The sequence below is a fragment of the Oryctolagus cuniculus genome, chromosome 10 (genome assembly GCF_051225735.1).
Source record: "Oryctolagus cuniculus isolate XC-2025 breed Fujian yellow rabbit chromosome 10, ASM5122573v1, whole genome shotgun sequence".
NCBI classification, from domain to species: domain Eukaryota; kingdom Metazoa; phylum Chordata; class Mammalia; order Lagomorpha; family Leporidae; genus Oryctolagus; species Oryctolagus cuniculus.
Genome location: NC_142876.1, coordinates 122,272,627 through 122,343,646, shown reverse-complemented (window position 1 = coordinate 122,343,646; position 71,020 = coordinate 122,272,627). Strand labels below are relative to the sequence as shown.

At 47.9% G+C, this 71,020-nt stretch overlaps 2 long non-coding RNA genes across 3 annotated transcripts in view; both read left to right on the top strand.

Moving 5' to 3' along the window:
- Positions 1 to 38,843: 38,843 nt before the first annotated feature.
- On the top strand, positions 38,844 to 64,681 carry LOC149124463 (uncharacterized). Its single transcript, XR_016215172.1, has 3 exons — positions 38,844 to 39,570; positions 41,107 to 41,171; positions 62,857 to 64,681. It is a non-coding gene; the product is annotated as an uncharacterized LOC149124463 (long non-coding RNA).
- A 5,014-nt stretch (positions 64,682 to 69,695) lies between these two features.
- LOC149124462 (uncharacterized) overlaps positions 69,696 to 71,020 on the top strand; it is a 242,384-nt gene continuing 241,059 nt past the window's right edge. The window contains exon 1 of one of the 2 annotated variants that reach the window (XR_016214471.1): positions 69,696 to 71,020. This exon is cut by the window's right edge and continues 1,619 nt beyond it. This is a non-coding gene — a long non-coding RNA (uncharacterized LOC149124462). The other variant, XR_016214469.1, reaches the window with a different exon arrangement.

The following is a 71,020-nucleotide window of genomic DNA, read 5'->3' as shown; positions in this document are numbered from 1 at the left end:
CTAAGAATAATTGTGTGTTAATTACAGAGTTCAACCAATGGTACTAGAGCAAAAAAAATACTAAAATGGATAAAGTATTACATTTTACATCAACAGTCAGGACAAGAGCTGATCAAGTCATTGTTTCTCATAGTGTCCATTTCACTTCAACAGGTTTCCCCTTTGGTGTTCAGTTAGTTGTCGCCGATCAGGGAGAACATATGATGTTTGTCCCTTTGGGACTGGCTTAATTCACTAGCATAATGTTTTCCAGATTCCTCCATCTTGCTGCAAATGACCGGGTTTTGTTGTTTTTGACTGCTTTATAGTATTCTATAGTGTACATGTCCCATAATTTCTTTACCCAGTCTACTGTTGATGGGCATTTGGGTTGGTTTCAGGTCTTGGCTATTGTGAATTGTGCTGCAATAAACATTAGGGTGCAGACAGCTTTTTTGTTTGCCAATTTAAATTCCTTTGGGTAAATCCCAAGGAGTGGGATGGCTGGGTCGAACAGTAGGGTTATATTCAGGTTTCTGAGGAATCTCCAGACTGACTTCCATAGTGGCTTCACCAGTTTGCATTCCCACCAACAGTGGGTTAGTGTCCCTTTTTCCCCACATCCTCTCCAGCATCTATTGTTGGTAGATTTCTGAATGTGAGCCATTCTAACTGGGGTGAGGTGAAACCTCATTGTGGTTTTGATTTGCATTTCCCTAATTGCTAGTGACCTTGAACATTTTTTCATGTGCCTGTTGGCCATTTGGATTTCCTCTTTTGAAAAATGTCTATTGAGGTCCTTGGCCCATCTCTTAAGTGGGTTGTTTGTTTTGATGTTGTGGAGTTTCTTGATTTCTTTGTAGATTCTGGTTATCAACCCTTTATCTGTTGCATAGTTTCCAAATATTTTTCCCCATTCTGTCGGCTGCCTCTTCACTTTCCTGACTGTTTCTTTTGCAGTACAGAAACTTCTCAATTTGATGCAATCCCAAATGTTAATTTTGGTTTTGACTGCCTGTGCTTCTGGGGTATTTTCCAAGAATTCTTTGCCAGTACCTATATCTTGCAGGGTTTTTCCAATTATCTCTAGTAATTTAAGGGTGTCGGGTTGTAGATTTAAGTCTTTAATCCATGTTGAGTGAATTTTTGTGTAAGGTGAAAGGTAGGGGTCTTGCTTCATGATTCTGCATGTGGAAATCCAGTTTTCCCAAACACCATTTATTGAATAGACTGTCCTTACTCCAGGGATTGGTTTTGTATCCTTGATCAAATATGAGTTGGCTGTAGATGTTTGGATTGATTTCTGGTGTTTCTATTCTGTTCCATTGGTCTATCCATCTGTTTCTATACCAGCGCCATGCTGTTTTGATAACAACTGCCCTGTAGTATGTCCTGAAATCTGGTATTGTGATGCCTCCGGCTTTGTTTTTGTTGTACAAGATTGCTTTAGCTATTCGAGGTCTCCTGTGTCTCCATATGAATTTCAGCATCATTTTTTCCAGATCTGAGAAGAATGTCTTTGGTATCTTGATTGGTATTGCATTGAATCTGTAAATTGCTGTTGGGAGAATGGACATTTTGATGATATTGATTCTTCCAATCCATGAGCATGGAAGATTTTTCCATTTTTTGGTATCCTCTTCTATTTCTTTCTTGAAAGCTTTGTAATTTTCATCGTAGAGATCTTTAATGTCCTTGGTTAAGTTTATTCCAAGGTATTTGATTGTTTTTGTAGCTATTGTGAATGGGATTGATCTAAGAAATTCTTTCTCAATCGTGGTATTGCCTGTGTATACAAAGCCTGTTGATTTTTGTGCATTGATTTTATATCCTGCTACTTTGCCAAACTCTTCTATGAGTTCCAATAGTCTCTTAGTAGAGTTCTTTGGGTCCCCTAAGTAAAGAATCATATCATCTGCAAAGAGGGATAGGTTGACTTCTTCCTTCCCAATTTGTATCCCTTTAATTTCTTTTTCTTGCCTAATAGCTCTGGCTAGAACTTCCAGAACCATATTGAATAGCAGTGGTGAGAGTGGGCATCCCTGTCTGGTACCAGATCTCAGTGGAAATGCCTCCAACTTTCCCCATTCAATAGGATGTTGGCTGTGAGTTTTTCATAAATTGCTTTGATTCTATTGAGGAATGTTCCTTCCATACCCAGTTTCCTTAGAGTTTTCATCATGAAAGGTGTTGTATTTTATCAAATGCTTTCTCTGCATCAATTGAGATAATCATATGGTTTTTCTTCTGCAGTCTGTTAATGTGGTGTATCATATTGATTGATTTGCGAATGTTGAACCATCCCTGCATACCAGGGATAAATCCCACTTGGTCTGGATGGATGATCTTTCTGATGTGTTGTTGCATTCTATTAGCCAGAATTTTATTGAGGATTTTTGCATCTATGTTCATCAGGGTTATTGGTCTGTAATTCTCTTTAAATGCTGCATCTTTTTCCAGCTTAGGGATTAAGGTGATGCTGGCTTCATAGAAAGAATTTGGAAGGATTCCCTCTTTTTGATTGTTCTGAATAGTTTGAGAAGAATTGGTGTCAGTTCTTCTTTAAATGTCTGGTAGAATTCAGCAGTGAATCCATCTGGTCCTGGGCTTTTCTTTGTTGGGAGGGCCTTTATTACTGTATCAATTTCTGTCTCAGTTATGGGTCTGTTTAGGTTTTCGATGTCTTCCTGGTTCAATTTAGGTAGGTTACATGTGTCCAGGAATCTATCCATTTCTTTTCTTTTTTTTTTTTTTTTGACAGGCAGAGTGGACAGTGTGAGAGAGAGACAGAGAGAAAGGTCTTCCTTTGCTGTTGGCTCACCCTCCAATGGCCGCCACGGCCGGCGCGCTGCGGCCGGCACACCGCGCTGATCCGATGGCAGAAGCCAGGTACTTCTCCTGGTCTCCCATGGGGTGCAGGGCCCAAGCACTTGGGCCATCCTCCACTGCACTCCCTGGCCACAGCAGAGAGCTGGCCTGGAAGAGGGGCAACCGGGACAGAATCCGGCGCCCTGACTGGGACTAGAACCCGGTGTGCCGGCGCCACAAGGCAGAGGATTAGCCTACTGAGCTGTGGCGCCGGCTATCCATTTCTGTTAGGAAACTAACATCTTGTGGTTGATTATCATTTGTAGGCCTTGTCAAAGTTCCTGTGGAACACTGGTCTTTGCAGTTTTTACTTGTTGAACATGATCCTTAGTGGTGCATTAGGCCCGTGATCTTAAAGTACATTGAAAGTATGTCATTGTGCAAAGTAAACAGAAAAAGAGGAAGGAAAGAGGGAGGGGTGGAGGGTAGTATGGCTACTTTAGATTTGTATCAATGAAATACGTTAAATCTGTTATATTTCTAGTAATATAAAAAAGTGCATGGATTTCATTTTTTTTTGTACAAAGTAAAACTAAGATTTTAGTTCTGTTTCGTGTGAACTTTTTGAAGTCACTCTGTACAGTTGGGGAGGACAGTAAGGAACAGATTCTGACCTCTTTGAACTTGATGGGGATATTAAGTGGTTAATCTCAGTTACTTTTTACTATATTAGAAACTGGTAGTCCAAACCAACAGACACCTAGTGCATCGTTTGGTTTCTGAAGATCAGGGACTGTGTATCTGAGACAAAGATAGAGCCAGTGGGAGAGAGAGCAAGAGCGAGAGAGCAGGAGTGAGAGGCCTCACGGGAAGTGTTGTCCTTAAAAGCAAGGGTGACAGTGACATGTCCCTGGCTGGCTGTGGCCCTTGCGCACATCAGGCCTGGAGCTATGTAGGTGGGAACAGCAGGAGCTGTCACCTCAAGAAGGGAGGATCCTTGTATGTCCTCTTGGGAGGTCACAGCCTAAACCTTAGACATAAAAATCTCAGTGCTGTCAGGGAGGCTGCCACTTTCTTTCTCAAGCTCGGAGAACAGGAGGATTGACCTGTCAGTGGGATTAGGAAATTTTCCCTAAAGAGCTGAGGGGGAACCTGATTTTAGAAAGGAGGGTGGAGTTAGCTGGGAGAACGTGGCTGGGAAGGGGGTGTAGGCGGAGGCCACAGCGTGTGCAGGGACCTGGGTGGGCAGGAGCACAGTGCTTCCAGGGTCCAGAGAGGAGGCCTGAGTGTGGAGAGTGGAGCCAGGGGTGGCGGCTGCCTTGGTGAGAAGCAGGTGGGGCAGCAAGACTGGGCATGACACTCAGGCCGGGTTTCAGTGTGCCCTTCCGTCTTGCTGCTTCTGTGACCTCTGAAGTCTCACCTCTGGTGGTGGGGGAGGTTATTTAATTGATAATTCTTAAAAAATGCAAGAAAATGTAATGACAAAAATGTTGCTGCTCTAAGTATTTTGCGTGTACGCTACTGAAACACACAGAGGTGCTAATTCTGTTCCTGGAGTTGTGCTATCATCACCACTAACCATTTGCAGAACAAGCAACGGGGTACCCACTAAGAAGTTACCCATTCCCCCATCCCTGTCCTCGGCGACTTGGGTTCCACTTTCTGTCTCTGTGAACTTGATTTGCCTATTCCAGATGCTGTGTGTGGTAGAAGCAGTCAGTATTTTCGCTTTTATGCCTGAAGTTGATCCACGTTAATGGTGCCATGACTCGGATAGGAAACCTAGGCAGGGTTTAGTGTTGTTCCTCCATGAAGAGGGGGAGCGACATAATGGTGCCGTGACTTGGATAGGAAACCTAGGAGGGAAGAAGTGGGAAGAAGTGGGAAAATACCGGAGAGACTAGCAAAGAGCCTAGGGAAAAGCCGGATGGAAAAGGTGCCGGAAGAAGCTATCGAAAGCCTAGGCATAGACTCGGATACGGACTACAGGGGGAAGCTGGGAGAAATCTCTAAGATTGAAAGCAAAAGTGAAACCTAGAAGAAACTTAGACTCGGATACGGACTGTGGGGAGAAGCCAGGAGAAATGAGAGGGGAATATTGTTGGAAGAAAAGTTAGGAAACATACCGGGTAGAGAAAAATATGTTAGGGAGGATGAAGCTGCGGGGGCAGGCTGAGGCGGAGACGTAAGCCAGGTTGGAATTCTTCAAGTCAGCCCGGGGAGGAAAAGGCGAAAAGCTAAACCAGAGGCGGAGACACGTAAGCCAGGTTGGAATCCGTCAGATTAGCCCGGGGAGCAAAAGACGGGAAGCCAAACCGAAGCAGAGACGTGAGCCAGGTTGAATTCGCCAGGTTAGCCCGGGGAACTTAGAGTGAATACCGGTGGTGGAAACGTGAGCTAGGCTGTGTGACTCGCGGAAGCCGCCACGCGCAGAGAGAGCGCGCGGGGCACAAGTGGGGAGAGCGCATGGGGCGTGAATAGATAGGGAACGTGGGGCTAGCGCGGGGCCGTGGTGCGGGCGCGAAGGGCGCAGAGACCGCGGAGCGCGCGTGAAGCCGGGAAGCCGCCCCGGGGCAAGGCGCCGAGAAGCAGCCTCGGGGCGGGCGCCGGGAAGCCGCGGGGATAAGAGAAACAGAAGTTTAGAAGTAAAATGAGAGAAATAGGAATGCTGGCAGATAGAAGTAAAATAGAAATAGGAATGCCCGGAGATAGAGAAATAGAGAAAAATAAGGCCTCCCCACAACACGGCAATGAGAGAGCTAGGATTCGGTCTGCCTGATTAGTAAGAAGATAAGCACCTGTGGGCGGCTGCAGGTCACCGAAGACAGGCACGTTATCAACACCAATAAGTCTCCCCACAATACGGCAATGAGAAGGCTTGGATTCGGTTTGCCTGATTGATAGGGCTTGTAAGCACCTGCAGGCAGTTCTAGCAGAGCAGAGCATGCGCTGCAGGGCACTGAACACAGGCACGCATCAGCGCCTAAAAACCTCCTCACAACATGGCGAAGAGAGGACCCGGACTCGGTTTGCCTGATTGGTAGGGCTTGTAAGCACCTGTGGGCAACTCTAGCAAGCAGAGCAGACTGTGTGCCATGGGGCACCGAAGACAGGCACATATCAACGCCAAAAATAAAAAGAAAGGGGTATCTGTAGGGAGCAACTGGGAGCAACTCGGACTAGACTGTTACTGGAATTAAGACTTATTCTATGCATCTGCTCTCCCACAATATGGCGCTGGGAGAGGAGGAAACAGCTTCTACACAGCTGCCTCCAGTTCAACCAATAAACAGCGGGACCTGCTCCTGATTGGAGGAGAGCAGCGTACTCGGCGTGTGGGTAGCAGAGTTGGGATTGGTGGAAGAGGACTATAAAGGAGGAGAGAGACGACATGCACCAGGAACATCTATCTGAAGGAACACCTGTGCAGCCCCCGAGAGAGCTGGCCGGCGGTGTGCCGCTCCCCTGCGGAGGTGGGGAAAGTGGCCAGGGGGAACCGCCCTTCCACAGAGGTGGAAGGGACAGTAGCCAACCTGGAACGGACCAGCAGCAAACCCGGGGAGGGCCGAGCAGACAAAAGAACAGTGCAGGGTCCTGTGTCGTTCCTCCATGAAGAGGGGGAGCGACATAATGGTGCCGTGACTCGGATAGGAAACCTAGGCAGGGTTTAGTGTCGTTCCTCCACGAAGAGGGGGAGCGACAACGTAATAGCTTTTATCAGAAAATCAGACAGAATAGCGTTGGTTCATTGCGTAGGTGTAATGCATCGTCCGTCCATCCATCTCTTCTGGGCGGACTCTCAAGTGTGCCCCACTGCTGGGCACCGTGAGGGTGCAGCAGTGAACACGAGGGTGCAGGCTGCCACCTGACCTGCCGCTGTCCGTGCTCTCGGATCTTTGCAGAGAAGCCGAGTGGCTGGGTCGCGTAGCGGCTCTGTGGTGGGCTTCTCACCTGATCTCCATGGCAGCAAGATGGGCTGTGTCTGAAGAGCTCCCTCTGGCTGCAAGGTGGAGACCCCACGGCTGAAGCAGGCAGTAGGTGGGTGGCTGTTGGCCGCTTTGGTGAGGTGAACTGACCTCCCTCGGTCTGGAATATTCATCGTGAAACTGTGACTGTGCATGGCCAAGAACCTGCATCGTGGTCAGAACAGCACTGAGTGTGGGACGTGCAGATGCGTGTTCAGGAAGTGGCAGAGTCAGGAGCTGTGATGTTCTCACAGCCTCAGGGACCCTCTGGGCCTCGGCCTTCTTGCAAGGAAGCTCCCTGGCTTGTGTTAATTCTCCTTCACCGTTAGGAGACTGTGACCGGACATGCGAATGTCTTGGGGAGAAATCTGATCATACCAGGAAAAAAAAAAAAAAAAACAGAAAAAATCCAACGTCTTGCACTGTCCTGAGTGATTAAGTTTAATGGTTTCACATGACAAAGTGCAGGGCACAAGTTTGCCTTGTTAGTGTACATTAAAGCGCCGGTTGGTTATTATAAGGCAAATTTGCAAAGTTACAACAAATTCATTGTTTTCGCTACAAAGCAGTGAGCAGTGCCAGAGTACTTTGAAAGTGCAAAGTTCCCATACATTCACTGCATCATAGTTTTTGTTACTGTGTATCAAATTCAGTCCTTTGAATTTTAAAGAGAGATCAGAAATACATCTTTTGGGGAAAAATACACACACATGCTCTTGAGGGAAGGCCTTCTCTGCCAGCATCTTTGTATCTGTCTTATTAATACGACAGGTGTGGGACCAGCACTGTGGTGTAGAGGGTGAAGCCCCAACCTGCAGCACCAGCATCCCATATGGGTGCCGGTTTCAGCCCCAGCTGCTCCACTTCCGATCCAGGTCCATGCTAATGGGCCTGGAAAAGCAGTGGAAGATGGTCCAAGTGCTTGGGACCCTGCACCCACTTCGGAGACCCAGAAGAAGCTCCTGGCTCCTGGCTTCTGATTGGCCCAGCTTGTGCCCTTGTAGCCATTTGGAGAGTGAACCAGCTGAGTGAAGATCTCTCTCTCTCTCTCTCTCTCTCTCTCTCTCTGTAACTCTGACTTTCAAGTAAATAAAAGCAAATCTTGAAGAAAATATGGCAGGTAGTTGTGGTCATCTTGTGACGTCTTCTTTAGAGGGGAGGTAGTTTTCTCCGATGTCTGATTCAGCGTCTGGTGTTCAACAGCCCTTTTGGTAGATACTTGTTGACCGTGTGAATGAGTGTGACAAAGGAGAGAGGGGCCAGCATCCTACAGCGGATTGGAGAAGCGCTGACCTTCTTTTGCCAGTTGTCTGGGGGAATAAAGATATTATAGGAAGAATCCCAGTTTATTGGAGACTGGGACAGAAATAAAAAGGAGCCCCAGGGAAGTGCTGGGGCTCTGTCCTGTGTCCCACACAGAGGATGTCAGCAGGGATTTGCTGACCAGTGCCCGGTGCCTGTCTCACCATAATGGAGCTGAGTGCTTCCTTAGGATGGTGGAACTTACACGGCGTGCCTGTCTACTTGTCCCCTCAGAACAGACACTGATTGATTTACGAGTTGGTGTGTCTTTTCTTACCAGAGGACTTGTGCTTCTTCAGAATTAAGCATTTGTTCACGTGTGGGCTCTCTTATAGCCGAGTATAGATTTTGGAATTTTTTCATTCTGAGCCGTGTTGTGGCGCCAACTGAGATACTCAGTTCTCGTCTTGCCTTCATTTGCACCGGTTTCTGTCAGTTCCTGGGCCTGGGGTTGTGGGAAGCAGAGAGAGAGAGGGGTGGAAGAGAGGTACCAGGTGGGCCTTAGGACCCACCTGTGGTGCAGAGAGGGAGGACTGGCTGTGGGAACGCTCTTCTTTCTCAGGCCTGGCTATAGGCAATGGGATAAAGGGCTAAAGTTTCACTGTTTGGAACTCTGCCTCTCAAATAAATAAATAAAATCTTAATAAAATAAGTAAAAGAAAGAAATTCTGCATCCTGCTGCCCAAAGAACTCTCTCTTTTGATTTCTTCTGTTATCCAGGGGAAGGGAGGGGCTTTAGTCTTAGGAAAGAGGTCAAAATTGTGAAGCAAAGCCACTTCATCAGAAGACATAAGCATTTCTGAAGAGTTGGGGCCCCTCACCCAGGGGGCTTTGGTGTGGGCCTTGTTGGCAGAGGCTGATGGGAGTGCTCACCCCGTTCTTGTCACTCGGGTTTAGCAGGTGCCAGGCCTGCTCAGGCTGCACCTGCGTGGTTGCTTCTGGTTCAGAGTGGTTGGCAGCATTGCTGGCATGTTTGCAGAGCTGATGAAAACGTAATCAAGGTTTATTAAACTGTGTGATATGCTTGTGTACAGAAAATTCATGTAGGTACTGTATACACATATTTTCAGTGAAGCAATTTATAACTTAATGCTTATATGCTTTGCTTATGAATTACTAAAAGTCTGTCATTTTTATAATTAAAATGTCATGTTACATTTATTTATTATATGTGTATGAGGGTACTTGAAAAATTTGATGGAAAATGGAATTTATTTTCTTTAAAGATTTATTTATTTGATTGAAAGTCAGAGTTACACAGAGAGAGAAGGAAAGGCAGAGAGAGAGAGAGAGAGAGAGAGAGAGAGAGAGAGAGGTCTTCCATCCACAGGTTCACTCCCCAGTTGGCCCCAACAGAGCTGAGCTGATCTGAAGCCAGGAGCCAGAGACTCCTCCAGGTCTCCCACACGGGTGCAGGGGCCCAAGCACTTGGGCCATCCTCCACTGCTTTCCCAGGCAATAGCAGAGAGCTGGATCGGAAGCGGAGCAGCCAGGGCTCACACTGGCGCCCATATTGGGTGCCAGCACTGCAGGTAGTGGCTTTACCCACTGTGCCACAGTGCCAGCCCCACTGAAAATCGAATTTAAACGTAAGTTTATTTCTCTGAAGAACGTGCCTACCAGGTTCTCCAAAGGCTTTATGGAGGCGTTGGTGTTGTGGCACAGCTGGTCAGGCTGGCGCACGGGACCCCGGCGTCCCGATTCCCTGGGTCAAGTCCCCACTGCTCTCCTTCAGCCCTGCTTCCTTGGACTTGGCCTGGCCAGCTTGGGCTTTTGCAAGCATTTGGGGAGTGAAGCAGTAGATGGAAAGTCTGTCTGTCTGTCTCTGTGTTTCTACCTCCCTCTCCTCTGTCACTCTGCTTTTCAAATGCATAAATAAATCTTTTTTTTTTTTTTTTTTTTTTTTTTTTTTTTTACAAAACCTAAAAGAAGAGTCCATGGGACATATATATTAGGGAAAAGCAATACTTAGATTTCAGAATTTTTTGCACGAAAAGAGACTTATTTTTTAAATTCCATTTCCATAAATTTCATGAGACTCTTTTGTGTCTCTGTTTTCTGAAATGAAAGTTGGCTTGCATGAGGTAAGGATACAATGGATATGAGATTCATGAGAGCAAAGACGTGAAATAATTGGGGAAAATGCAGGAATGTTGCGTTTTGACAGTTATGTTTGTGAATGCTGTTTGTGGTCTCTGTTTGAATGTCAGGGACGGAGCAGACTCATTTTTCCTTGTCCAGTGGTTAAATCACAGCTCGAGTAGAACCCATTGCAGGTTCCACCTGGTCCTGGAGTTAAAGCCCTTCAAACTCTCATACAGGTCCACGAAGCCTGCCAACCCCAGAGGAGCTTGGGAGCTGAGTCGCCCACAGAGCAGCCCCTGCCTGTCCTGCTTGCTGCGTTTCTAGGTCTGCGATTGTCCAGTGGCAGTGTCAGGGTGCTGACTAGCTACCTCCAGGAGTCGTCTGTGATGGCAAATGCTGGGGGCCTCCCGCCTGTGCAGCATAGGAGAAAGGGAGCCAACCGGGCTGCCTGGAACCAAGTGGTTTTTTTTGTTTGTTTGTTTGGTTTTTAACAGATAGAGTTAGACAGTGAGAGAGAGAGAGACAGAGAGAAAGGTCTTCCTTCTTTTGGTTCACCCCCAAAATGGCCGCTATGGCTGGAGCTGCGCCGATCTGAAGCCAGGTTCTTCCTCCTGGTCTCCCATGTAGGTGCAGGGCCCAAGCACCTGGGTCATCCTCCACTGCACTCCCGGGCCACAGCAGAGAGCTGGACTGGAATAGGAGCAACCGGGACTAGAACCCAGCGCCCAAATGATATGCCAGCGCCGTAGGTGGAGGGTCAACCAAGTGAGCCATGGCGCCGGCCCCGGGGAACCAACTTTTTTAACTGCAGCACTCTGTTTCCTGCCATGCAGAGCAGAGCTCAGAGCACCAAGGCTTCTGTGGACGACACGTGAGTTCCCAGTGCCCGGGGCCAAGCTGGCAAGTCCACAGGGCCTGGCAGGGAGCAGCAGGGTGTGAGCCCAGGGATCTCCCTGTGTCCCTCCAGTCCTGGGCGTTTTACTGCAGTGCATCTTATTCTGTTACCTGCAGTCCAGGACGGCTGTGATGACGTTGACGACTTTTCTCTTCTTTGTTACCAAAAAGTTCAAGGTTCTGGTCTTAGAAATCCATCCAGACAGTGGAAGGTTTTTACTTAACTGGGGTGCCTGCATAGGTTCCTGGTGGTCTCAGCAGGTTGAGTTGAACGTGTTGGAACCCATGTTAAGGGCAGGCCATGTGCAAAGATGAACTGAGGCACAGTAAGACGGGAGAGTTTATTTGCAGGTTCATGAATTCAGTGACGCGTGGATTGTTCTGTGTTCTGGGCCTCCACTGAGGAGGTCTTGGGCAGGATTTTCTGAGGGCAACTTGGAAGCCAAGCAAAAAAAATACCGATTTGGCTCAAGTGGAGCAGTGCTGGGTTCCACTCTCTGCAGTGTGAGCTTCCTGCTTGGAAGGCAGTGGGTGGTCACTGTGTATCAACCAGCTTTGTGTTAGCAGTTGTTAACTGGTTACGAGAGAAGGTTTATTTGCTTGCACTCCTGGGGGTTATGGGCTTGGTGCCTGTGTCCCCTTGGTTCTGGACAGGGCCACGTGGTCGATGACAGTGTCAGCTGTCTGTGTCAGTATGTGTGGGAGCACGTATCCGAGGGCATGGTCACTTCTCAGGAAGCAGCAGAGGGGCTGGGTCATGCCAAACTCGGGCTTTCATCACAGCCCTCCCGTGGGAACTGCCCAGGACTCAGGCAAGGACGTCCTTCTGAGGACCCCCCACTGGACCCACCTCCTACGGGTTTCCCCCACCTCCCAGGCCTTGAACATATGGGCCTTTGGGAGATGCTTAACCCAGCATCCCAACCACACGATGGGTTAAACCTCAGCAGGAAGGCCCTAGTTGGAGGTTGGTTTTCATTTCACGAGTGACCTAGAATGATTGTGTACCCAAGAGCTGGGACGCTGAAGCCACCCCAGCCTCGTGGCCTCCCAGGTAATGTTTTTGCAAACATGAAACTGTTAAAATCCTTTAAAATACTCTTTCAGTTGTACAACAAGCATTTGTTTCTACACAAAAGAAAGCACCAGTTTTAAAGAATTTGAGAGAGAAGCCGGCGCTGTGGCTCACTAGGCTAATCCTCCGCTTGCAGCGCCGGCACACCGGGTTCTAGTCCCGGTCGGGGCGCCGGATTCTGTCCCGGTTGCCCCTCTTCCAGGCCAGCTCTCTGCTGTGGCCTGGGAGTGCAGTGGAGGATGGCCCAAGTGCTTGGGCCCTGCACCCCATGGGAGACCAGGAGAAGCACCTGGCTCCTGGCTTTGGATCGGCGCAGCGCGCCAGCCGTAGCAGCCATTTGGGGGGTGAACCAACAGAAAAGGAAGACTTTTCTCTATCTCTCTCTCTCACTGTCTATAACTCTCAGTCTCTCTGTCTGTCTAACTCTGCCTGTCAAAAAAAAAAAAAAAAAAAGAAAGAATTTGAGAGAGAATGAGGAGTAGACAGACAGAGGGAGGGAAGAAGAGTGAGAGCAGGGAACAAACGGGCAAGGAGGTCTCCTGTTTGCTGGTTCACTGCCCAGAGCTGCAGTGGTCGGGGCTGGGCCAGGATGAAGCTGGGAGCCAAGAAGGCCATCCAGGTCTCCCTCACAGGTGGTAGGAACCTGACTACTTGAGCCATCAGCTCTGCCACTCACAGTGTTCCTCACTCTCCTGTGCAGTGCAGATACCTTAAACAGAGTCCTCAACTGCTGTGTCAAATGCTCATCTAGAAATTTTTTTTGTTTGTTTTTAAGAAAATCTTGATTATCAAATGGAAATCAGCCAATATGTTCCTGGGAGCATAGATCCCTAGAGAAGTGAGGAAAACAGGTTTTGAGACACTAGGTTTTTCTCTTTTGCCATTTTTATATCCTGGGTGTCTGGCATCAGCCAAGGTGCTGATCCACTGTTCATCTGTGCTCAGCCTGGTGTGAGTCCTGGTATGTGAGAGTGGGGGTGGGGAGAACAGGTTGAGAGGAGGAGGACTGAGGGTGTCCCTGGGGAGTGGGAGGCTTGTGTCTTACAGTGGCTGTCCTGCTCATGCACTGTCCAATCTGAGAAATCATTTCAGAAGTCCGTGGAACAGCTGCTGGTCAGCTCGCCGGCAGATCTGCGGTTCGGCTGGCACTCAGCGGGAGACCTCGTCCCTGCTCGTGTGGGTGGCTTCAGTGGCTGGAGGTGACTCCAAGACGTTGGAGTCTCAGGCCTTCTCCTGGGCCTCTCTCTGCCTCATGCCTGATCAAGGGGGCCTCAAAGGAATTGGACACAGTGACCAACAGCCCATGGGTAAGTGTTCTGGAGACCACGGTGGCATCTGGTTGGCCATGACTTTCACGTGCAAGCCACTGTGGGTGTTGCTCTTTTAAGATTTAATTTTTTTGGTGGCTGGCATTGTGGCGTAGTGGGTAAACTCGCTGCCTGTGACGCCAGCATCCAGTATCGGTGCTCATTCCAGTCCTGGCTGCTTTACTCCCTATCCATCTCCCTGCTAGTGTGCCTGGGACAAGCAGCGGAGGATGGCCCAAGTGCTTGGGCCCCTGCGCCCACGTGGGAGATTCGGATGAAGTTCCTGGCTGCTGTTTTCTGACTGGCCCAACTCTGGCTGTTGCATCCATTTGGGGAGTAAATCAGCCAATGGAAGAGTTTTCTCTCTCTCTCCCTAACTCTGCCTTTCAAGTAAATAAACAAATCTTTAAAAAATTTTTTTTGAGGGGCTGGCGCTGTGGCTCACTTGGTTAATCCTCCACTTGCGGTGCCGCCATCCCATATGGATGCCAGGTTCTAGTCCTGGTTGCTCCTCTTCCAGTCCAGCTCTCTGCTGTGGCCCGGGAAGGCAGTGGAGGATGGCCCAGGTCCTTGGGCCCTGCATCCACATGGGAGACCAGAATGAGGCGCCTGGCTCCTGGCTTCAGATCAGCGCAGCACCGGCCCTGACAGCCATTTTGGGGGTGAACCAACAGAAGGAAGACCTTTCTCTCTGTCTCTCTCTCTCTCTGTCTAACTCTGTCAAAATAAAAAAAAAAATTTGAAAAACAGAGTGACACAGAGTGAGAAAGAGCAAGAGAGAGCTGGAGTCTCACTGCACCACAATGCTGGCCCCCTACATGGCTTCTGTATCCAGCAGGTGTCGGCCAGTTTTGGCCCCTGGGGAAGGCACCACAGCAAGTGTGAGCACTGGAGGTGCAGATCTCTGGGGACAGCACCACAGGGGTGAGGACTTGCCCTCTGAAGCTGGGCTTTCTCATTCAAAGCTGGCTCAGAAGCTGTTCCAGGCACGCGGTCTGTTGTGGTTTGAACAGGATTGACTCCCCACACTATGCAGATGTTTAACCCCCAGAGTCGTCTGTGAATGGCTATTGGATTAGTGATTGATGGTTTAGAATGGAGGCCTTTGGGAAGAGCTTGGGCTGGATTAGGCTGCCTGGGGTGAGCCCCAAATCAGAGCATGATGGCTTTATCAGGTGAGGCCCCAGAGAGGGGGAGGAAGCATGTGCTTCTCAGGGTCTCCCTGCTTCCTGGCTCGGCCTGGGCTGTTCCCGTGCACGTGCTGCGGCAAGGCCCACTCCCACCAATGCTGGGCTGTAGGGGCCACTCAGTCTTTGACTGTGAACCTCCAGACTGCAAGCCCCGAGACATGGTTCTCTCCTAAATTGCCATTCCTATGTGTTTTACTTAAAGTGGTGAAGAGCTGACTAAGCAGCGACCTCAGAGAAATTACTTTTCTTGCTGAAGCTCCGTTTCCTTGTTGGCAAGTGAGGATAACTGTGCAGTGTTCGGAGAGGTAGACAGGTGGACGACAGTGCTCACGTGTAGCCTGCCCACCGAAAAACAACTCTCGTTATTGTCATGGTTATGATGATGTCATCGATAGGATACGTGGTAATGCAGATATTTAAAGACTAGAGGGTGTCTTTGTCACAAGACACCAGTGCCTAAGTGTAAGCATTTTTGTCTTCTTCCTTGAGCAGAACTCAGGTTCCTGTCCACCTGTCTTTCCTATCTTTTTTTAATTACCATGGGATGAGAATAAAAAGAGATGTGTATGTGTTAAGATAAACCAGGCTGAGGTACCTACTGTCACAGGATGGACCCCAGTGTGCCCTCTTGGTCCTGCGTGGAACAGGAGGGATGACTTCCGGTGAACGTGAGACTCATCTCTGTGAACTTGGTGCCATCTGCCCAGCCTGGATACGGGGGTGTGGCTTTCTGTTCTCTCAGAGGCCAGCTTGTGTTTGGGGTGCTTCGTCTGTAGAATCCACTACTGAGAACACCACTGACAGTTATCACATATCAGACATTGCCACTATCGCTCCACGGCAAGAGGGCTCACTGTGACATCTCCTGGTCAACACAGCTCACACCCATGTGGCACTGAGAGCAGTCTGATCACAAGCAAGTCCACTCATCGGAACCCAGCACTGCACCTGCTGCACACGGGGTTCTTCACTGTACCGTCACCCTGCATGGTCAGGGATCTTTGTGTTCAAGACAGGAGGTCCTCACACTCCTCTCCCTCCTGCCCCCAGAACCCAGGAGCATGGCCCCAACCTGAGCATAGGGGATGCTGTGGGATGTGGTTTCCTGGGCGTCCAGGAGGAGGTGAACGTGGCAGCCAGGGGCCGGGGCAGGGAAGCGGCCGCATTGCTGAGCTTTGAGCAGCTCCCTGCCTGCCGCCCACGGCCCTGGCTGAGCTGCGTCCCCTCCTGAGCCACGAAGCTGTCAGCGTGGCCAGGACCTCTCTGTTGCTTCACGTGTGACCGTGTGGCTCTCACAGCTTGGACTGCAGAGGCTCAGACCCACCGCAGGCCCTGGTGTGGACAGGACGCGTGTCTTCTGCAACCTCACACTCTCTTCCTGAATCCATGCTCCTGCACTGCTGTGTGTGGAGGTGGTGGTTTGATTCTGTCCCCCAGGGTGAGTGTGTCTGAGCCTCTGTGTGGCAGCTAGGGGAGGTGGGATCTGTGAGAGGTGGAGCCTGATGAGGGGTCCTCAAGACACTGGAGCCCCGACAGAGGAATTGTGGGACCTCCCCTAGCCTCCCCGATTTCCTCCACTGTGAGGCCGTGGGCCCTGTGGTCCACAACAGAGTGGAGCTACTGATGGTGTCAGGCCCTTGGAGTGCCACACACCTGTCGGCTCAGCACGTCCTCTTCCCTGCAGAGTCACCTGCCTCAGGTGTCGTGTTCAGGGTGAGGAATGGCAAGCCAACCAGTGAGCAATGCTCGCGATTACTCTGACTCAGGAGGAGCCCAGTTCCCGTGAGCATGGGCTTTTGCCAAGAAGAATTGAGAAAAACAGCGGCAGTGAGGTGGCTGACAGGACCAGCATTTGAGCGGCACCTCTGTCTGCAAAAACGGGGGTTTGGGCCCCAAAATGCAAACGCTGAGGCACAGAGGGCTCTGTGTGAGGATGAAATCCAGTAACATCATGGGTGCAGCTGGGGCTTGAGGAGGTCGGGAATCGTCCCCCCTGCCTCCTCTCTGTGCCGTCTCCCCCTGCCCCTGGGTTTTCTTCGCTGCTTCCTTGGTTCCTGTTGTTGTTGTTAATAGTCGGTGGGAAGGCAGAGTTCCTGACTTTGTCCCAGGTCCTCAGTGGCGCTGAGTCTGGTTCTTGCTTTTCCTCTTCCTTTCCTGGATATTCACCAACCATGGCTACCTAGCATGGTGTGAGCGATTAAGTTCGACTAAATGTAGACGCAGATATGAGAAGCCAACGGTCTTCTAGAAAAGCAGTTACAGGGCCGAGAGCAAACATGGAAAGTAAGGCCCTCTCATTGTTACGATTTTTTTCTTTTTTTTGGAAAAATTATTTCTCATATAATTGTTGTTTATGTTACTTTTTGATGTTTATTTTTAATTACAGTAAAATTATTAAAAGTTGCACGTTTGCCTTCTAAAATAATAAATATTTAAACCATGTAAGTAAGGGTCTTCTGGGGGTTCTCAATGGTTTTTTAATGTAGCAAATTAATTGTGTGGCTGAAAAGGTTAAGGAATGCTATTCATAGAATCAGGCTGTCAATACATTATAGATCGTATGTATTGCTGCCCGGCTGACCCCTGGTCTCTGTCTCACGTCTGAAGTCTTGCTTTCACGAAGACAAGAACCCCTGAGCACTCATCTCTGGTAACACAGCTTCAGATACTCCAGCAAAAACTTAGGAGATGGCATGCGGGTGCCGTAATAAATAGTTGCTGCTGCTTTTGATTTGAGATGAGTCAGTTCTCTTGCTGATGGAATGATGTAAAAGCATACACATTTCAAGGCCATACCATATTATGATGGTCAAGCTAGCAGCTTGATAGGTTTCATGAATTTGTCATTTAAGTCAATCAGTCTCTAAGAATGCATGACATCAAGGTACTGTTTATTGATAAGGGTTCTTCAGGAACAAAGAAGCCGGTGTTACAAATGTGATGGAAAATTTAGGACTCAAATAATTTCAAAGATGAACAATGGCTACAAAATATGAATCTAGTGCCTTCTAAATAATTGTGAATTTGGGAAATATCTATAGTATGCCAGAGGCAGGGACTGGTCAGTACCATGGAAAAAAGTAATGAAGACTATCAGATTTTGTTTTAGATTCCCTACTTTCAAAACTACGAACATAAAGAACATTTTTAAGGTTCCTGTCAGAGAGATCACTCTTAGAGGAGAGACAATCATGGTTATTTTAGAAGTTTGCTCACTTTGTCAATAAAGGGGATTACACACTATAAAAATGTACGTATTAATACATGGAGGCATATTTCATTCCCAGGAATGCCAAGGGTTCCTCTGCTTTATGTGTCTTACCTCCTTGGCATTCAACTTTTGTAATTAAACAAAGTCCAACTCTGAGGTCTGTTCCTTAGAGAAAAATTGATTCATAATTATGAGTGAAATTTGTATTTCATTAAACAATTTTCCTGAAGAATTGATAGTGTTGTAATGGCCTTGTTTATTTAAACAATCAAATTAGCATTTAATGAGAAAGAAAACTTGCATCCAATTAAAGACCAAAGTCATACACACAACTGCGTTTCCTAGCAATTAATTGATAACTTGCTTACCATGGGCTATCTAGCAATTAACCAGGGAAACAGGCCTAGGAAACACAGCTTTCATGCAAATGAGTTTCAGGTTTATTCCTTGAAAATCCATTTAATCCCTTATCTAACCTGGCCTAGGCAGAACCACCGCCCCAACCCCCAGCCCCAACCTCCCCAGAAGATGAATATTCAAAACACCTTGAAGGCCTCTGGTGTTGGAAACCCTCATTGTTTGGCATCATGTGTTGATTCTGAAGACAGGGCTGGGCCATCAAGGTATCCTCTGAATAAAAGTGGAGAATCAGTTTTCTGGGTGCTGAGCAGTGCGCCGGGGACAGCCGCTGTCAGTGCGGTTGATGTGCACTCGCGCAGAGTGAGGTTGGTGCACTTGGGCTTACTGGTGCCGTATACACTGCAGGAAGGCTGTGGCCCGGGCCTATGAGAGACGTGATTATATTTGCCTTCACCATTTAAACACTTTCTCCTGGACCCTTGAATACTTGCTTGTTCTCAGTAGGTTGGGGCTCCGAGAAGGGGACCGTCTGTGTCGTTGCTGCTCTGTGGTTGAGGATCGCTGACTACAACTCACTTTTCCAAGTCGTGTGACAGTGCATCGACCTCTGGTGGAACGCTTCAGCTCGGAGCACTGTAGCTGTTCACTTAGTCGCCGTCGCATCTGGATGTTAGGAAAATAAATCAGCAGTGTGGTGTACATCATCATGGCTTCTCAACCTCAACCCTGGTTTTGGGCAGGATAATCCTTTCTTGGGAGGACTTTATTCTGCATTGCAGGATACTGAGCTTCATCCCTGGGTTTTTGTTTTTTAGTTTTTTTATTTATTTGAGAGGCAGCATTTTATATATATAGAGAGAGAGACAAAGAGAGGGAGGTCTTCTCCCGGGGTGCACTCCCCAAAGGCCACACAGGCTGTGGCTGGGCCAGTCTGAAGCCAGGAACCAGGAGCTTTCTCCGGGTCTCCCACGTGGGAGGAAGGAAGCCCAGACACAGCAGGCAGCTTTCACCCATGAAGGAAAAATAGCTGGCTGGGTGACGGCCCCCAACATCTGCCCAACATCCTGACCGAAAGGAGTTTGCATTGAAGTTGCCAGTAAATGCAGTTTTTACATCGTGCTGTCAAGACTTGCTCTGGTTTTTGCACCGGGCGGAGTCCAGCACGGGCTGTGAAACACAGCAGCAAAGTGACTGGAATAAAGGGGCCAGTTAGCAGCTCTCATGCTGCTATCCAGCAAGATTGCACTCACGGCAGAGGTACCTAAGGAAAGAGGGAAAAACCAGGGCATCTGTTCCTATTTTTTAGTTTTGAATCAGTAAAAGAAATTGACATTTATCACAATAAACATAAAAATGTGTGTGAGAAGAATCCCAGGTGCGATGGAAACCAGTATGGGTAAGGATGCAGTGTTTTTTAAAGGGACACTGTAAAATGTGACATCTTTTTTTAATAATTAAAAAAAACAGTGCAATGTACTGTTAGAACACTTGGAAACTTCAAAAGTGGATATTATTAAGGAATTCCCAGATATTCCTTAATTTCCCTATTTCCCTTAATTCCCTATTTCCCAAAACATTGTCCTAAATAGTTCAAAAAATCTAAAAAATGTGTCTGATTCTTTAATGGCACATTATAATACACCCAGTTACATTTAAAATACTTGAAAGGGGCTGGTGCTGTGGAGTAGCGGGCAAAGCTGCCACCTGCAATGTAGGCATCCGATATGAGTGCTGGTTCAACTCCCGGCTGCTCCACTTCCAATCCAGCTCTCTGCTGTGGCCTGGGAAAGCACTAGAAGATGGCCCAAGTGCTTCTGCCCCTGCACCCATGTGGGAGACCTGGAAGAAGCTCCTGGCTCCTGGCTTCAGATCAGCACAGCTCTGGCCATCACAGCCAATTGGGGAGTGAACCAGTGGATGGAACACCTCTCTCTCTTTCTGCCTCTCCTTCTCTCTCTGTTTAACTCTGACTTTAAAATAAATAAATAAATAAATCTTTTAAAAACTACTTGAAAACATAAATTTGTGTGCCAAGACTGGCATAATCATATGCCTATTACTAAGTACTTGGGTTATTTTAGTATTTCTTAGCTTACAATATATTATTTCCTTTATTTGTATTTTACATATGCCTTGCACTTAAGCCTCATATCTGAGGCTCTGTCTGTTTTACAGAACCCTGTTGTGTCTCTCTCACCAACGGTTGCAGCTTGAATTGGGTTTTCCTGAAATGTATTTTCAATGACCTAACCTGCAAGACCTCAGATGGGGACCCCACTGGAAATAGGTCCATGTGGATAGAGGAAGAAGAGGTTAAGTGGAGGGTGCTGCAGCCAGGCAGAGGCTCCCCAGCCTCTCCCTAGCATGTCTGCACCGTGCCAGTGCCTGGTGCACTCCCACCAGGCCTCCAAGTCTCTCCCAGTCTTTCCATTTCCAGGCCACTGTGCACCTGAGAATGTTTCCAAAATTTTTAAATTATTGATTTTCAAGGTGGAAACTCAGAGACACAGGGTCAGAGAGACAGACAGAGGAGTTCTTATCCTCTGGTTCACTCTGAAAATGACCACAACAGCTGGGGCTGTGCCAGCCCGAAGCCAGGGGCCTGGAACTCTGTTCGAATCTCTCATGTGCATAATGGGGATCCAAGCACCTGGGCGGCCACCTGCTGTCTCCCAAGAGGCACACCAGCAGGAAGGTGAAGCCAGGAGTGGAGTCAGGACTCAAACCCAGGCACTCGGATATGGGATGTGGGCGTCCTAAGTGGCATTTTGACTGCGGCACCAAGTGCCCACCCCTGTGTGTGTCTGTGTCCCGCCTTCTAGCCGGCAGTCTTTGTGGAGGGCACATTCTTAGCATTAAGATCGTGCTAATGACAGCTGTGATGTTGCATGCTTTTTGTGTTCTGGCTTCAGGCTAAATTAAACTCCTGATGTCCATCATCCCCTTTACTGACTTGAGTTTGCTGTTAGCGACTCTTGAAAATGAAGTGTCGCCACTCTCCTGGACTGTCTTGGTTTCTTCTGCATTGGTCCTGTGTGGTTTAGGCCTCCATTGTGTGTTGACAGCTTTGTCAACCTGGCATCATCTTTATTTTAAGATTTATTTATTTGAAAGGAAGAATTAGAGGACACACACACACACACACACACACACACAGATCTTCAGTCTGCTGGTTCACTCCCCGAATGGCTGCAATAGCCAGACCTGGGCCGTGTGAAGCCAAGAGCCAGGAAATCCATCCAGGTCTCCCATCTGGGTATCAGGAGCCCAAGCACTTGGGCCATCTTCTGCTGCTTTCTCAGGTGCATTAGAAGTGGAGCAGCCAGGACTCAAACTGGTGCCCATGTGGGATGTTGGTATCACAGGGGACAGGTTAACCTGCTGCCCCACGGTGTCCACATATGGCTGCCCGGGCTTGGACTTCCTGCCTTCAGAATCATACACAAAATCAGTCTCTCCTCTTTGTAAATCAATGGTCTCAGGTCTTGTGTTACAGCAATAGAAGAGACTAGCACTGAATGCTGCCCTGCTCTGATGAGGAGGGAAGGCAGCCATGTGGGATGCAGTGTTACTAAGGAATTATGTGTGGCAGGCGTCCGCACAGAAACGTGAGGGAGGAGAAACAGCTGTCAGGTGGAGCAGGGACTCTGGGGGCTGCAGGAGCAGGAGTGGGCATACAGGCATGCAGAGGGGGCTGGGGAGCCAGTGCAGGATTTGGATGAGTTGGCCAGGCTGGGGACCACCCGTGAGACTGGGCTGGCAGGGAGTGGGATGGCAGAATGGAGATTTGGAGGGAAGGCAGAGTGGGCTGGTGTGGGGCACGAGAAGGATGTGAGAGGAGGATGGACTGACAGCCGCTCGGGGGCTGTGCGAGGTCGCTTGCAGGTGCTGGCTAAGGCAGGGCTGTGTCGGCGAAGGCAGCTGTCAGCCTTCCTGTGAGCAAACTCCCGCCAAGCGCTTGGCACACACTGCAAGGGTGGAGTTTGACGGGGTGAAAAGTGTGTGGGTTTTTTTTTTTTCCATTTTTGCTCCTCATAATCTATTTCTTACTATGACTAAATTTCATCAGATTTAGTCTGAACTGTGTCAGGGACCCCCAGCACAACATGTGCAAGCTGAAGGGAGTCTCAGGAAACCGCGTGTTGAATTGTGCTTGGTGCATCTCTTGGTGCACGCCAGCACCTTCTCTGTGTATCTAGCCTCAGTTCATGTCTGCTGTTTCCATCTGAAACCGGGAAGCTGCTGCCTACTTGCCTGCGTGGTGTATTTTCCTGCTGGGAAAGCTAATTTGTGTTTGTCCAAGGATGGTACCCAAATGCTTGATGCTGTCATGGATGCCTCTGGTCTACTGCAAGAGACCCAGCATCCTGTTAATAGCAAAAGCATGCTTGTTTGTGCACAAAACTATCACATTTGGTTCAACTGAAAACAATAGTAGCCCTAATTCAGTGTGTCTTTCTTCTGGGAGCTCATTAAAAATTCATGAATAGCTAGCAGAAGATCTGTGCTTGGCTTTCTCTCCTTTGAGGCTGCTTCATCTCCTATTCTGGTAGCTCCCCTCCCTTGCTCCTATACTGTTTGCTAATTGCTCCTTCTCCAGTCATGCCCAGCCCCAAAATGAGCATTTGAAAACATCTGTCAGACGGATTTATCTATGACATCCTTGTTCTGTATCCCTTTGCGTTATTCAGCAAGGATTTTCTGCTAACGCAGTTACCCGGAGAAAATAATTTTATGAAGAGTTGTTTCAGGCCAATCGTCTGTTCATCTTTCAATAAAAAACAGACCAAGTGCTTTGTTTGTGTGTCATGCGCCTTGTGAGGTGCTGGGAGTGGCTGTGAATGAAAGCTGTTGTTACCATCCTGGGACCTGCAGCCCGGTGCCGACAGCTGCAGACTTGAGAGGCCCCAGGATTCCTGTCGGCTGCCATGAATGCATCACCACCCCAGAGTCGTCTAAGCTTCAGGAACAGGTCCTCCTGGGGGTGCTGCGTGGGCCACAGATGTGACAGCTCTATGTCTCAGAAGTCTGGGCTGCATTTTCCCGGTCATGGGTTTGAATTTCCAGTGTGATCTGTGGGCATGTTGTGTGTGCTTGAATCTAACTGGTTGTGCTTCCTATGATCTTGCAGCCTGAAAATTCTCTTTCAAATCTGAAAGAGAATGTGTTCACAAAGTTGTGTTTTTCCCAAAAGGGTGCAGAATCGAGGTCCTACTTCATGAGTTCCTCTTTGGTTTAATCCTCAACAGGGCTGTTTGTCTTCCCAGGACAGCTTCTGTGGCCTTCACACACAGCAGCTGTGGCGTCTGACAGTCCTGTCCCTTAAGCCTGGGAGAATTTGGTGGGGAATGTGCCCATGTGACCACCCAGACCCCTGTGTCTGTCTCTTACCCAGGAAGTGGCCCAGGTCCCTGCCCAGGTCCCGTATCCAAGTGCCTGGTCTGAGTCCCAGCTTCACCACTTTTGCTCAGGGAGACCCTGGGAGGCAGCAGGTGAGGATGCAAGTGGCTGGCCCCCCTGCAACCCCTGTGGGGGACCTGGATTGAGTCCTGGCTCCCAGCTTTGCTTCTGTCCCAGATCTCACTGTTGGATGCCTTTGGGGCGTGAATCAGCAGGTGGAATCTCTGTCTTTCTCTTTTTTTCTCTATTTGCATCACTCAGCCTCTCCAGCCAGCACAATAAATAAAAATGCAAGAAATTGCAAATAAGGATAAAGCAAAGAGTTTGGATTGGAATGAGGTTTGTGATGGGCCTGTACCTGAGATGGGCCAACACCTGTACCTGTTATTTGCTATAAAACAAAACAAAAACAGGTTTGGGTACTTGCTGTAAGCATCATGCCAGATTCTGAAACAGGAAGTGTGGGATGGTGGTAGGGACCCAAGAAGAGAGTCTGTCCAGGTTTCTGTGCAACGCAGAGGACAGGTGAGCTGTGCCTCCAGCAGGCTTCCTGGAGAGGTGACACGGAGCCGAGTCCTGTGAGATCAGCCAGTTGACAAGGGGCAGTGTGGCCATGGTCCAGCAGAAGCTGTGTGGGTGTGTGGCAGCTAACTTCAGCTGGTGGGTGGAACTGTGCAGGGCAGAGTTCTGGAGATGAGGGCTCCAGGAACCGCACAGTCACAGTGCTTAGAGGATGTGTTCTGGGGGCCATGTTGCACAGATCTGTAGAGTCTGGGGTTATGACCATAACTGAGCCTGGAAGCCCTCTGTCCATCTTGGTGAAACCCTTGAATAGATGCAGCTTCTTGCTTCAACAGATGCCTGTTTTATGCTAGCTGGAAGTTCAGGAAGATTGGGCCTCTATGCTCTCTCCTTCCCAAGTTTCCCTGTCCACTCTCCCCACCCAGAAAGGACTGGGCTTGGTGCCGACCATGTCCTTGTCAGAATGCATGTGGACTCAAGGGCCACTGCTGTTCAGTTTGTGTCCCAGAGGCCATCTAATCTGAGTAAAATGCATTTACCAGGGTGTTGTGAAAGACCCGTGAGTTAGATCTTCCATGCATGTGTTGGTGGGGAGTGTTGTCTGGGCATTTGTAGATTAAAGCAGTTGAAGAGGTGATTGCTAGGCAGGCTGTGGCTTGAGGCTTTGTTGATCAATACGGGAAACCTTTGAAGTGAGAGGGATGTTTAAACTGGAGGGAATTCTGAGATCTCCAGCAACTAAAAGGGAATGAAACAAAGCTCGTATTGAAAAATTAGACATGGGTCTGGGTGACAGGGGAAAAAGTTGTCCAGGGCATGGTGCCTGCCTGAGATTGTTGGAGTGAAAAGGATGCATATTCCCTCGCGGCTGGTGCTGTGAGAATGGCAGAGGGTCTCCACTTGTCCGAGGGGTGCACTCCCCATTCCTAACTACGATTCTGGGATCATTCTTCGCTGCAGCTGGGTGTTCTGTGATATACAGCTGTATCTTTTCCCCTCTAGAATAGGTGAAAGTGCTTGATACACAGTTGTGCAACTGAACTTCTAAGGTTGTAGAGGAGGTATTTCCACAGTGCCGTTGTTGGGATATTTCTAATTATAGCCCGAGTGGGTGGGGAGTTATTCAGATGTTGTGCAGGAGAAGCGGGCTTTGGGCTCAGGTCTTTGCCCAGCGTCTGGTTGGTGGAGTGGGGCTGGAATGTTGTAGCAGTGGTGATGGAAATGTGATGGCACCTGTGGTGCCTCTGGTGGTTGGATCTCCTGGTTTTGTAGCTGGACAGCCGAGGCCGTGGGTCAGATTCCAGAGCTGTATCTTCTTGTAAGACATCAGACAGGTTATTTGACCTTCCTGAGTGCTTTGTAACTGTAGGAACTAGAGTTAACGTAAAACCTTCTGTGTGGAGAGGTTGCAGTGAGAACATCTGTGTAAAGCAGAGCCGTCGCAGAATTACGGGGATCACAGGAAATGCTCAGCACATGCTAACTGCTGTCCTCACTCTCATTACGTATGTGCTTGTATGGGCAGGACACTGCTTTTTTTAAATGGTTTGTTTAATTATTTCAAAGTCACAGTCCCATCTGCTGGTTCACTCCCCAGATGGCTGCAATGTCTGGGGATGGGCCAGGTTCAAGCCAGGAGCTTCATCCAGGGTCTCTCACATGGGTAGCAGGCAGGGGCCTTGCAAGGACTTGGGCCATCCTCCATTGCTTGTCTCAGGCCTTCAGCACCAAGCTGGATTCTAAGTGGAGCAGCCAAGACTTGAGCTGGCACCCATATGGGATGTCGGCGTTGCAGGTGGTAGCTTTACCTGCTGCGCCACAAAGCTGGCCCCAGTACATGCCATTTTTAACCTTGGCCATGTTTTACTCTTCCGCAGTCAGTAACATGACAATGTGGTTTCACAGAAATTGTGCCACTCCCCCACTTCCTGTGATTTCTTGGTAAGGCTGTCCATCACATTGCCTTTTATTATCTGGCTAAGAAGTGGGTACTTGACCTATACAAATCCACTCAGAATCTTCCTGCAAGGAACTGAATCCTAAGAACAAAAGAGATTAGAAAATCAGAGTTTTAAGACAGCCCTTGAAGAACTTGTCTGTAATTCCTCCTACCCAGATCTTGAAAACAGCTGTATTTTTTTCTCTCTTCAGATGCAGTGAGCTACCCAATTTTCTTTAGCATAGACATTTGCATTTTCAAGATAATGTGTGTAAAACTGGAAAATCCTCAGTGATTTATCACTAGTAGTGTTTTGATGTGTGTCTATTGACTCTGTGGAGTTTACAAATTTTAGATTTTCATGTGTGCGTTTTTTTTCTCCTGCTGTTTCCTTTGCCATTATTAGGTGCATTAATTATATACTAACATTAAAATGTTTTGCCTGCAGCACTCTAATGGCTGTATGGGGCTCCACCATGGAGCAGTTCCTCTAATTCTTGCCCTGTGCTGGACGTTTCAGACCTTACCTATGTTGCTGTTGCAAACAAAGGGCAGTGATGTTGAATCACTGGTGTTAGCACCACATCACCCTCCACAATTATACATCTTCTGCGTCCATCCCAGACCAAACCAGGCCAGAGAGAGTCCATCTGGATATCCTTCGCCCTGGCACTGACCAGGCCCCCATTTCCTGTATCAAAGCTTCCTCAAATTCTCTTTGGTCTGCTCTAGTAAGCGTCTCACCACATAGTCCCCTTTGCTGGGGTCTGACTCCATCGAGACTACTGACAGATCCTTGAAAAGATTTTTTTTTTTCTACAATTTACTATGATGTAATAATTCGATAGACCAGTGTTGAAAGCTGAGAAATCTTAATATTACTAGAAAGAGTTTCTTTTTTTCGTTCTTTTTTTTTTTTTTTTTTTTTTTTGACAGGCAGAGTGGACAGTGAGAGAGAGAGACAGAGAGAAAGGTCTTCCTTTGCCGTTGGTTCACCCTCCAATGGCCACCGTGGCCTGCGCACGCGCTGATCCGATGGCAGGAGCCAGGAGCCAGGTGCTTCTCCTGGTCTCCCATGGGGTGCAGGGCCCAAGCACTTGGGCCATCCTCCACTGCACTCGCAGGCCACAGCAGAGAGCTGGCCTGGAAGAGGGGCAACCGGGGCAGAATCCGGCGCCCCGACCGGGACTAGAACCCGGTGTGCCAGCGCCGCAAGGCGGAGGATTAGCCTGTTGAGCCCCGGCACCAGCCCCTGGAAAGGGTTTCTAAAGTGGCACTGTCATGGTTCCAGCCCTGGCCGTGTATCTGAAGCTGATGCTGAACCACGAAGTCCGCAGTGGTCCTGCCTGCGCCGGGGAGGCGAGAGTGGGGGAGAGGCTACTCAGCACTCAGCAGCTCTGGCAGGACCCCGACCCAAACGGAGCGACCTCGCAGGACCCCGACCCAAACGGAGCGACCTCGCAGGACCCCGACCCAAACGGAGCGACCTTGCAGCCGGCCACCCCAGAGCTCTGGCCGTGCTGCTCTCCTCTGGGCTGTGCTGTTTTATTTCTTGTGGAAATCGGATCCCAGAGGCGCGATCATTTTTTCCTTCCTGTACCGGCCTTTGGGGGTCCAGGTGGCTTCTTGTGCATCGGAAATCACAGAGTTTGATGGGTACCAGTTTCGGAAAAACTGTTTCTCAAACGGAGCAAAAGTGATTCGAATTCACTCTTGTTTGAGGTTTCTCAGAAAAGTTCTAGAAATGTCCATGGTACATTTTAGTAACACAGTGAAAGCAGCCTCTTGAAACGTAATTCTCGTAAGCTGCAAATTTACTGGGAATCATAAATTCGTTTTATATTAACCGAAATTTAAATTAAGTTCATTACCCTTCATTTGAACAAACAATAACACTTTTATGGGCTGGGGTAGTGTAATGAGATCAACTGAGTCCAATTTGATTTGAAGATGAGATTTCCCAAAGCCAGGTCCATTTTTCTTGGCCTGTGTTACCCCCTGCTTTCCTCCTGCTAGTTTTATTTTATTTTATATTTTATTTTTGTCTTCCAGGAACCTACTGCCCATAAGCGTATTTGCTCAGTGTTACCAATTACAGCACAATGACATTGACCTGATTTGTCAGCTTTTTACTGTCCAACATCTCTTTAAGCTCTATGGATATTGAATTACTGATAGATAAGCTGGTCTCAAGTGGTTTGTTTACCAAATACTCTAGAATCCCAAGAATGATTTTCTAAAGATTTATTTATTTATTTGAAAGAGTTACATAGAGGGGGAGAGACAGAGAGAGAGAGAGAGAGAGAGAGAGAGAGAGAGTAAGGAGGAGGGGGAGAGAAATATCTTCGATCCGCTGCTTCACTCTCCAGATGGGCACAAGCCAGGAGCCAGGACTTTCATCCAGGTCTCCCTTGTGGGTGTCAGTGGGCCATCTTTTGCTGGTTTTTCCAGGCTATTATCAGGGATTCAGATTGGACGTGGAGCATCCAGAATGTGAACCAGTGCCCATTTGGATTCTGGTGTCATAGGTGGCAGCGTTACCCACTTTGCTATGACGCTGGCCCCAGGCTCCCAAGAATTATTGAAGACTCTAAATAACTTTAGTTGATGTCTCCTGATATTTGCAACATCAATTATGAACTCTGGCGAGCAGTTGAATTATTTATTTCTTAATGCATTTAAGCTCATTATATGTTGACATTAATAACATAGCTACATGAGAAATAAAACTAATATTCTAAAGCAAAAAATAATTAGGGAAATGTCGTTGTTTTATATTTTGTGAATTTTTAGTGGCTGAACTAATAAAGGGCAGCTGGATTCGTGTCTACTGTACATGCAGCTTGTTTCACTGTGTTGTTTCATTTGAAATATATGAAGACACTCTGGTGTCTCACATGCAGGTGCTTGGACTAGGAGGGTGGGGATTTCAATGATCAGGGAGGCAGACTTCATCCGGCACTCAGCTGATCAGATATCAAAGGTGTTCTAGGGACACATGGAAATGGGAGCCGGTTCTCCAGGAGCTCGGAACTGCATGTGGTCCCCACTGATCCCAGGGCTCTGAGCACCACTGAGTTGTCTGTAGTTCACACTAGAGATTACTGTGTGGCTCTAACTGCCCAACTTCCTAATTTAAGAGGATTCAGTGACTGTACTCTTTCAAATCATAGTCCTAGTTCAGAATTTCTTCAATGAGATTACTCAGACATGAGTTAGCAAGCGTAGACATGAGTGAAGAACAATTATTTCAATGTAATTCACAGTCATAACCATTGGGAAATTTGCAAAAAATAGAGGAATTTAGCTAATTGATGATAATGGCATCATGAGATATTTTGCAGACATTAGATCACTGTTTTTGAAGAGGAGGACATTCTCATAGTTAATGTGTCCTGATAGGAAAATAGGATATAATGCTGCATGTTGAAGATGATAATAGTGCTTCAAAAATATGCACAGAAACTAGAAAAAAAGTATGTGGACACTCCTAAACGTTGATTTTTGCTTTCTACTGCGCTTGCCGATATTTCTGTATCTTTATTTTGTGTATGTGCTCATCATTCATAGAAACGGTGAGAGGGGACTGCTTGGCCTCTCCTGTGGACACGGGTTTGAATCCCGGATGCTCCACCTCAGACCCAGCTCCCTGTTCATGGCCTGGGAAAGCAGTGCAAGATGGCAAAGTGCTTGGGCTCCTGCATCTACATGGGAGTCCTGGATGAAGCTCCTGGTTCCTGGCTTCAGCCTAGCTCAGTCCTGGCCATTGTGGCCATCTGGAGTGTGTGAACCAACAGATGGAAAATTTTTTCTCTCTCTCACTCAACATAGAATAAATGTATGTTTTTCTTTTTTAAAGAGAGAAGTTAATAAAATACTGGAGAGAAATGCTAAAAAAGGTCGCAGATTGTCCACTATGCCTTTGGTTGAGAGATCGAGATCAAGGCCGCAGATATGAAATCTTTTTTTTTTTTTTTTTTTTTGACAGGCAGAGTGGACAGTGAGAGAGAGAGACAGAGAGAAAGGTCTTCCTTTTGCTGTTGGTTCACCCTCCAATGGCTGCTGCGGCCAGCGCACCACGCTGATCCGATGGCAGGAGCCAGGTGCTTCTCCTGGTCTCCCATGGGGTGCAGGGCCCAAGCACTTGGGCCATCCTCCACTGCACTCCCTGGCCACAGCAGAGAGCTGGCCTGGAAGAGGGGCAACCGGGACAGAATCCGGCGCCCTGACCGGGACTAGAACCCAGTGTGCCGGCGCCTCAGGCGGAGGATTAGCCTAGTGAGCCGCGGTGCCGGCGAAATCTTTAACTTGCCAGCCTGCTTTTCTGTGCCTTCTTTCTGTCCCCCAGGTTGGGGTTGACACTAACATTTCTTCTTCGATTGAGTTCACGGCAGTTGAGCTGATCAGAACATGTGTTCTTGGGCTCACGGGGAGGCCTGCTTATCTCTGTGTTTCTGCATGTGCAAGGCAGGGAAGGCCAGGCCACTCTCTGCACCTTCAGATTCCAGTTACTTCTCCCTGTGACTTTTCCCAGGCCTATCGGAGGTGACTGCTGGTGCCTGGGGTCCTGGCAGGGCACAGGTGCATTGCCCATGTCTGGAATAAGACCAAGAGGCCAGTTGTGAATGCTGCATGGGAGTGGACTCATTTTTCTGCTATGTTCACGCTCTGCCAGATGAAGGGCTGCTCTCTCATCATCCCCCAGGACAACAGACAGACACCTGGCTCAGTGCCTTGCTGAACAGAACTGTCTACTTTTCTTTTGTGATCCAAACATCCTGTCTGTCCTCTTCTCAGCACGGAAGTCTTTTCTCCAGGCCCGTGCTGCCTCCCTGGGAGCACCCATGTGTCCTCCTCGCTTGGTCCCGCCCTTGATTCCTTTGCACCCTTTGCTGTGCTGTACCTGGCTTCTTCATTGCATCACGGTGTCTTGTACGTGAATGGAAAACTCCGTGCTTGCGGTCACCCGTGAAACCACTCTGCTGTGGACCTACACGTTCTGAGTGGACCCATGGGTTAAGCTGCGTCCTGCTGAAAGGGATTATTCCTTCTAGAACATTTCTCTGGGCTGTAGAAGGAGTCGTTTAATACCACACTGGACAACACAGCTCCTTGCAGAGAACCAAACCACATCCCACTTAAAACAAGGGCCGTGGATCCTATACTCCTCTTGCTTCTAGATCAAACTGTGCTTCAGGAACACCAGCAGAATTTCTAGTTGATTTTCAAGAGTGGGGATTTCTCCACAAATGTGGAGGGTTAGTTTTCTACAAACAAACCTCTGGAAGAAAATTTCAAGTGTTAAAACCTAAAGTAATTTGCATATATGTTGAAGAAACAAATGGAAATGGATCTATGATTGAAGTCTTATATATGCGCACACACACACACACATGCACACACACATATTCCTCAAGTTCCTAGAAAATTGAAGGATAAGTTTGTCATGTCATTAAAAAATGGAAATGCATACATACAAGGGTTGGCTTTAGGGAGTTCATGGAAACTACATATATGAAAAAAAAACTTGGCTTCAGGGAGTTCATGGAAACTACATAATAATATGAAAAAAAACTGCAAAGTTTTCAAAAGTTTTTTTTTTAAATATTTACTTATTTGAGTGGTAGAGTTACAAAGAGAGAGAGGGGGAGAGAGAGGTCATCCCTCCACTGGTCCACTCCTCAAATGACCACAAAGGCTGGACCTGGGCTGATGTGAAGCCAGGAGCCAAGAGCTCTTCCTCCCACGTGCGTGCAGGTGCCCAAGCACTTGGGCCATCTTCCACTGTGTTCCCAGGCCATAGCAGAGAGCTGGATCAGAAATGGAGCACCCAGGACTTGAACCGGTGTCCATATGGGATGCTGGCTCCACAGGTGGAGGCTTAGCCCACTGGCCACAATGCCGGCCCCTCAAATGTTTTTTCACCAAAAATAAACTCTTAATTTTCCTTTATTTTACACAATATTTTTAAAGTTGCTGTGTGTGTGTATGTGTGTGATACTTCTTTTACCAAATTGTAAAGATACAAGAGGCTGATATCTAACTTATCGGTTACTCTTGCTGTCTTATTTCTAATTATGTTTTCTATAGTTTTAAAACTTGAGAGGTTTTCCACCTCCAAATATTCAGCATGCCTGTGTACAAACATGACAAAGGGTCCCTCTCACTGGAATTCGCAAGCCGAAGACTGCTTTGCGTTTTCCAAGGGTGACTCCTCTTGGTAGAGGCAGGTGAGGAAGGAGAGCAAAGTGAAAAGGAGGGGGGAAATCCCGTGGAACATTAACACACGGTTGCGACATGTTTTGGCTGAGGCCTGCCATTTGCATGGGCTGTGCGTGTGATCTGCCTGGATGTCCAGTGGCAGAGCCCGCAGAGCCGTTGGTTTCTTCGTCGCATCCCCTGGAGGGTGATTGGTTCAAGGTTGGAGCTGTGGCGAGCCACTGCTGCCAAACGGCAGACCTGGGCCTGCACTGAGGGCACACTGTGGTGTGTTCATTGTGTGAGGAGCACTCGACAGGTGGGTGTGCTCTTATCCTCAGAATCCTGCAATCTGATGGTTGTAACCCAGGCCGAGCCTCGAGATCTCTCAACATACAGCAAGATGCTCAAAGTCAGAGTTGCCTGGTTATGCTGCAGTCACTCTCACCCCTGGGTCCACGTTAGTCCTGTGACCTCCTCGTGTGCATTATAAGAGTAAGTCACTGCCTCTTGTTGGATGCATCCCTTTTCCAGGGGCTATGCATTAGTGATTAAGTGCAGCCTAGACTTCAACCCCTGCTGCACTTCCTTAGTGGGAGAGCACCAGGGACCAGCCTCCCAGACCTGCCACCTGTCGCTGACGATCTCCCACTGGTTCACACACTGACAACTGCATCACGGGCCCTAGCTCATCACGACTATCCCTCAGGTACTGAACTGGCTGTAACTGCTGAGACTCACATTTTTAAGCTCTGCAAGTCGAAATCGAGGGATATTGTTAAGGTAGCTGAAAATCTATGAAAGATGCCATCTAGGGTCTGCTTTTCAGATTACACTAGGTAGATACTCAGGCCGGCGCCGTGGCTCAGTTGGTTAATCCTCCACCTGCGGCACTGGCATCCCATATGGGCACCAGGTTCTAGTCCTGGTTGCTCCTCTTCCAGTCCAGCTCTCTGCTGTGGCCCAGGAAGGCAGTGGAGGATGGCCCAAGTGCTTGCAGCCACATGGGAGACCAGGAAGAAGCACCTGGCTCCTGGCTTTGGATTGGCACAGCGCCAGCCGTGGCAACCATTTGGGGAGTGAACCAATGGAAGGAAGACCTTTCTCTCTGTCTCTCTCTCTCACACTGTCTGTAACTCTCTCTCTCTCTCTCTCTCTCTCACTGTCTATAACTCTGTCAAATAAAAAAAAGAATTTAAAAGAATTAAAACAGTACAAAATGTAAAAAAAAAAGACTCAGTAGAGTCTTGTTGCACACCTTTTTTTATTTTTTATTTTTTAAATTTTTTTGACAGAGTGGACAGTGAGAGAGAGAGACAGAGAGAAAGGTCTTCCTTTTGCCATTGGTTCACCCTCCAATGGCCGCCACGGCCGGCGCACCGCGCGGATCCGATGGCAGGAGCCAGGAGCCAGGTGCTTCTCCTGGTCTCCCATGGGGTGCAGGGCCCAAGCACTTGGACCATCCTCCACTGCACTCCCGGGCCACAGCAGAGAGCTGGCCTGGAAGAGGGGCAACCGGGACAGAATCCGGTGCCCCGACTGGGACTAGAACCCGGGGTGCTGGTGCCGCAAGGCGGAGGATTAGTCTAGTGAGCCGCGGCGCCGGCATTGCACACCTCATAGCTCCTCTTTGCTGCTGTGAGTCCCAAGCGCCTAAGCTGCTGAAAAAGTATGTTTCTGGGATACTTCCTGGTTCTCCAAAGCTCAGAGACAGCCTGGGGCCTCGCTGTGGGCACCAGTTGTTGGAGGAACCCTCCCATTACTCTTCACATTTATATTCTGGGCTGCAATTTGTTGATGATCCTAGACACAACAGGTAAGGCCTTCTTATGCAGATGCTGTGGCCACATGCCCATGTGCCATCATGGGGAGCTGACAGTCTTGTTATTAGACAGCCAGAGAGTCGTAAGTCACTTGTTCCTGTTGGACTTGACAATGAACTCTTCCTCGCACGCAGCTCCAGTCAGGTCTTACCTGTGTGTGTGACTTTCTCCTAAGCCCTGTCGTCACGCAGCCCATGGCCTTCTCGCTGGTCAGTTTCCCAGTGAGACCTCCAGCACATCCGGCTGTGAAGCAAAGCTGAGTTGGCTGGACCTAGCACAGTACAGGAGAACACCTCCCTGATGGAATCAAAGGGGTATCTCAGACAGGGGAGCTCAGAAAAGTACACGCTTATGGGTTTGAAGTCTAAGACCATGAGGCTCATGGCATGTCTTTGCAGAAAGATCACTGACTTGGGATTGGGTCAAGGTGAGGTCATAATAACCCAGGGTTGATGAACACCAGAAGGTGAAAATGTTGAATGAGCCTTGGTGAGTACATCCTTGCCACACAATGAGTAATTAGCCCTAGCAATGGTTATAATATTCTAAGAGAAGGAGCTGTTTATCTATGGGAGTAAGCTGTTTGCTGTGGTACATTGAACTGCGATAATGTCCTGAAGTAAATTGTTTGTTTGTTTTGTTTTAAGTCTTATCTTCATGGACAAGAATTTCCTGAACAGGTAATTAAATCATATTGACACTACCAGCCTCAGCTCTCTGTTCTGTCGTCCCATGCGTTGACCTAAGCTCTGGGCTCTCAACCCGTACGTTCACCCAGAAGCTCAGTGAGTAGAGATCTGCACCCTGTAGTCTGGGCCGGCTGTGTACCCAAGGCGTGCTACTGTCCCAGCCCTCAGCATGCTGTGTCCTCGCTGCCCTGTATCTAGGTAAAGTCCTGTTCTTTGCTCAGTCCCTCAGTGTCTTCAGCATCCCGGGGCCTGTTAGGCCCTCAGTCAGTGTCTTGGGGTGGACAGATACTTGGGGTGTTTCCTCTGAGGAGATGTCACACTGCCTGGGGAGCAGCCGAAGGCGGCTGTCCCAGATCTGGCCCCCCACCCCCAGTCCTGCTATCTCCTTCCTAGTGCACACTTTCTCCAACTGCAAAATGAGAATACACAGAAAGATAAACTTCTCTTTTGAGTCTACAAAGCTTCCAATTTATTGATGAGTGTTTATAATATTCCAAAAATGTGCTCAGACTTGCCTATGTAATGTGTTTTCCTCACAAGAATCCTGCAGGCACTATCTACATATATGTATTTGGTGAAGAAACGTAGGCTCAGAGACATTAAATAACTTGGTAAATTCATGTAGCCCAAAACTATAATCCTGGCATCTTCTGAGGGCAAGGCCATGTTTAACTACTTCATTATATGTTCAACTACTTCCTAGTTTCACTTAACTTTAAACATTCAAGAGTCAGAAGCCTGAGTCTGTCTAGATGAGAATCTCGCGCTTACCATGCTCAGTAAGGGATTTCTTGTTGAATCCCTAACATTTTGGGGTGAACGGGATCCCACAGGACAGGCTTTCGGGAAGGGAAAGTTACAGCTGCAGAGAGCTGCTCTACTGAGTTGACAGCAGCGGCCTTGAGACCTCTGCCTACGGCTCCGTGTTCTGACCTCTGTCAATAAACTGGATAGATTACAGCTTTCTCTCTCATGTAGCCACACATCACAGCTCAAGACACTTCTCATGCTTACAAAACCTTCCCATCCCACCCCAACCCAAACGGTGTTGTCTTAGATGGAAGCATCTCCAGGTTTTTCAGTTTCTCTCCTTAGGTCGTTGCTCAGTGTGATCTCAGTGTGCCTTAGAATAACAGAAATAGCCCAGCTGGACGACATCCTGCAGGTGTTGTGTAGACCATGTAAAACAGGGGATGCAAAGAGTCTGGTGAACGATGGTTTCATTTGGTCATTCAGGGCTAATGAGGTTTCCTACCTCATTTTGGCAAACAGTTGAGCCAGGGAGGGTTCACTTCCATGTGCTTAAATTCTCACTTTTGGAAGATTTTATTCCCCTTCTGGGATGTGTTGTCTTCTCACCCTTCTCCCATTCTCTCTGGTCAATGCCTGCTCTTTGGATTCCTTCTAAAACCAGCTGCCCATCAAAGAGAGACCCTGTGTCAGAACAGTTTAATAGTGAGACATTCATGTAACTTAGTCCTCACAAGGCTTCTTGCTACCTTCTCGAGACTGGGTAATTATTGACGCTCCCTGGGCTCCAGCTACCTCTTCTGTAAAGTGGGGATTCTGATTGCTTCCCTTTGATGTTGAAGCTAGAGCAGTGGGGGGAATACCAGCCTCAGAGCCTGACCCACAGTTAAGAGGGCACAAAAAAGATGCTTTGTTTCCTTTTAATCAAAATGCTTAAGCATTGCAACACCTGCTTCCGGATCCTTGGGTTATATACAAACACGCAGTTGAATGTGGTTTAGGACAGAGTCACCATAGTGTCGGCACACTCATCAGTCCAGAGTTTCCACAGATTGTGTGAATGGCAGGAGTGACACATGGCTTCAGTTCTCAGGGCTTGGATGAAGAGATGTAAACCAAGCTTCCTGAAGTCTCTGCGTATTTGGACTCAGGTTTATATACAACCTAGCTGCTGACTTATAAATGTTGCAAAGGATCCTTTCCTAATTGCTCGGCAGGGCGGTCACATCACCAGTCGCTGAGGCTGCGCCAGGACTCATTGCGATTCTCAGGACTCAGCCCTCTTTCTCCCTGGCTGTGCATTGATTTCTTTCGCTTCTGTCATTCTTTCTGGGTCTCGCTTGCTCCCATTTGAAATGAAACAAGATCCTACCTGTATTACCTCGATGCTTATGAAGGTTTATTGAATTTTTGCATATAATCTAGCAGATATCTGCCTCACACGTTTTTTAAATTGCAGAAGAACTTGGTAACAGGAATGTTTCACACTTTTCTTTGTGTCTGCTCCCTGTTAAAAACATTGACAGCTAAACATCACCCGAGAAAGAAGTGGTTCATGGAGCACCCAGATCTGTGCAAAGACCTCATCCTGTGGCTTTCTCAGGTCCCTTGCTGATGAAATTTTGAGGCTGGTGGTGGAAATACAGTTCTGTTTGCATGTTTCGTGCCATATGCTAAATGGTCCCATGACTGAAGCTGCTTGGAACAATTGCCTGAGGTTAATGGCAGGAGATGATTAGAATTTAAGTTCTGAATATGCATCTGGATTCCTGCGGGAGAGAGGATGGGTGGGAAAGACTTGATAAGCAGCTGCCCCTCCCTCTGGGCTGCGATTATGATGCTATCAGCAGTTGTCAAACACCTGCAGTGCGCTCTCAGGGGAGCAGACCCCACGCGTCCCTCCCACGTCACGCGGTGACACCGCAGATCAGTCACTCAGCACGTTCAGGCTTTTTAAATGCACATGACAGTCACATCCATACCACGCGATTCAAACAAGATTAATGTTATTCAAGTCGGCACCTAGAAATTAATCATATCTCCATTATCTTAGTGTTAACAAGACACTGTTGTGGAGTCATATGACAAAGACTATTCGCGTTAAATTGAGAGGCGAGGCACAGGTGTCAAAAGCTCGTTAGCAGTGGACAGATCTGGCAAAGGGTTATGAGCTAAGGTTTAGAAACAGGGTCTTTGAGTTACTTTCCTTTGGTCTTGTTTTCTGTTCTTTAAGGAGCTCTCAAAACTCAGCTTGGGTATTTTCATCTACCATGGTACTCCATATTAAAAACACGGTATTGGAGATTGTATCACTGTAGTTACAGATGACTTTTATCAAACAATTACTGTGGTATCAGAATGGTGCTTAGGACATTACATGACATAGAAATACCATTGTCGTCCCCATTTGCCAGCAAGAGGCAATAAGGACAGAGAGATGAACTCGTTCAAGGTCAGCCAACTTCAGCAAAGCTGACAGCTTTCAGGCAGGGCACAGACCCATCCTTGACGCGGTTCCGGAACCATTGTTCTTTTCATTCTGACCTCTTCCTCCAGAGAACACCAAGCTCAAGCTTCTCCAATCAGAGAAACAGCAGGGACCAGCAAAGTTTCTGAAGAGAGAGCCACATATTCTCCTGAAACACTGTCTTGGTACTAGCTCTCTGCCATTGTGCCTGGGAAAGCAGTGGAAGAGGGTCCAAGTGCTTGTGCCCTTGCCATCCGGGTGGGAGTCCTGGATGGAATCCAGGCCCCCTGCTTCGGCCTGGCCTGGCAGAGTGAAGCAGCAGATGGAACACATTCTTTCTCTCTCCTGCTCTCTCGCACTCTCTTTCTTTCTTTCCCTCCACTCCCTCCATTCCCTCCCTCTATATAATTTAGCATTTCAAATTAATAAACTAAGTTCTAAACAAGGTCGTTTTTTGGATTCTAAAATTTAGATAAATAATCTAAGAATGGTTTTCTGCTGGTGTTCTTGTTTTGAGATTATGGATCATGTATTTCTGCATCTTTGTGTTTCAGTGAGTTTGGTTACATCCTGGACATTGTAGTGCTGTGTGTTGGAGTGTCTGCATGCTGTTATGGTCCTCATAGGAATGTTAAAATATGCTTTTCTAAGCAACCGTCTACCTTGAATGCAAAATGCAAGCATTTGTGGGGAGCAACTCGGACTAGACTGTTACTGGAATTAAGACTTATTCTATGCATCTGCTCTCCCACAATATGGCGCTGGGAGAGGAGGAAATAGCTTCTACACAGCTGCCTCCAGTTCAACCAATAAACAGCAGGACCTGCTCCTGATTGGAGGAGAGCAGCATACTCGGTGTGTGGGTAGCAGAGTTGGGATTGGTGGAAGAGGACTATAAAGGAGGAGAGAGACAACATGCACCAGGAACATCTAGCTGAAGGAACACCTGAGCAGCCCCGAGAGAGCCGGCCAGCGGTGTGCCGCTCCCCTGCGGAAGTGGGGAAAGTGGCAGGGGGGCCCGCCCCTCCACGGAGGTGGAAGGATCGGCAGCCAACCCGGGAAGAACCAGCAGCAAACCCGGGAAGGGCCGAGCAGACAAAAGAACAGCGCAGGGTCCTGTGTCGTTCCTCCGTGAAGAGGGGGAGCGACATAATGGTGCCGTGACTCGGATAGGAAGCCTAGGAGACATAATGGTGCCGTGACTCGGATAGGAAGCCTAGGCAGGGTTTAGTGTCGTTCCTCCATGAAGAGGGGGAGCGACATAATGGTGCCGTGACTCGGATAGGAAGCCTAGGCAGGGCCCTGTGTCGTTCCTCCATGAAGAGGGGGAGCGACAAGCATTGTCTCTCAGACAGCAGCTTTGGGGGCTCAAGTTCAGCTCTTTCTTCCTAAGCTGGGTTTGCTGTCTGCTGCGTGTGTGGTTCAGGGGTGGGCAGAGAGTTAGGAAGAGAGTTTGGATATTTCCTTCTCCGATGCTCTATTTCCCGTGGTCCTGCCATGTTGCTTTCCAGGTTTTGGAAGAATGTTCCCTATGCTGTTGAGAAGAAAAGCAGTTGGGTAGCTGCCGGATGACATGTTCTGTAGGTGTCTGGTGGGTCGTGCTGACGTAAGTGTGTACTTTGGTATTAGTCTGCTGATTTCCTGTCTGGGTGATCTCTCCCCTGCCAAAGTGGGGTGTTGAACTCCCTTCCTGTTAGTGTATTAGAACTTATCTCTCTGTTTAAGTATATTAATATCTGCTTTACATAGCTGAGTGCTCCAATATTGGGTGTGTACATGTTTACAGTTGTCAATTCCTCTCGCTAAATTGAACATCTTGCCACTATATAATGACCTTCTTTGTCATTCTTACTACTTTTGATTTAAAATACATTTTGTATGATGAAGGTGTGCCAGCTCCTGCTTTCCATCTGTGTGGAACATAGTAAGCCACCATTTCACTTTCAGTCCCTGTCTGTCCTTACAGGTGAAGTGAGTTTCTTATAAACAGCATATAATTAGGTCTTCTTTTTTTAAATTCATGTAATCACTCTAAATACCTTGATTGGAGAATATAAATAGTTTACAATTAAGGTAGTTATTGGTAGGTAAGGTTTTACTATCACCATGTTGATACATGTTTTCTAGTTTTAGTGTAGTTACTTTATTTCTCCTTCTGTTACAATCTTCCTTTGTGGTTAAACCATTTTTTCTAGTATTGTGTTTTGGTTTATTGCTTCTTATTTTATTTATTTATTTTTTGACAGGCAGAGCGGACAGTGAGAGAGACAGAGAGAAAGGTCTTCCTTTGCCGTTGGTTCAGCCTCCAATGGCCGCTGTAGCCAGTGCACTGTGGCTGGTGCACCGAGCTGATCTGATGTCAGGAGCCAGGAACTTATCCTGGTCTCCCATGGGGTGCAGGCCCCAAGTACTTGGGCCATCCTCCACTGCACTCCCGGGCCACAGCTCTCAGCAGAGAGCTGGCCTGGAAGAGGGGCAATCGGGACAGAATCCGGTGCCCCGACCGGGACTAGAACCCGGTGTGCCGGCGCCGCAAGGCGGAGGATTAGCCTAGTGAGCCGCGGCGCCGGCTGCTTCTTATTTTTGGTAGGTATATCATAGAGTTTTGTTTTATGGTTGCCAAAAGACTTACAAAAACATGTACTTGTAATTACAAGCTATTTTGAATTGATATTAGCTTAACATTTGTTAGGAATATGGGAAAATAAAAATAAATAAGAAAGAGAATAAAAAATACTGATAAGGAACTTTCCATGTGCACTCCTCCATTTCTCTGTGCATTTTGAATTTTTATGACCCATTTTACATATTTTCTTGTCCATCTCTTAACATAGTAATGCAATTATTGCTTTTCATTTTTATCTTGATACTGAAGATCTGAGTGGTTCATTCTCCATGTTCACAATATCAGAGCATCTGAATTTGCCGGTACAGTTGGCCTTTCCAGAGAGTGTTCTGCCTTCTTCTGTTTTCTCCTTATTCGTTAACACCTGAAGAGCTGCCTTTAGCGTTTCTTGCAAGATAGGCCTGGAGGTGTATGATGAATTATCTCACTTTTCTGTGGGAATTTTTTAAATCTCCCATTCATATCTAAAGGATAGCTTTGTTGGGTACAGATTCTTGATTTTGTTTTTTCCTTTAGTACTGTGAAAGTGTCATCCCTTCTTTCCTGGACTGTAAAGTTGCTACCCAGAAATCTGCAGTCAGGTGAGTTGAGACGCTTTCTGTGTTGCTTGTTTAATTTCTCTTGCAGCTCTGGGAATGTTTGCACGAATTTTAGCCTTGGGGAGCTGGAATATCATATGTCTTGGAGTACATTTGCTCGAGTTAAATCTGATTGGTGACCTCTGACCTTTCTGTACCTCCTACCTGGACCATAGTATCCTCCTCTAAGCTTGTGAAGTTTTCTGTTATTGTCCCATTGAGGGTGCATGCTCAGGGCCCTCTGGAATCCCAGTAGCTTGGTTATTTAGTCTGTTAATTCTGTCCCAAAGTTCCCATAAACCTCCTTCATTCCTGTTGACCCTTTTTTCTTTTTGTTTCCTCTGACTATATTTTCAAGTAGTTTGTCTTTGAGTTCAATTATTCTTTCTTCTGTTTGACCTGTTCAGCTTTTGATTACTTCTATTGTATTTTACAGTTTTATCTGTTTATTTTTTTTGTTAGAGTGTATCTGTTTGACTTTCAGAATTACTTCCATATATTTGTTAAGTTTCTCTATTCGTGTTAAATTATTTTTCTGTGTTCCCTTGAAGTTCTTTGAGTTTCCTTACCATTTTCATTTTCATCTCTTCATCAGGGACTTTGCAAATATCAGCTTCTAGGTGGTGGGTTTGTGGTATCTTCTTTTGTTAGAAGTAATGGTTCCTTGAAAGTGCTTGAGGCTTACTAGCATTTGAGCTGTCTGTTCCTTGAAGGATTAAGTCTGTTTTCAGTCTTCAGCTGGCTTTGTTTGCACCATTCTAGAAATTCTTAGCAGTCAGCTTATTTTCTCTGAGCCTCCTACTATTTTAGCACCAGATGATACCCTACGGTGAGGTTTGCCCAAGTGCACTATGGGTATGTTGGCACTGTTTCAGTGCTATAGGGTGCCCCTAGCCCAGTCTCGTCCCACCTCCGTAACTGGAATGTTGTTCAGTGTGACCTGAGGATGATTCTGAAACACAGAAGTCTCTCTGTGCAAGCCTCTCGTGGAGTTAGGGTCGGCCCATGAGCCTAATCCTGCGGCCAGCAGGGCGCACGTGCTGGATCACGCCTGGGGCCAGTACAACCAGCCATGTGTGATGATGGCGGGAATGAAGTGCAATCCCCTGGGGCCATGAGACTTCACTTGGAACTGGGAAATTCCAGAGACTCCCTCCACAGGCACTGACCTCCGGACTGGGAATGTTGGCATCTACAGTTTGTTGGGTTTTCACTAGCCCAGCACTGAGTCCCAAGATACAGTGACTTTCTGGTCTGGTGAAGGTGGAGCGGTGGGTGATAAGGCAGCCCTGTGGTCACTCAGGCTGACACTAAGCTGGGTAACAGCTGAGTCTCACAGTCAGCAATCCCTGTTCGGTCTTAGTGGAGCATGTTAGGCCCTCATGAAGCTGACAGTAGTGCACACAGAAACAGGTCCATTCCACTGGGGTGCAAGTCTCTACCTGCCGCCACTGCAAGTCTAATGGTTCTGTCTGGGAGCAGTAGTGTGTGGGTAGGCATCTTTGGGCTTTATGTGATGCTGGGTGTCACCATGGAAACTAACTCTGCATCCCAAAGCAAAGCCTGAAGTTACCTTTCCTCTCCTATACCGCAGTGGCTGGAGTCTGGCTGTATTGTCTGCTAGTGGTTGGGGAAAGCAGTGGGGAGGTCCATTGGCTGCTGGCATAGGAGAGTCCAGTGGTTCAAGTCTGCAGGGGCTGGACTGGAAACAGGGGGCTACAGGGCCCTGTTTGGTACTGGATTTTATGGTGGTGGGTCTGGTGTAAGGTTGCGAGTTGAAGGGATTGACTCTTCTGCTTCTGCTGTGGGTGGTGTTTCTCTCCATGCTGCACTGCTTGGAGCAGGAGGAGGGAGTGACACAGCAATATCTCTGTCTTGCTTAGATCTCCCCTTATGAGTACACTGGAACCCAGCACTGCCTATCATGACTTTTGGGAACGTGACTTAGCACATGGACAACTGTTGCCATTATTTGTGAGGGTACCATGGACACAGCATCTGGTTCTGTCTCTGCTTTCCATTATTGTAAATGTCCCCCAGCCTGTCCTATGGTTCTTCAGGCCTAAAAGATGTGATTTTTTCAGTGAGATTTGTGGGAGCTTTGAATGGCCCTGTGGAGTGAAATCAAATTAATAGTTGAGAGAGAGAGACAGAGACAGAGACAGGAACTGAGACTCATTGAGCACCGTTTCCTTCTTCCACGTTTGAGTCCTTTCAAGAATCTGCCTGATTTTTTTTCCTTTTAGTGCCTTCAGGAAGATTTTTAAAAATTGTTTCCAGAGCTTGTTTATAAGAGGTTTGACTGGGCCTGCGCTGTGGCTCACTTGGCTAATCCTCTGCCTGTGGTGCTGGCACCCCGGGTTCTAGTCCCAGTTGGGGCGCCGGGTACTAGTCCCAGTTGTTCCTCTTCCAGTCCAGCTCTCTGCTGTGGCCCAGGAGGGCAGCGGGGGATGGCCCAGGTGCTTGGGTCCCTGCACCCGCATGGGAGACCGGGAGGAAGCACCCGGCTCCTGGCTTTGGATCGGCGCAGCACTGGCCATCAAAATATTAAAAACACACACACACACACAAAAACAAACGAGGTTTGGCTTAATAGGCAGTTGCTTGGCCTGTTTCATCTTGAGAATATGGACAAGCTAGAAGTTTTTCCCTAATAAACATAGAAGTGTGTACATGTATATATGTACACAAAGAAGTATATATACTAACAGTACAGTTTAGGAGGCAGCTACTGGAAGTTGTTGTATCCTTGTCCACATGATAGATCTTAGATCAAGAAATCCTAATCCTAGGCCTGGTGCTAAGCTGACAAAGTTTACCAAGTTAAAGTTTGCACCTTTGCAGCATGAGAGAGAAAGATTGGGCACTAGCATAAGTTCTGTAGTTAGCTGACCACTGTTCTAGAAGAGAGATTACAAAGATAAAAGGGGTTTAATAACTCCTTCTGTGTTAGTAAGGAAAAGTAATGAAGCCAAGGAGATCTGATTGCCAAAGAACATGCTGACATTGTTTTCTCCTTTAAAGCGGGGAAAGAAAATGAAATAAACATACAACCAGCTGCATCTTCTCCCAGCCAAGATCCAAATACCAAGCCAGAGCAAACACACCCACCTCTGTCTCGTGCCGCGGAGTCTCCTCATCATCAGTGCTGCAGAACAGAAGTGCCAGGCGTAGATCAGAAGGAGCAGGGGCACTTGGCTGTCCTTGGTGCTTCGCTCTCCATGGTCTGCCCTATTCCCTGCTGAGATGTGAACTAGCAATGCGGGCAACAGAGGGAATCTCTCATGCGTTTATCTGCAAGAGTGCACGTATCTGAACAGATGATGGGGGAAAGTTCACCTAGATCCACAACTGTAACGAGAGCAATAGTAATACCCTCTTAAGATTTAACTCTATCCCTATCTATGCTTTATAGGAGTGAAAAATTACAAGATCACATCTAATGTGAAGGACTAGGGAGAATTCCATGGAGGAAAGAATACTTAACCATGTTTTGAAGAATGGATGGGTTGAACAACAACAGCAATGACACCACTATTTCTCTTGTTCTTTGCTGGCATTTAAATGATACAGGAATGCATAGGGAAGTTGACTCCTTAGCCCTCTCTCCCTCACCCGTGAGTGCTTCTCTCTGTTTGCTGACCACTGTTCTTCCCTTGCCTCGTTTCTCTGTGGGCAGAGGGAGTGCTGATTTGATCTCCACACACATGTTGTGGACAGCATCCTGTGGAAGTCAGCAGTAGGTACTCATGTTTTTCCATCCATGTGATAGAACACCAAACTGGTTATCCAAAGCCTTTTTACCTCAAACGTTAATTCCTGTGCTTGGGACAGTTCAGATACTAGTGATATTTCACTCATGGGAATAGCCGTTGAGAAGCCACTGGGACTCCTCACATTTGTACCCCGGTCCAGTTTTATGTGTGTCCGAGTCAGGTGTCTTGCTCACTAATGTGACTAAAAACCAAGGCAGACCTTTGGCGCAGCGCTTCAGGTGCCAGTTACTGCACCTGCATTCCACACTGGTGAGCCTGCTTCTGGTTCCAGCTTCCAGCCATGTGCGCCTTGGGAGAAAGCAGGTGATGGCTCAAGTTCTTGATTTTCTTCCATTCACATAGGAGATCTGGGTTGAGTTCCAAGTTCTTAGCTTGTGCCTGTGCCAGTCCTGGTTTTCCCAGAGTTTGGAGAGAGAAGTAGTGTGTGTAAGATCTCTCCCTCTGCCTTTCTGCCTTTCAAATACAGAACAATTAAAGCTGTATCTTGTTTTCTGCTGAGTTGCTACTCCTCAGGTGCAAATCTTCCTTGGGAATTCTGGCCCCATAGTCAGCCCTAATAAAATCCTGCAAGGGCGCCAATACCAATCAATTGGAATTAGTGTGGAGGCAAAATCTGTTTTGCACAGTTGCTCTGCAGCCATTCTGCCCAGAAGCCATCCTGCTCATTACATTTATGTCGAGAGTACTGGATCTTTATTCATCTCATCCAACTGTGGGTTTTCACTGCGGCTACTTTCAAGCTGCAAGGATCACCCTGGAACATCGTTAAAGTACCAGATGGAAAGACTCAGTAGAAAATTCATGCTGGAAGAAAATGGCCAGGAAATACAGCATCCAAATTCACGGCAAAATACACTTTAAATTCACTGTGCCTTCCTCGCACAGGCGTTGCCTGTGTGTCCGAGAATATCTTCAGAACGGATCTGTGGTCACTTCTTCCTCAGTAGCAGAGATGGATGCACACGTGAGGAAAATCGTCCAGGGGGATTGACCTTGTATTCCTGATCACCTCATTGCTAGAAAAGTGAGTTTATCAACAGGGATGTGAGGGGCACTGAAAAAGGAATCACTTTCTTACGTCTTAGGCAGCTATGAATTCCAGTGAATTTGGGGCAAACACTGGCTAGTTAGGCCCTTAAATTCAGGTATTCTCAAACTTCCAGCTACTTGGTGTCGGAGATACTGTGTCACAGCTGTGCAGAAGCAGGTGCCCCTTCTCTTTGCCTCGGACCACAAGTGTGTTTTATATTCTTTATTCGTTTGTTCGGCCTGTGGTATATGGATTACCTGCACTACGGTTATCACTTGGGATGTTGTTAAGAACACAGATGCTGACTTTGCACCAAGGACACTCCAGGTGTATGCAGTGCACAGGAATCCGAAATTTCCACCAGATGTTTATTTTCAAGATTTATTTATTTAAATCAGAGTTACACATAGAGAGAAGGAGAGGCAGAGAGAGAGAGAGAGGGAGAGGTCTTTCATCCACTGGTTCACTCCCCAGATGGCTGCAATGGCTGGAGCTGTGCCCACCCAAAGTCAGGAGCCAGGAGCTTCCTCCAGGTTTCTCACACAGGTACAGGGGCCCAAAGACTTGGGCCTTCTTCTACTGCTTTCTAAAGCCATAACAGAGAGCTGGGTCAGAAGTGGAGCAGCCAGGACTTGAACCGGTGCCCAGATGGGATGCTGGCACTGCAGGCAGCAGCCTGCATGGATGCTTTTTCTTAAAAGTTTTATTTACTTTACTTGAAAGTCATAGTTACAGAGAGAGAGGGAGAGATAGAGAGAGAGAGATTTATCTTCCATCAGTGGTTCATTCCCCAAATGGTCACAACAGCAGGAGTGAGCCAGACTGAAGCCAGGAAGCTTCCTCTGGGTCTCCCACATGGGTGCAGGGGCATAAGCACTTGGGACTTCTGCTGCTTCCCTGGGTCATTAGGAAGCTGGAGTGGATCGGAAGTGGAGCAGTGGGCATCCCACTGGCGTCGCCAGGCATACTTCTGTGAAGCCTGTAACACTGAGAACATTGATTAAGCCTGTGCAGAAACTGCAAGCCTGTGTCGCTGCACCATATGCTCAGGACACTGTGTTGACTGAAGGTTAATACACTAAGCTTGAACTAAGCCTTTCGGTGTTGTAGCTCATTAGAATCTAAAGAAAATGAACACGAGCTTTTTCTTGCTCCTCGTGTATCCCCATTAATTCTAGGCTGGCTCAGTTCAAGTTCGGAAGGCATTCGAAAGCAGGGAGGGGAAAGAAGAGTAAAATCCTACCAACAACAACATCTCTGGCAAATCCAGAAAGTTGAAGAAGTTGATGCCTTTTATTTTTCTTTCTCTGCTTAAGGAGAATTATGCACTGTTTAAAAACTCAAAGATTCTGTTTTGTCTCCATGTAAAATAGATCCTTTGTATAGCATGCATGATTTGATGTCAAACAATAGACACACTGATTCCTCCAACAAGCTGGGAGGAAACATCCATCGTGGGCTGTAGAAAGGTGACTTTTAAACATTTAAACATCTCATATGCAGTCCACCATCAATAACTCCACAGTGGCATCGGTGCTCATCTCCCTGTCTTCACTGTGTTTTGTGAACATCACTTCAAGTCTTAAACCCCGTGTATGACTCAGTCTTGTCTGGATGAATTAGGATTTTATGACTTCTGAGCTAATGCATATTGATTCTGGTGACATGTTTCCGAATAGGATATCAAGAAATCAGGCAAAGGCATAGAAGCTGCTTTTGTGGTAGAATCTGTCAGGGAAACAGACGCATGGAGGTGCGGCCCGTGCTGTGGCACAGTGGGCTAAGCTGCCACATGTGCCAGGATCCCATGTGGGTGCCAGTTGAAGACCTGGCTGCCCCACTTTCATTCCAGTTCCTCGCTAATGTGCCTGGGAAAGCAGCAGAATGGCCCAAGTGCTGGGGCCCCTGCACACACACGTGGGAGACTAAGAAGAGGCTCCTGGCTCTGGCTTCAGTCTGGCATCAACCCTGGCCGTTGCAGCCATATGGGGAATGAAACAGCAAGTGAAAGATCTCTCACACTCGCTCACTCGCTCATTCTGTCTCTCCTTCTTTGTAACTCTGTCTTTTAAATAAATAAATACATCTTGAAAAAAAAAGAAATGTGGTATATGGGTACTGGCATTGAGGCACAGCGAGTTAAGCCCCTGCCTGCATTGCAGGCATCCCATATACTGCATTATGATCCAAATCTCCACTAATGGCCTGGAAAAGAAGCAGAAGATGGCTCAAATGCTTGGGCCCCTGCCACCTACATGGGAGACCCAGATGGTGCTCCAGGCTCCTGCCTTGGCCCGACCCTGCCCTGCCCTGTCCATTGTGGCCCCTTGGGGAGTGACCAAGTGAATGGAAGATCTCTTTCTCCAACTCTCTTTCTCTGTAACACTGCCTTTCAAATAAAGAGTAAGAAAAAAAAAACTTGTTACATGGGAATTGTGGGTGGGTGATTTTCTGGACAATTCAGGCAAGTGAGGGGGGTGCGTTGCTGGATTTGGAATCACTTCTGCAGGCTCTTTGTTGAAGCAGTTCTTCATGGTCTTGACTCGGGCTGATTCTCCCGTGCAGCTATGGACCATGATGTGTTCCTCGCAGACTGGTCCTGCTCTCTGCTGTCTGAGGTCTGAGTGGGCCTTCCCTGTCCCCTCAGTGATATGCAGTGATAATTATGTTCCTAGTAAACATTTATTGAGGTTTTATGTGACAATCACAGCTCTCATTACTTTATGGCTCATGCATCCTCAGTAGCAGCTTCTGAGGCAGGTAGTAACATTTCCGTTTTGCAGATGGAGGAACTAAGAGGCAGGTAGATTAGACGACTTGCACAGCTAGTGAGGAGCAGCCCCAGGACCCAGCTGCTTGTCTGGTCGGGACACTCTGCTGCGATCAGCTGCGCTGTGCTGAGAGCTGTGAAAACGAGGCTTGATTCTCAGTGTTGTTCTGGGTCCCCATTCTACAGCTTGGCTGGCAACCAGCTGAAGGTAAGACAAGCTGATGGGGATGGCAGCCAGTAGTGGTGAGTGAGGGATCTGGCTTCCTGCAGGGCCTCAGACTTGCCAGGTGTTGGCACCTGAACAGGTGTACCAGATGACGCATGCTCATTGCAGAGTGAGAGCTGGAAGGGTCTCGGGGAACATGGTTTCCCTCCTTCCTACCCTCCATGGACCACCCCAAGATGTGGTCCTCCTCTGTAGTTCTCTGGGAAATTGTCAGTGACAGCTGGGAGTGTCCCCTGCTCTGTGGGCAGCCGGTTATGCAGTGGTCCCCACATGTGGAAACACATCGGTTCACCTCACGCTCCTAGTTCCTTACTCCTTTTTTGTTTTACCCTCCTTACTCTGGGATTACACCTTGCAAATATGACACGAGCACCCTTGACGGGTGCTTCCGGGAATGCTCCTTAGAGGCCGTGGAGGAAAACAGCAAACAGCAGTCAGTATGCACAGAAGCCACCCCATGCCCGGCCTAGTCCTAAGTGCTTCAGGTGCCGCACCCGCTCCACTGGCAGCTCGAGGATGCTCTCCTTACTGTCATCTTGATGGAGACACAGAAAGTCTGAGTCGTTCCTGGGAGGCCTGAGCGTGTTTCTCGTATGTGAATGTGTAGATAAATAAGTAAGTAAACAGATCAATGCAGATTTGCTCTACAGAATGAATTAATAGGGAGATTTTCTGCTTCTGAAATTTGCTAGATGGTGCCACTTTCATTTTTCAATTTGGTGAAAAATATTCAACACAGCATCTATCAAAATGCGTTGCGTAGAGCAGATTCTCAATATTTGCTTGTTAAAATAATGAATGTTACACGTTGTAAGTCTAGTGTATTAGCTTTTTGGACAATAAAAATGATAAAACATTCCGTCCCATGTTGATGGATGTGTAGAGGCAGGACACACATAATGAGTGACATTATGGATGGGTGACTCCAGGAGCTGAGACAGGGATGAGGGAACTTCCTGGGAAGGACTCTTGGCACAGCTTTGTTGTATTTACCTGAAATAGAGCTCCGTTCCTTAGGGCTGGGAGGGTAAGTAAACAATGAGTAAATCATAAATATGCTAGCATGGAAATCAATGTGGTGTCCAGAGAAATAAACAGCCAGAAAACAAAGCATTTTTCTTGTGTTGTGTGAATTTTCCTCACCAGCGGTTGATTCTGTTAATGGCTTTTGTCTCCTGTTTGATGAGACTGCGGGTGTGAGTTGTGGCCCTTGTTCAGGTATCGATGAGAACTCCAAGGGCCTTCACTGGGAATGAAAATGATGCAGTGTGTCCAATGTTAACCAACAGTTGCAGCTCTTCTGATGTGGTTTGTGTCTCAGATTTGTCTAGGTATTTCTGTATTTTTTTTTTCTTTTCTCCATTTATTGTTTTGTTTTAAAATGGGATGGGGGGGGGGACTACCGGTTAAATGAATTGTTCTGTGTGGAAAATTGAATATTACAGTTTGCAGTGAAATTTCACTTAAGCCCAGATGATTCAATTGTGTTGATGTATTTATCTGAGAGGCAGAGAAACAGACAGAGAAAAATCTCCCATCCCTTGGTTCACTCCCCAAATGCTTGCAACAGCTGGACCTGGGCCCTGCTGAACCTAGGACCAAGGAATTCAGTTCACATCTCCCACATGGGGGACAGGGTCCCAAGTGGTTGAGCCACCCTCACTGCCTCCCAGGATGTGTGTTAGCAGGAAGCTGGAATTGAGATTGAAGCTGGGACCCAAATCCAGTTGTTCCATAATGGCATGCAAAATTCCCAAGTGCATCTTAACTGCTGTGCCAAATGCCCGCTTAAAGTCTGCTTTGTTTTTACCGTGTTATGGATTATTTCTTGAGAAGTCTTTATAGGCTTATAGCCAAGGTTTAGGGCACATCGTTTTCCATTCCACTGCAATCAGCCATCTAAATGATGGATGATTTCTGTACCTGTGTGTGTGGAGAAGCTTGGATGCCTTCATTTCACTGTGGGGAAGCTTGTTCAGTGCCAGGTGGGTCTCAGAATTGCATAGCTGTGGTGTACATATTGCTGGCTTGGTCTGGAAGCCCTTGGGTGACAACAGAATCTGCCCATCTCCCCTATTAAGGAACGTCTTCCCTACGGATGGTGTAGCTAGTGCTGGAAGCTGAGGCACCTGCACACCTGGCTCCTGCAGTCCAGCCACAGACTCCGATGCCGTGAGGCTCCTCCAGGCAAACTCTATTATCCTGTTACCCCGCTGATTGATTGGGCGGTTGGCATACAGCCGCAGCTAGAAGCCATCAGCTTCCTCTCTGGCATTTTTTTCTGCTGGAGCCAGCAGGAAAAGAAGCAGGCTATTCCTAGAATGATTTGTTCACCTCTGCAGTTAGTAAACTGTTAGAAAAAATGTGAGGTTTTCCACTCATTCAGGCAATTTGTCTGGGTTATATTTTTCTATATGCTTGTCTGTTTTATCCAACTTTCAACTTCATTGGCACAGAGGTCGAACACATTTCATTTTATTTTCTAATGTCTGCGGTCTCTGCGCCTACACATCCTCCCCAACTCAGTCCTCTTGCTGTCTTCCTGTGTACCTCTTGCCTCTTTTTTTCTCTTGATCAGTTTTGCCACCATTTCCCAGTTTTGTTATTTTTGGTAAAGAATGAACTTTGGCTTCTGTTGAGCCCATTGAATCATTGCTTTAAGTATTGTTAGTTCCTGTCTTTATTACCTTTTATCTCTGCCTTCTGTAGGTTTTTCCAGTAGCTTGTCTTGTTACATTCGAAATGGATACATGATTGCTTATATTCAGCTTTTGTTTTTCCTATCGTTCTTTTTTTTTTTTTTTTTTTCTTGACAGGCAGAGTAGACAGTGAGAGAGAGAGACAGAGAGAAAGGTCTTCCTTTGCCGTTGGTTCACCCTCCAATGGCTACTGCAGCCAGCGCACTGCGCTGATCCAAAGCCCGGAGCCAGATACTTCTCCTGGTCTCCCATGGGGTGCAGGGCCCATGTACTTGGGCCATCCTCCACTGCACTCCCTGGCCACAGCAGAGAGCTGGCCTGGAAGAGGGGCAACCGGGACAGAATCCGGCACCCTGACCGGGACTGGAACCCGGTGTGCCAGCGCTGCAAGGCGGAGGATTAGCCTAGTGAGCTGCGGCGCCGGCAGGCCCCTATCATTCTTAAAGCTGAGGATTTTTCTGTAGGTAGTTTTGGGCACAGGACACCTGTTTTTATATGCCATTGCCATTCAGTGGCTTCTAATGTAATTATGATTTCTTAATTGGCTCTTTACATGTTTATAAACGTGTCTCAACTTCCAGACATATGTCCTTTTTCAGTTTTTATTTATGATTATATGTGGCTAGGAAATGTGATTGATATTTAATCAATTTTTTTTTTTTTTGGTTTGTTGATAGTTGTTTTCTGCTGCTAGTGAGGCTATGTGGAGACAGGTGTGTTTGAATGATTTAAGTGTATTGTAAAAGGGTACAGCATGCTAGTTGAGTTCTGTATCATAGTGTACATTTCCTTTTGTCTGAGTTATTTCTTTTAGGAACATGAACAACCCCACCCCCACCCCCGCAGTGGTGGATTTCTTGAATTTACTGGTATGTTTTGTCTTAAACAGTAGACTGCTAGGGAGTTGCATGCCTGTGCACCCAGTTTACAGTGACTGTTGCACACTGTCTGAGCCCAGACGCCGACCACGGTGTGATGCCCGGGCACGCACCTGTATGGGGGCCACTCTGCAGTGCTGACTCATTGCCACGAGGCCCAGAACTCTGTCCTCCTCCTCTCTCAGATCCCTGCTTCCCTCCCACAGTCATGTTCATCCTCTCCCTGCCACCAGCACCCGGGGGGCAACCACTAAGCCGTTCACCATAGCTGCCGCTCTGCCGTTTTGAGGATGTTACAAAACTTGAAGCTCAAAGTGCGCTGTCTTCTGAGATGAGCTTTTTAACCTCATTTTTTCTAAATGTGATTCAACTCCATTTATAGATTTTTTTTCTTTTGTGAAATGTGCTTGTGATGTCTAAGAACGCTTCTCTCAATCTTAGGTCCCAGAAATTTCTCCTATGTTTTCCTGTGCAAGTGGAAACTGTTGAGATTTTAAATTTTACCTGTAGACCTAACATCTCTGTCTTTTAAGCTTTATTTATTTGAAAGGCAGAGTTAGAGAGAGAGAGGTCGCCATCCACTGATTCACTCTCCAAATGGCCATAGAGGCCGGAGCTGGGACTATATAAAACCGGGAGCCAGGAGCTACTTCTGGGTCTCCCACGTGGGTGCAGGGGCCCAAGCACTTGGGCCATCTTCTACTGCTTTCCCAGGCCACAGCAGAGAGCTGGATCAGAAGTGGAACAACTGGGACCGGAACTGGCACCCATATGGGATGCCGGCACTACAGGCGGAGTTAGCCCGCCACACTGCAGCACCAGCCCTGGCCTAAGATCTGTTTTGAATTTGATTTTGTATGAGGTGTGAGGTTTTGATTGTTTCTTTGCACCAAAATATAGAAGTTACTCTAGAATCGCTTGTGAAAACGATTATCTTTCCTCCATAGAACTGATTTTGTGAGAGATTGACGGGCTATACTTGTGTGGGTCTACTCTTCATTTTCTTTTTTTATAATTCTGTTGATGGTTGTTTCAGTACATTTTTAAATTATTTTTATATGTACCTACACATTTGGAATGGTTGTAAGTTCCCATGTGTTAAGTTTTTCTCTCTTATGTGTTAGTTACCCTCTTAGTTTCTGAGAGTTATATTGCCTTAATGCCCATTTTGTTCAGTATTAACATAGATATGTCAACTTTTTTTAAATTAATACTTGCTCAATAAATCTTTTCTATTCTCTTACTTTCAGAATTTCTGTTTCTTAATATTTTTAAACTGTTTCTTAAAAACAGCATATGGCTAGAATTTTTATTAATTAACTTTTATTATCTGTGTCTTTTAATTAAAACATTTAACTCACTTAGCGCCAGTTCAAGGCACTGCTGCTGTTCCGCTCCTGATCCAGCTCCCTGCTAATGTGTATGGGAGGCGGTGGATGATGGCTGGAGTACGTGAGGCCCTTCCACCCACAGGGGAGGTCCTGATGGAGTTCCTGGCTCCGGGCTTTAGCCTGATCCAGCTCCAGCTATTGCAGGTATCTGGGGAGTGAATCAGCATATGGAAAATCAATCAATAAATCTACCTCCGCCCCCTTTGTCACCCTGCTTTCAAATAAATAAATGAAAAAATTTATAAAATAATAAAAGTTACTATTTCCAGATTTGTTTCTGTTGTCTTGTGTTTTCTATTTGTTCCATCTTTTCCCTTTTTCCTCGCCTACTTTTCTGTATGTTCTGATCTCCTTGAGTTTGCCTTCTGGTTGTTTTGAACTCTACTTATAATCTACTTACCCTAGAATCTTTTATTTTTTAAAGATTCATCTGTTTATTTGAAAGGCAGAATGACAGAGAGGCAGTGGCAGAGAGAGAGAGGGAGAGAGAGAGGGAGAGGGAGAGAGAGGGAGAGGGGGAGAGAGGGGGAGAGGGGGAGAGGGGGAGAGAGGGAGAGAAGAGAGGGGGAGAGAGGGAGAGAAGAGAGAGGGGGAGAGGGAGAGAGGGGGAGGGGAGAGGGGGAGAGAGAAGGGGGAGAGGGAGAGAGAGGGGGAGGGGGAGAGGGGGAGAGGGGGAGAGAGAATTTGACTATAGGCAGAAGAATGCTTTCAGTCGGGAGATATAAGAAAAAAGAAGGATGTAGAATAAATGTTGAGAATAGGCAAGCAAATGTCAACAAATAGTGGCTGCATAAAACAAAAGCATTTAAGACAAAAAAGAACAAAAACAAATAGAAAATACTATGTAAACTAAAGGAAAGAGTAAATGTTCTAAGGTCTTTGTTGGGAGAGGGGAGAGGTACTGATTGGCTTTCTGTTTGATGATGAAGTATGTATGTCAACCATCTAGGATAGGGGCCAGCACCGTGGTACAGTGGTTAAGCCACTGCCTGTAGTACAAGCACCCCATATGGCTGCCAGTTTGAGTCCCTGGCTGCTCCACTTCTGATCCAGCTCTCTGCTGTGGCCTGGAAAGCAGTAGAAGATGGACCAAGTCCTTGGGCCCCTGCACCCACGTGGGAGACCTGGAGGAAGCTCCTGGCTCCTCACTTCAGATCGGGAGTGAATCAGCAGTTGGAGGAGATCTGCCCCTCTCTCTCTCTCTCCCCCTCTCCCACTCTCCCCCTCTCTCCCCCTCTCCCCCTCCCCCTCTCCCTCTCCCTCTCCCTCTCTCCCTCTCTCCCTCTCTCCCTCTCTCCCTCAATGTATTTGAGAGGCAGAGGCGCAGACAAAGGCGGGGAGGGAGTGAAGAGAGAATGAGTGAGCTAGTGAACTGTTACCACAAATGCCCTCAAGAACCAGTGCCTGGGGCTGCAGCCAGGACCCAGGCACTCAAACCACTCACCCATGTGAGCAGCAGGAACCCAGTTATTTGGGCCAACTCTGCTGCCTCACGAGGTCTGCATGTCAGGAAGCGGAGTCAGAAGCAGAGCTGGGTGTGAGACCCGGGCACTGTGCTGTAGGATGCAGGTGTCTTCCCATAAGGCCAAGGGCCCGCTTCTGGCCTGGATGCCACTTCTGCATTCCTCTGAATAGCAGTCTGCTGGAGGCAGATTCTGTTCGATTCATTCCAGAGCTCTATGTCTTGCCCGTGTTTTGTAATCTTGAGTTGATTAAGGTACCTAAGATTCTGTCGGAGTCCGACTGCAGCTCCGGCGGCTGCTACTGAGATGCCAGCTGCCGGAGTCGCTGCCATTCAGGCACAGGCGGATGGCCTTTCCTGGCTGATTTGGGGTCTTCTGAGCTCTCTCCCCCTCTCTCTCCCCCTCCCCTCTCCCCTCTCCCCTCTCCCTGTCTCCCCTCCTGCTCCCCCTCTCTCCCCCTCTCCCCTCTCCCCCTCTCCCCCCCTGCCTCTCTCCCTCTCCCGACCGGGACTAGAACCCGGTGTGCTGGCGCTGCAGGCAGAGGATTAGCCAAGTGAGCCGCGGCGCCGGCCCCTATTTGTGATTGTTACACGTTCTGTTGCTGCAGGCTCTAGTTCCCCACCTCTGGTGCTGTTCTTTAGAGCTCTCTTTTTCTCCTCATGTTTTTAATTTCTAATTTCATTTTGCTGAGGCATTTCCTTTTATAATTTGTGTTTTATTTTCCAATCCAGAATGTCTTTGTGGGTCTACTGCTGCTGGTTCTGGCTCCATGCTTTCTTCCCTGTGTGTTTCGTGGTGTACATATGTGAGGATTTTTGAGGCTGTAGTTGAAAACAAGTTCTGTCAGAAAGAATTTACATTTGTTTACCCTGGAACTGTGGGAGGACTAACAGCCTGGGGAACCTTGAGCTAAATTTGAGATGAGGTCTCTAGGACCAACTGCAAGTTCAAAATGGGACTGCAGACCTGCAGGGTCTAATTTGGAGAAGCAGACCCTCAGTGTGCTCTCTCTGCCTTCTCCACGCTGAACTGTACTTTAAGATGGACAATTTGCGTTGCAGCTTCTGCAGAGTGAGGTTTATTTCTCCTTGACATGAGAATGCGGATTCCACCTTAAGGCAGGTGTTCCCATGAGAGTCCCCTCTCTCAGTGGCTTGGATGAGGCCTGCTTCTCCTATGGGACCTGGGATAGCTCACGTGGGGGTTTAAAGCCAGCGTCAGACTCTGTTTTTATTTAGCTATTTTGTATTTTGAGTATTCTGTACTTTGTTTTATCTCATTGATCCTTAATTTTTTTTTTAATTTTTTTTTATTTGACAGGTAGAGTTATAGACAGTGAGAGAGAGAGACAGAGAGAAAGGTCTTCCTTCTGCTGGTTCACCCCCCAAATGGCTGCTACGGCCGGTGTTGCGCCGACCCGAAGCCAGGAGCCAGGTGCTTCCTCCTGGTCTCCCATGTGGCTGCAGGGCTTGGGCCATCCTCCACTGCCTTCCCGGGCCACAGCAGAGAGCTGGACTGGAAGAGGAGCAACCGGGACTAGAACCTGGCGCCCATATGGGATGCCGGCACCACAAGGTGGAGGATTAGCCAAGTGAGCCATGGTGCCGCCCCCTTAACTTTTTTTTATGTAAAATATTTCATTCATATAATACACAGAAGCTGAAAGCAACTCCCAGGGATCTGTCAACAGAAGCATACACAAATGTGTGTGTTTAGGTTCACACAATAGCAAACAACACAACCATGATAAGAAGGCAAAAGTGCTCGGGGTTCTGCTACACTGACTGCCCTGAGTTGGTCGGGTGTGTGTGTGTGTGGAGGGGTGGGTAGGGTTGGCTGTTGACTTGGAGACCTGACGGAGAACTATGGGAGTGCTGCACTGTGGGTGGTGATGGCACAGGCAGAAAAATGTACCAGGCTCTACCCTCAGAAATAATGCACTTTACCTTTTTTTTTTTTTTAATATTTGGGAGGTAGAGAGAGACAGATAGAGCCAGCTCCAAGCTACTGGTTTTATACCTAAATGACTGGAATGACCAGAGTTTGGCGAAGAACGAAGTGGGGAGCCAGGAACCCAATCCAGGTCTTCCCAGAACACGGCAGGGACTACTTGAGTCAGCGCTGCTGCCCCCTGGAGAGTGCATTAGCTGGAAGTTGGCATCCCCAGGGAGCCGGGTCTAAACCCAGGTACCCTGAGGCGTGGATCCTAACCGGCGTCTTAATTGCAAGGCCAGATGCATACCCTTATATGTGCTTTGTGTGTATTTATTTTACCTCAATAAGGTAAGAAAACAGTCTTCCAAATTTACTTGGTTTGGCCAGGGCACCTCGTCTCCCTTAGTACTGCAAATAAAAACCTAAATGCTCTGCAAATACAGGGCGTTTGTATTCATTACCTACTGTGCCAGTGTGAAGCAGATTGGACAGTAATTTAAAGAAGGCAACGGGGACGTGCAGCTACCAGCTCTCCTATTTTTAGCATACGATTTTAATTTTTTATCATAACTTAAACTCTTAAACTCTACACTTCCTTTGTTTTTATAGTCCATATCTCAATGAGTACAAGCATCTCTTAGAGAAAATGTATGGAAGTATTAAGTAATATAACTGCAGATGTAATTTCTAAAGCTGGAGTAAAACTGTCCATTCTGTAACAAAAGTCTTGAAAATGAATGTGGTTTTAATTCTTTAATAATTGCCTCATGAGGCCCACAGGTGCTCAGGTCTGAAGGCGTGTGAGTGGATTTTCTAGTATCTCGTATTTCTGGAAATCAGTATCATTTCTCCCACTCTCCATGCAAGACATTTTTCAGATCTAAGTTCAGCTCATCTCTAAACTACTTTGGTGCAAAGCAGTTTGTTAATAGAGAAGAGAAGAATTATTTTCCTGAGGAGAGGAAACGAGTGGTTAAGTGTGTACTTACGTGGTTAATAGCCATTGTTTACACATTTGCGGCCAGGACCATTCATTGGTGCCACAAATGAGAGGGGCGAGTGGATAACAAATGGGAGCTGGGGCAAGATGCGTATCTGGCATAGGGAAGCCTGCAGCCAGCCTTCACGGACTGAATGACCCCGCGTCTGCAGGCATCTTTTTCTCTCTCAGCAAAGTGCCTGGCACACGGCAGGCTCTCCATCACGCTGGCCACAGAAACAAATAATAATGAAAGCCTCTCTCTCTCTCTCTCTCTCTCTCAATCACTTTTGAGGCAGTGGTTAAGATCTGCTTGCGATGCCCGCATCCCACGTTGAGTGCTTCATCAGGATCCCCGCTATTCCACTTTACTATTCTGCTTCTTGCTGATGTGCACCCTGGGAGGCAGCGGATGATGGCTCAAGTACTTGGATCCCTGACACCACACGGGAGACCCAGATGGAGTCTGGGCTTTGCCCTGCCACAGCTCCAGCTGTTGTGGGCATCTGGGGAGTGAACCAGTGGATGGGAGATACCTCTCCATCAGTCTTCCTGCTTATTAATTAAATGAAAATAGATTAATCATGTCCCCATCACTTAGCAGCTGTCAAATAAGCATCCCAGTCATGTGAGGGGAAAGAAGAATATTATGACTGTTGTTTTGGTGGCTCAGATGTGACCATACACTGCTACCATTTTTTCAAAAGCAAACAATGCCTGTAAGGAAGTGAAGGAATCCTTTGGCCACTGGAAGCCAGCTGTTAACCACTTGACTCCTGAACGTCAAATTATCCCGAATAACAAATATTTACTACGTCTGTTTCTTTTGAGATGTTCAGCTCGTTGCTGGGATTCTAACGAAGGTTGGATTTGACCTCGGGCTGCTTGGGAGCCTGGCTCCTGGAGACAAACTCGTATCCAGCAGCATTCGGTCTAGTGCCAAGGGCAGTGTTGGACACGAGAAGCGTGGCTCTGTGACTTAGCAGGGACTGACTGACAGATGCCAAGGGGTTCTGTAAAGCCCCTAGTTGGTGAGTGTGTTTCTGTGTGGGGAATTTGTTTTTATTTGGTTATTTCTCCACAAAACTCCAGTCAGCGAGGGCCGGTTAGTGTGATTTGCTGCATGGTGTCAGCGAGGGCCGGTCAGTGTGATCTGGTCCATGGTGTCAGCGAGGGCCGGTCAGTGTGATCTGCTCCATGGTGTCAGCGAGGGCTGGTCAGTGTGATCTGCTCCATGGTGTCAGAAAGGGCCGGTCAGTGTGATTTTCTCCATGGTGTCAGCGAGGCTGGTTAGTGTGATTTTCTCCATGGTGTCAGCGAGGGCCAGTTAGTGTGATCTGCTCCGTGGTGTCAGCGAGGCTGGTTAGTGTGATCTGCTGCATGGTGTCAGCGAGGGCCGGTCAGTGTGATCTGGTCCATGGTGTCAGCGAGGGCCGGTTAGTGTGATCTGCTCCATGGTGTCAGCGAGGGCCAGTTAGTGTAATCTGCTCCATGGTGTCAGTGAGGGCCGGTCAGTGTGATCTGGTCCATGGTGTCAGCGAGGGCCGGTTAGTGTGATCTGGTCCATGGTGTCAGCGAGGGCCGGTTAGTGTGATCTGGTCCATGGTGTCAGCGAGGCCGGTCAGTGTGATCTGCTCCATGGTGTCAGCGAGGCCGGTCAGTGTGATCTGCTCCGTGGTGTCAGCGAGGGCTGGTCAGTGTGATCTGCTCCATGTGTGTCCCTTTTGCTTTGGTTCTTGATGTGCACGTGGCAGGTAAGGGGTAGAGCTCCTGCTTCTGTGCCCCCCCCCCCGCCCCCGCCCCCACCGCAGGGAGAGCTCCCATCACACATCTTCCTGCACACTGTGGTTATCATCACCGGACGGCTGAGGGTGACACTGTGGTTGAACGCACAGGTTGCTTGTTTTAATTATAAATAGTCCTGTTCTCCATCTAGCGTCTGGTACTTGGCCAGGAGCTTCAATAACTGCCCAGTAAGCATCAGCCCTCATCATTAGGGCTTTTCCATCATCATTCGTGTGCCTCCATAGCAGCAGAGTCTGGACTTTGTAGTCAGAACTGAGACGTCCTGGGGGTGTGTCCCTCAAAAGGTATATACGGCCTTAAAACTGACTTCTTACCTCCTGACCTCTTTTTCCATTTCCATATTGGGAGTAAAAGTGGCCCTTCAGGAATTCACGTGCTGCAACAATCAGTTGGGGTGATGCTTGTCCACCTCACCTTTCGTGCAGAGCTTGGTGCACAGGAAGTCATGGCTTCTACAAGGCAGCAGTGGGCAAAGGCCCGCTTTTCAGGGCCTTAGCCAGCCTCTGGGTCCTCATTGCTCCAACTGCTCTTATCTCAGAGGGCCTGGTGGACAGCTTCGTGTGGTCACACAGTGTCTCAAGAGTAGGTCCTTCATCCGTCTTGCGCGGCTCATCTCTGAAATCACAGGGCCTGGAGTAGAGCAGACTTCCTCCAGCGCAGTATTGGTTGAGCTGGAGTACACAGCAGAGGAAACATGGAAGGCAGGCTGGCTGTGTGTGGCCTTCAGATCACAGGAGACAGCAGGCAGTGGGAAGGCGGTAGTCAGCATCTGTGGCCCGTTCCAAGGGGACTTCCAGTGGTTCATGGAAGATGGAATAAAAAGATCAAGTTTATTTTTTAAAAGACTTATTTATTAGCCGGCGCCGCGGCTCACTAGGCTAATCCTCCGCCTTGCGGCGCCGGCACACCGGGTTCTAGTCCCGGTTGGGGCGCCGGATTCTGTCCCGGTTGCCCCTCTTCCAGACCAGCTCTCTGCTATGGCCAGGGAGGGCAGTGGAGGATGGCCCAAGTGCTTGGGCCCTGCGCCCCATGGAATACCAGGATAAGCACCTGGCTCCTGCCTTCGGATCAGCGCGGTGCACCGGCCGCGGTGGCCATTGGAGGGTGAACCAACGGCAAAAAGGAAGACCTTTCTCTCTCTCTCTCTCACTGTCCACTCTGCCTATCAAAAAAAAATATTTATACTTATTTATTTATTTATTTATTTGAAAGGCAGAGTTGCACAGAGAGAGAAGGAGAGGCAGAGAGAGAGAGGTCTTCCATCTGCTGGATCACTCCCCAATTGCCTGTAATGGCTGGAGCTGTGGAAGGCAGGAGCCAGGAGCTTATTCTAGGTCTCCCACATGGGTGCAGGGGCCCAAGCACTTGAGCCATCTTCTACTGCCTTCCCAGGCCACAGCAGAGGGCTAGATCAGAAGTGGAGCAGCCGGGACTTGAACCAGCGCCCATATGCGATGCCGGCACTGCAGGCAGCAGCTTTACCTGCTACGCCACAGCACCAGCCCCCATAAAGTTTATTTTAATGCAAGAAATTTTTGAAATCCACGAATAGAGTCTTTAAGAAATTCATGGAAAGGTTGCATTATGAAGAACTATGTGTGGATTTAAAAATTTTTTGCACCAAAATAAACTTATCTTTTAATTCCATTTTCCCTGAACATTTTAAAGAATCTTAATTCTCACTTGAATTTTTGGTAGTCCAGGGAAGCTTTCTGGGTTTCCTCAGAGAGGAGTTTTATGACATCCTGTAAGCTTGAAAAGCGTTAATGTTAGAGGAATTTAATGACAGTAACACACTGGAAGAGCACACTAAGAATCAGAATACCTGTAAGGCTATTTCACGTTCAAGGCTAACTTGGTTTGAATTGCTGGGATATGTGCCGCAGGATCTGATTGGCACTCTGAACATTCTTCGTGACAGCCCTGTGAGCGTCCTGAGAGCCCCCAATGGTGGCAGTGAAGACTGTCAACAGGCGGCGGGAAGACAGCTTAGATCTGTGGGTGCTCTTGTCTGCCTGCCAGGCCTTGCGTTTTCACTGTCCTAGCGAGAGGCACTTTGCATAACTTGTCAGTTCAGAGCTTGGAAAGTTCCCCAGCAATCCGTGCCTCCAGGTTCTTGCAAGCCCACTTTTCAGGGCCTTAGCCAGCCTCTGGGTCCTCCTTGCTCCAACTGCTCTTATCTCAGAGGGCCTGGTGGACAGCTTCACGTGGTCACACGGGTCAGGTAAGCCACACTGAAATGCGCAGGGTGCAGAGAGATGACCAGGACAAGAGATTTTCTTCCTCAGGGCTGCTTGTAACTTCTGGAGTCACAAAAGCGAATCAGGAGAAACCTAACTCAGGAGGGCTTCTCCGTGTGCCTCTGAAGCTGATGTTATTCGGCAAAGCCAATCACTGGGAAATGAGAGGAGGGGGCTGCGGGCATTCTGCAGCTCTCCCGTGCGTTGTTCATCCCAGGCTGTGGGGGAAAAGCAGGTTATGCAAATCAGAGAGGAAAACATTTTTTTTCTTTTTTGCCACTTGCTTGCCGGATGCCTTGCAGGGTTGTAATCGGGGAAGCGCGCAGTGTGGCTGCCCCTGTGCTTTGCTTGGCTGTACTGAGGGATCACATCGGCTCAAGCCCCGAATCTCACTCTGTTCCTCCTGCACGCGCATCGTGCGTCGCCACCACTCACATTCCTTCGGATGGCGCTCATGGCTTAGCTCTCTCATTTCCTGTTTTTCTTTCTTTCCAGCAGTACAAATCCCAGTCATCAGTTTTACAAGGCTTCTTGCTGCTGTGAGCTGACTTCCTTCCATAATGGAAAGATCATTGCAAAAGGGAGATGATGAAGTCTGCATGCAGAGGTTTTGAGTCGATGATTCATTTTATTCTCACTCATCTGCTAAGTGTTGACAACTTTTACATCTGCTGATGCTGGATTTGAATCAGCCACCGCCACACGGAAAGGGGACATTTCTGCAGGAGCTGCGTGGACGTGGCTGTTAGGGAGTGTGGATGGAGCGTGCCCCTGTTTCCAGCTTTTCCTCCAGGATCCCTGACACTGGGACTAATTAACCCACACTCGTGGCTGAAGCATCGAGGACATTCGAGGCTGTGTTCCCCACTCTGAGGTGAAGTGAGAGCCGCTGTGCCTTCAGCTTTGTCTCTGGTAGGGAAGCTGGGTGGACACCCTCCCAGGTTAGACGTCCTCAGAGGCTAAGCCCATCCTCCAGGTGCATCTTTTCTCAACAGCCCATCACAGCAGCCGTGCGCTGAAACCCTTGTGCTCCTGGGCCATGACGAGAGGGAGCACTTGTGGCACTCTGGGAAGACACGGTGTTATTACAGAGTCACCACCCCATCTTTGTTCTCTTCAGTATCAAGATCTGACTCATAGGGGCTTAAAGCATGACTTCAAAACCAAAGCTAACCAGGTAGGACAGTGCTCGCTGAAATTTTGTCTGTAACAGCCAGGACTTGAAGCACCCGGAAAAAGTTGAAAATGTGAATCAGAAAGACCACGTTGGCACACAGAAAGCATCATTTATGAAGAGGCAGATACAGAACAGCACACGCAGGCTCACAGCAAAGCACTGGACATCCATGCTCAGCTTCCGCAAGGGTTGTCTTTTGAAAGCCAATTGCTCCCACTTTTATTAAATATTTAGAAAAACAGCTACAGTGGACACATTTCATCAAAGGGGAAACACACCCCCAGAGTGAATTCCAGCCAGGAAATATTGGCCTAAATACTGTTGATGGTTTTGCAGAGAAATTCTGATCTTGGCCATTTTCACAAACTCAGAGTTAGCACAGTGCCTCTCCTCCATCTCCCCCCTACACCCTTGGGGTCCTGTGTGCAACTGAGCTTGTTTGGCATTTAGTAAGCTTACGATTGCTCCTGTCTGAAACTGTTTGACCTTGTCGTGCCCATGAATGGGGTGGTGCCCTTGCCTTTCATTAAGAACAGGTGTCAGGTGCGACAGATGCTCCCCCGGAGCCTAGCAGAGTCAGTGAGTCCTGACTGTGAGTCCAGACTCTGTGAGTCCTGCCCACTGGGTCTCAGGGGCTGGTTGGGAACTGGGAGCACTTGCCCCATGTGTGTCTCAGAGTCCCTGAGAAGGGTGTGTGGGGTGGCATTTGTAAATTTTGTGAATGAAACCATTTACTTCCTCAAGACCCCAAAGAGGAAACATTAAAAAAAAAAAAAAACCTTGAGAAAAGTCAGATTTGGGAGGATCTTGGTTTGCAAACAAAAGCCATAGGCGTCTGTGTTCTATTTGTGTGGAGCTGTGTGATGGACATTATTGTTGGGGGAGAGGGCTTGACTCAAGTGGAGAGCTGAGGTCACACTGGCCACAGTCCTTGCCTTGCTTCTGTGGGGAGTGGGTCCCAGGAGCCCTCAGAAATCCTCCGTGGCATGTGTAGGTCCTTTGGATTGGCATTATGTTTATGCATAACCTAGGCAGTAAATCATCTACATTACTGATAGAACCAATCTGATGTAAATGCTGTGTAAATAGCCATTATGATGTATTGTTTTGGAAATAAGGACTAAATAATTTGGTCTGCCTGGTGCAAGTGCAATTTCTTTTTAAAGATTTATTTATTTACTTGAAAGTCAGAGTTATATAGAGAGAAGGAGAGGCAGAGACAGAGGTCTTCCATCCACTGGTTCCCTCCCCAGATGTCCGCAATGACTGGAGCTGCACCGATCCGAAGCCAGAAGCCAGGAGCTTCTTCTGGGTCTCCCATGTGGGTGAAGGGGCCCAAGGACTTGGGTCATCTTTTACTGCTTTCCCAGGCCATAGCAGAGAGTTGGATTGGAAGTGGAGCAGCCAGTACTAGAACCGGCACCCGTATAGGATACCAGCACTGCAGGTGGCAGCTTTACCCACTACGCCACAGCAGTGGCCCCAGTGCAGTTATTTTTCTAGAACACTTTTAGCACACCTGGGCATGGAGGGAGGACTGAGTGTGTGCTGTGCCCAATGTGTCCAGGAGACTTGGTCCTTGGGATATAAAACTGTGAGAGTGTTCTTTTCCTTGGTTCAGTAGTAGAAACCTGTTTCTCTTACAAACGGCCTCAGATCCACTGCCTGAGGTTCTTGCAGTTATGTCTCAGTTCCTTTTGGGAGCATGTCCCTGGCCCTGTGGTTCAGGTCTGTGTCTCAGGTGTTGCTGTGTGGTAGCTGCTGGTCTCACCAGGAAGTCCCTGCCTCCCCGGCCCAGGTGACAGGACTCAATATCCATTACAGCAAAGCAAATGCAAGCATTTGTTAGGATCCTGAGACCTGAGGGACTTTCTTCCCATTGGTATTAGGGCTTTGATTGGGAAACCACCCTATAGGAAAATGTATTTGAGAGGAAAGAGTGAAGGCTGTGCAGAGAAGAGAGGGAAAAGCCCAGGTTCCCATGGGGCCTGCGGCCACCAGCCCAGCACACCTCAGTTCCACTTGGGAACTCCAGCCTGATGAATGTAGAATTTCAGCAACTCTCAAACTAAAGGGAAGTCCAGAAACAGACCCCGTGTGTCCATTTTTCTGCTCAGACATTTCAAGTGTGCAGAAGAGCAGAGGGAACTCTGCTTTCCAAGGAGAAATCTTAACTGATAATAGTGAATCTGTGTCTCTGACGTGGTTTTATGTGGCGAGAATGAGATCAGAAGTTGAACATGAGGTGTTAGGCAATTGTCAAGGCACTTAGCTACATCCTTTAGCTGACTCTTAGAAAGGCAGTATGTAAGAATTTCTTTCAAAATCAGGGTGCATGTCTAGGTAGTATCTTTTTAAAAATATGTATTTGTTTGAAAGTCAGAGTTATAAAGAGAGATTGTGGGGAGAGCCATATGGAGAGATATTTCCCAACCATTTGTTCACTCCTCAGATGACCACAATAGCCTGGCCAAAGCCAAGAGCCAGGAGCTTCTTTAAGGCCTCCCACATGTGTGGCAGGGGACCAAGCACTTAGGCCACCCTCTGCTTCTTTCTGAGGCACAAACAGGTAGCTGGGTCAGAAGTGGGGCAGCTGGGGCTCCAACTGGCGCCTGCTTGGGATGCCGGCACCCACATGGGATGCCAACCTGCTCAGCCACAGTGCCGGCTCCTAGGTAGTATCTTTATCTACTTCTTACTGGGAATGGTTTTAGTTTCTAGGAGTAAGATAAACAGATGGAGGCAGGATGGGTATGTATTGAGTGGCATGTCGGAAGCAGTCTCATTCTAAAAACTCAGATGCTACATAAAATTCTTATCTTGAAAGTGAACATTGACAGGAGTCAGTAAGAAAAGGAAAAAGAAAGCCAGAAACGAGAATGGGTTATGAAGTATCTCTCCAGCCCCCAAGTGAAGTACATTTCTGGAAAAAAGAGAGAGAAATGCCTTGCAATTTATTTTTATCTATGCATCTAAAAGTCATATGAGATGGGTTATGTCTCTTGAGAGGAAACGGAATACTGAGTTACTGGAAAATTTAGGTTCAGAGGAAAGTTATTATAGAAGAGGAGGAGTATTCATTTTTAGGAGGAATTGTGCTAGCTATTCACATTATTTCAGTTGTTTGGATAATGCAGTTAGCCTTTTCTCTGTTCCTTGTCCTGCATGCTTCATGAGTTTTCTAACACCAGACTTGATGCAATCCATGCTTTCACATGAGTGGCTAATTATCTCTGCTATTGTTGTATTGCGAATATTTTGATTGGGTGAAAAAATGCTAAAAGTTATTTCCCGTTAGGTGACTCTCTCTTTTTATTTTTGTATCTATCTATGTATCGATCCTATAGTGCATTTGTATAGTATATCCATGTATATATATATATTATATATGTGTGTTTATATTTCCAAGTAATAGCCACGTGGTCACTGTTCAAGGCCAGTGCAGATGGCAATGAAAATTGGGATGGTTGGCAGTAGAGGGTACAGAGTTCCAACAGAGAAGAGTTCTGACTCACTGCCAGGGAGTGTGTGCTTTGGGTACCAGTGGATATTAGCTTCATCCCTCTGAATGGACACAGGCTGCCCACAGACGGCCCTGCATGCAGCATTCGTTAGGAGAGCTGATCCGTGTCCAGGGAAATGCTCATTCGTCATGGTTCATGCATCCATTTGTTCTGCCCACTCCGGTAGATCTGAGTCATCCCTCCCTCTCCCCACCCCGTCAGGGCTCCCTTGTACACTGCCTCCTTCAGGCTGCTACTGGATCCCATGGTGAGGGATGTTTTCCTCCTCTGCAGAACAACTAACAACCATCAAGAGGGTAGTGTAAGCATTACAGATGTTCTCAGTCTTGAGAGTATTATCATCTAGCTCCAAGGACACTGTGTGCTCTACTTCTTCCTTTTCTTCTCCCTGCCTGTCTCAGTTATTGATTTCTCTTTGTCTTGGCTTGTGGTGCTCTGATGAACTTTTATTTATTTATTTATTTGACAGGCAGAGTGGACAGTGAGAGAGAGAGACAGAGAGAAAGGTCTTCCTTTGCCGTTGGTTCACCCTCCAATGGCCGCTGCGGCTGGCGCGCTGCGGCTGGTGCACTGCGCTGATCCGATGGCAGGAGCCAGGTGCTTCTCCTGGTCTCCCATGAGGTGCAGGGCCCAAGCACTTGGGCCATCCTCCACTGCACTCCCGGGCCACAGCAGAGAGCTGGCCTGGAAGAGGGGCAACTGGGACAGAATCCGGCGCCCCGACCGGGACTAGAACCCGGTGTGCCAGCGCCGCAAGGCGGAGGATTAGCCTAGTGAGCCGCGGCGCTGGCCTCTGATGAACTTTTTACATGGCACATTCTGAGCTTCAGTCTTGGAACTTCTCATCGTTCCCTTGCTAAGTGAGCTGATCTGGTCTCAGGACTATCGCATCATCACTTCGATGCTGACTCCCGTTTGGCTGTCTGTAGAGTGGACTGCTGGCCAGCTCAGACTCAGTGTCCTCTTGAGACTGCCAGTTGACTGTGTGGCGTGCATCCAAACTACAACAGTTACAGCACAGAGCAGCCGACTCCTGTGCCCTTAGCGGCCATCTGCCTTCACAACACACGTCCCCATTTTAGAATACGGCACCTCTTGTACTCAAGCACAAAACACCGACAGACAAGCAAATAAGGAATTCTGAATATTTTAGTTCATGTTTTTATACCTTATTAATCCGTGAGGATGTCCATCTGATTCGGTTTCTAAAATTTATCCTAATTTCAGAGTTTCCCTTTGTATATGTTATTATCATCCTAACTGGAGCCATTACCTCTTTACTTAACTGATGAAACTGTCTCCTAATTTCTCTCTGTATTCCAACTCTTTCCTGATACAGTGCTCTCAGCAGCCAGTGACTCCTTGAAATGCTCGTGAAATTTATGGTTTAAAACCTTCCACTTGATGTCGGCAGGGAGATAGTGCTAACCAGAGCAGCTGAGATTTGCCAGCACCACCCTGCTGACCTGGTCAGCCTGTTGCAGCCCAGTGGAGCTGTGCAGCAGTGTGGCCCACCGAGCAGTGGCTCTGGCTGACCTGTGACAGCTCCAGCTGACCCACATGACAGCTTTGGCTGGCCCCTGCAGAAGCCCTGGGCAGCCTGAATGACATCCTGGTTTGTACCATCCAAACCCCTTCCTTCTTACATGTAGCAGAAACTATATATTCTACCATGTTGGAAACTTAGAACCAGTTCCAACTGAAATATCTAATAATGCTGCAGGCTGTGTCACTGTCATGACTTTTAGGTCTTTATAATATCATTATAATAAAATTTCCATGGCTGACACTCCCAGTGCCAGGATGCATCTGGCGCCATGACACTGCTGAGATTTCTAATAAAGGGTATGGAAACTGACAGTGCTCAACTCTTCCCCAAACTTCACTCCTTTGCATATTCAGTCAATCCCTGTCCTAGGCCCCGCCCCCTCCGCCTCCAGGTCCTATAAAAGGACAGCTCTGACCTTGTTGATGGCAACTCATTCCCGCAAAGTTGCCCGCTCTCCATCCCAAGTGTGCTTAATGAACCTTGCTTTGCTGCTCACCTTTGTGTCTTTCTCAGGTGGAGACAATAACCTGGACCAGGGCCATTCATGGGCCACTCCACAACAGGCTGACTTCATATGACTTAGAATAAAACCATGAGGCCGGCGCCGCGGCTCACTAGGCTAATCCTCCGCCTTGCGGCGCTGGCACACCGAGTTCTAGTCCTGGTCGGGGTGCCGGATTCTGTCCCGGTTGCCCCTCTTCCAGGCCAGCTCTCTGCTGTGGCCAGGGAGTGCAGTGGAGGATGGCCCAGGTGCTTGGGCCCTGCACCCCATGGGAGACCAGGAGAAGTACCTGGCTCCTGCCTTCGGATCAGCGCAGTGCACTGGCCGCAGTGTGCCGGCCGCAGTGCGCCGGCCGCGGCGGCCATTGGAGGGTGAATCAACGGCAAAGGAAGACCTTTCTCTCTGTCTCTCTCTCTCTCACTGTCCACTCTGCCTGTCAAAAAATTAAAAAAAAAAAGAATAAAACCATGAGAACTTTGCATTGCTAGCAAACCTCGTGTGCTCTGGTTTACCCTCCTGTCCAAGTGCCCATAGCCCCATCCTGTCTCTCCCTCCTCATCTCCTTCACTGTGTCAATGCTCTTGCACTGCGACCTTTGTCCTGGCCCCTGCTTCTCCCAGTTCTCCCCACTGCTGAGTCCCCATGGTTCATGTGCAGCCTGCTCAGAGTCTCTGCCCATGACTGCATCTAACATAGTCGCCTGTAGTGCTGCCTTATCATATTACCCCATCCATTCTGTTGATTTCATTTAACTTTAGTTGGTCCACGAGACCAACTAAATAATCCATTATTTTGATTCAGTTCAGCATGTCTCAAATGTTTTCCTTTGTTAACAGCAGAAACTTTGTCGTCTATCAGCTGGTCCCCAGTGGCAAGAATAGCGCCTAACACACAGAGAAGGAGCTCAAAACCTGTGTTCCCCCAGATGAATGCCTGGTGGTGGAGGGTGGGGGCAGATTTGGCTTAGAGAATTCGGCGAGCTTCTCCATGGAAACGACATTGGAATGGTGGTCTCAGGACTTTGTAGGCAGAAGATGGTTGTCAGTCTGAGTGCTGAGTGGCTGGGGAGCAGGAAGCTGGGAGGCAGTGTTAGCAGGAGGAAGCCGGGAGGCTGTGTTAGCAGGAGGAAGCCGGGAGGCTGTGTTAGCAGGAGGAAGCCGGCAGCACCAGAGAACAAGTGAAGTACTGGCTGCGAAAACTCTCTGGGCGACGGCCCGGGGGTCTGGAGGTGCTGTGTGGAATCCGTTTTCTTAAACACAACTTCCTGTGGTGTGCCAGTGCGTTCTCAGGACGCCCCTGCACCTCCAGGCCCCGTGTTCTGTGAGGGCCCTCAGAAATCGGCACAGCTGGCCAGTGAAGACCTCCGCTGAGGGGGAGCTCACACTGCTTCCAGGGAAGTGGCCTGCGTGGAGCAAGTGTGCTGGCGGCACCATGCCACCCTACGGGCAGCTTGGGACTGAGATGCTGTGCCAGGCACTGGGGTGGCTGCTGTGGCCTGGGAATCGGATTGTGTGGACCCTCACTTGGGGCTTCTCTAAGATCAGGACCCTCGTGCCTCCGTGTTAACGCAGGTTGAGACCTAGTGGTCTTGCCTGCCTCTGTGGCTCATGCATATCCTGTCCCCCAGGATGCCAGCTTTCTGAGAAGTAAAGAGAAGTCAGCTGAAAATGGAGGTCAGAGTGATGGACTTGAACTTGAACTCTTGCTCTGTCAGTTAATACCAACAAGACTATGCCAAGCTGCTTACCTCTCTGAGTTGTGAGAATTAAGTGGGATCCTGTGCACCTTGTTGTGGTGCAGTGCTTGGTGTGTGTGATAGAACAACTGGAGTTACTCTTACTGATTATGATTTTATGGCTGTCAGTAACTTTTTATCATGATACTTTCTAGGCTGGTCAAGGCTTACT